A 72,089-nucleotide genomic window follows, 5' to 3' on the forward strand; every position below is an offset into this window, starting at 1 on the left:
GTCGAAATCCAGACGCCTGTCATTACACCTACGCTGAGAGCCCGACACCCAGCTACCGATCGAAGGTAAGCCAGGCACAGACAGCCGCGTGGGGGTGAGGATTAGGTTAGGGGCTCCCGGGGGGGGACTTAGGGTTAGGCATCCCCCCTGGAGGTTAGGGTTAGGCTAGGGGAATGGGGGTTAGGGTTAGACACTCCGGGGGGAGGTTAGGGTTAGGCAGTTGGGGGGGAGGTTAGGGTTAGGGACCCCTAAGGGAGGGTTAGGGGAGGGAGGTTAGGTTAGTAAATAGATCTTCACTGCCGGGCTTCCATGCGGCCGCCGGTTCAAATCATACCGATTCCCCCTAATCATACCGATTCCCTCTAAATGACACTCTCCCTCTTCACATTATTATGGGGGAAAACTTTAATATTACTTTAAATGCTAAATGAGGTGGGTCTAGGCCTCTCCCATAGTCTCTCCATATAGCTTCTTCTAAAAATACAAAAACAAAACAAGCCACAATAATACCAAAAGAAGGTAAATATCCCCAAACCCTCATTTTGTCTGATAAAATAAAGTTGATACATGTTAATATAAAACATTATACATACAACCCCCTCCCCTTCTTTTCATAATCAAATCCAACCTTCTTCAGTAAAAGAGACCTCTAGTTTAATATATGGATACCCTCCCCTCTTCATAGATACAATATATTCCACCACTGACCACCATGGACCCATTTTACTCCATAATCTTATACTTGTCCCATTAATATTAATTCTCCCCCTCCCCCAGGTACCATCTACTACTTTATGTTTTTTCTAATACAGACAATTCAGAACCTTGTTTTATTTGGCTTGATATATATAAAATCCACACACGGGAATCAGTGCACTTACCTATGACTTATATTTGTATATATGCCATGTGTTTAATGTATTTTACTCTTGGATAGAAATAACACTATTATTTTAACAAAAAAATGGCCTTATATGGAAGATCTATAAGTAACTAATATATGTAACATCCCTTTAATCACCTGACCAAGACTTTTCCCCATGACATAATGACGGAATTATGACATCACAAGGAGCCTGTGACAGTAGCTCTGTCTGTCCTGAGCATTCTGACTATTCTCAGTCTGTTACAGGATAGAGACTGTTACAGACGCTTCTACTATTTCTCTATGAGCGACTATGGACAAATATATGATTGGTACGTCATGTCACCAGGTAAGCTTTACCCCAGCCACTGAATATAATGCAAACAGAGATCTAAGATGAGACATGCAGAATAATCACTAGGTATAACATATCATATAGCAGGGTCAGACAGTCAATGTTGCTGAATCAATCTGTTTTTCTTGTAGATGTATATGGGCTCAGGAGATCATGAAGTCCCTAATACATGGTGGAACCCACAAATGTAAGTATTATCTCATCTTCCACATCAGTGTAACCACAATTACATGTATTTAGGACACAGAGCTGTAACTAGACAGTTTAGCTCCTTGGGCTAGAGTACTGGTGCCCCTACTACTGTACACACATATTATTTTCCCTACATTTTATCTCCACATTCCTCCTTCAAATATTTCTTAATGAGCTGGTGGCATTTTCTCTCCTCCACCCTTTAAATATATTTATTGATTCTGTCCCTTCACCCCACCCTCCAGTTCTGCATTGGCTGTTGGGCACCATTACTGGTCAGGGCACTGGCTGTGAAGGAACCATCCTCACTACTGTCCTACAAGGAACCATGTGACAGGAACTTTGCCCAATCCATAAATACTTCTGTTCTAGCCATCCAGAATCACATATATATACTGTAATGTATTGTAATGTATAGAGCACTGCTGTGCATCACATTCCTATGCACCATATAACTCTATATTGTTGTTTATTGGATTGCTGGGACTGATTATATTTATAATACTGAGATACAGGGATATTCTGTGCACCAGCAATATAATACAAAGTGGGAGATGTACTAAGCTCTGGAAAGTGATAAATTGGAGAGTGATAAACTACCAACCACTCAGCTCCTGTCATGTTACAGGCTGTGTTTGAAAATGACAGTTAGGAGCTGATTGGTTGGTAGCCTATTACTCTCCAATTTATCACTTTCCACAGCTTAGTACATCTGCCCAAAGGTTTACTAGATAAGCTGCTTTGGGGTCCATCTTATTCCTGTGTGTCTGGGAAATTACAGACATAACTGTACTCAGGTTACAATAATGGAGGGTAATAAATCAGATAATGGATCAGCTAGATAAATAAATGACGGACTGTAAATATGTACCTATCTTATTATATATAACCAAACCAGTATAAGTCCTTACCAGTTCTCTCTATTATTTCCTACCACAGTGGGAATTATGATGTGCATCATCTGAAGCTGGAGGCGCAGGTACTGTGAAATAAAGATGCATTAATGGTACAGAATAAATGGTTGTATACATTTACTGCTTTATAGGACTGATACCAAAGTATCACATTCACATTCACCTGAGACATTACTGCTATAAGGCCACATAACAAGCATCTGGTAATTACACAGAGTGGAGGACATGTATTGTCTGGGTTGTGTATGGATTGCCTGCGGTCAGGATGCCGCTGGTCAGACTACTGATAACGTCAGAATCCCGACATCCATATGTAAGTATAGTAGCACTAACCCTAACCCCTACCCCTACCCTAACCCTCCCTCCCTGGTGCCTAAACCTAACCTCCTCCTCCCCACACCCTAAGGCTAACACTCCCTCCCTGTATTGTGTAATATGCTGCATACATAGAGCAAATGCTGTAACATACAATGCACGATGCAGACAGACACTTTCTAGAGCCAATGGAGGAGCATTACTTTCCATGAAGCTGTAACACAGACCAAACAGAGAGACAATCACAGTAAGGAAAAAACAAGTGACAGAGGAGCTGTGATATAAAGGACAGTCAGAATATTATTATTGTTAATCATTCTGTATTACTCTATAGCACCAGCTCATTAACAAAAAGCTGCAGAAGAGGAGGGAGCCTGGGCTAATACAATCTACCCAGAATGTGACAGTGAACCAGAGACCTGGGAAGGCCATGGAGCCGGCACCACCGGCAGAGCCCAGCACTGGGTGCACCATATTCATGGGTAAGGAACACAGATCACCATACAGATGGGCTTCATAGTGCTCATGGTTACATATTTGTATAAAGCAAAATAACATTGTAAGAAACATAATGAAATAATCACTTGGCTAAAACATATATATACATAATTACAGGTCATTTGTTATGGGAACTAGTAAAAACGAGATAATGAAGCAGCGCTATAGAGTAATAAACACTGACACGGATAGTAAAGACTAGAATACCTAATTACTACAAGCACCATTGCACAATTATATATAATATATATCACACACAGTGCTGCTGAGAGCCCCGCCAGGCCCCGATACTGGGAGGGGGCGTCACCAACTCAAGAAGTTGTGGCCAGGCCCCCTCCATAGAGAGTGGGGTGTCTGTGTCAAACCCAGTGGGGGTGAGAGGTGTGATGGGGGTGCGAGTGTGAGCGGTGTACTCCTTCCCCGCACATTACAGAAGGAGAGAACACTGACTGCTGCTGAGGCATGCTGTCTCCCCAGCCCAGCGCACAGCAGCGTGTGCAGGAGCAGTCTCTTCTCTCTCCCTGTCCTGGCTGCTGCTTTTCTTACGTGGGCATGGCTGTGGGGCTGCAGGACCCGGGGCCCCTGCCTGGCTCCTCCAACGGGCTCGGGCCCGGGCAAGGAGTACTCGCTCCCCTCCTCTCGGCAGCCCTGCAAACGCATAAAACACAATAACCTGCTGCTATCCAGCATGCTCCGACCAGTGGGAAGAGTCCTAATAAGGGACTATCAATCCTAACGATCAGTTGTAGATACCAAGGTTCTATGTCTGCTATACGGTATAGATGGTCTCTTTATATACATAGCAGGCAATTCACTACAAAGTATATTACCGCTTGGTGAGGGGCAGTGAGGGGGCATTTGGTCCGAGACAGGGATTGTGTCCCTCAGTTTAGGAGATTCCCCCACACGTGTATTACAGTCACTTCCCCCGTGTGTGACAGCGGCTGCTCTCTATAGCGCTGCCTCATTATTTCTTTATTACTAGTTATTACTAGAGATATAAGATTTATTTTTAGCGCCCATAGGATCAGTTGTCCTGTCATTTATTCATTATGAGAAAACAATGTTGTATCGTTGTTGCCTCATGATGCTGTCACTTTAATAACACATAGGGGCCTAATTTAACCTACCTCTGATGAGGCAACAATGTGGCAGCTTCCATTTTGCTCTGTAATACAAGATAAGCGGCTGCTATTTATATAACAATGAATAATTATGTACAAGCTAAATTTTCCTTCTAATAGAAAGTGTTAATTTTTGAACCCATTATATCAGGTGTCACTGATCCCAATAACATGGAGTTTGCTCCTGCTGGGACCGGCCACATTATTACTGATCCTTCAGACAGTGGGTCAGAGGACGTCAGCGCTGGTGAGGGGGCAGAGGACGTCAGCGCTGGTGAGGAGACAGAGGACGTCAGCGCTGGTGAGGAGACAGAGGACGTCAGCGCTGGTGAGGAGACAGAGGACGTCAGCGCTGGTGAGGAGACAGAGGACTTCAGCGCTGTTGAGGAGACAGAGGACGTCAACACTGTTGAGGAGACAGAGGACGTCAGCGCTGTTGAGGAGACAGAGGACGTCAACGCTGTTGAGGAGACAGAGGGCATCAGCGCTGTTGAGGAGACAGAGGGCATCAGCGCTGGTGAGGAGACAGAGGGCATCAGCGTTGGTGAGGAGACAGAGGGCATCAGCGCTGGTGAGGAGACAGAGGGCGTCAGCGCTGGTGAGGAGACAGAGGACGTCAGCGTTGCTGAGGAGTCAGAGGACGTCAGTGCTGATGAGGAGTCAGAGGAGGAAGGTAAGGCTTGCAAGAAGGTGCCAATTTGGATAAAACCCAGTCATTTGGCCAGGGCTGCCATGAGAAATTGTGGGGACCAGTACTGACAAAATAGGCAGGGCTCCCCGGGACACCATTTTGTGTATAAACCAGTTGAAATATTCTCAAACTTTGGGCTGTAGTTGTTATTATAACATGTCACACTATCATAAAATATGAAACTAAAAGACAAAACTGCTGTAAATTCACACACAAAACCATAATCTATACTAATTATATAGGAAACTCAGCGTTGATTCAAGTATAATATATATATATATATATATATATATATATATATACAAGGATTGGGGTACCTTAGGTGCACTAATATTTGTCTGTAGGAAGAATCACCACTGTAGGGGAGTTTTTATTAGAAGCTGATAACTAACTCATACACCCTTTTTTTTTGTTGAAAACATCACCCAAAGTAAAAGCCTTACGGCAACAAATAGTCTTATACCTGAATATTTTATTCTTGGTATAATCAACAGAAGTAAAATTGTTTACATAAAATACAATATAGATAAATATGTGTAGCATAAAATGACCTTATAACCTGCCCAAATACTGAAGAGATGATGTTATTCACCACCTGCACCCTTATGGGTGTGAGCTCTTAGGTGGATCTTTCATGTGATGGATGCGGGCTATCAAATCGATGACCCTACGAGTTTTGTCCGTGTAAGGTACTTTTTCAGGGGTATAAAACTTCATATAGAATTGGTCTGAATAAGCACTCAGCGATGTGGGCCTATTTTCTGTCCCTTAATCTGATGGGATTCTTAAATCGATTCTTAGAGGCCAGACATTTTAATCCTTCACCATGCAGTGGTATATAAAATATTCCCAACCAATTGGTAAAGCCGGGCTCTTTTATAACAATATAATTATTATATACATAAAAGCAAGCCTGCCTGAAACCATATAACATGCATTGAAAAAGTAGGAGCTGCATAAAATACATTGGAAAAGCCAGACCCACATACAAAGCAAGGAAAGGCCACTCGTGGACTAGGAGGGGAGAGGAACATGGCAGGGAAGCCTGGCTGGACTAGGAAAGGAAGATGGCATGGAAGTCTGGCTGGACTAGGAGGGGAACATGGCAGGGAAGGTTGGCTGGACTAGGAGGGGAACATGGCAGGGAAGGCTGGCTGGACTAGGAGAGGAACATGGCAGGGAAGGCTGGTTGGACTAGGAGGGGAACATGGCAAGGAAGGCTGGCTGGACTAGAAGGGGAACATGGCAGGGAAGGCTGGCTGGACTAGGAGAGGAACATAGCAGGGAAGGCTGGCTGGACTAGGAGGGGAACATGGCAGGGAAGGTTGGCTGGACTAGGAGAGGAACATAGCAGGGAAGGCTGGCTGGACTAGTGGGGGAAACACAGGGCATATTTGCCAATTGCACAGGATGTGTAGCCAGCATTGCATCCTTCCTGCCTCCCTAATGGTGGGTACACACTATACAGATATATCTGAAGATGATGGTGGTTCATATAATGGCCGGACGGCATGTCGTGGTTGTGTCCCGCCCCCCTCCCCACGGCTGTCGCTGTGTGTGTACAGGCGGTCTGCAAACATATCTGTCCATCGGCTGTGCAGCACAGGCAATGCGATGTGTCAGTGAACGACAACATTCACCGACATATCGCGGGAACACACTAGCCGATGGGCAGCAGATATACTGATCGGCCAATATATCTGTCAGTGTGTACCCAGCTTAAGGGACATCTGAAACCAGGGGGATTTAGTTTCCAGACATTTATATATCAGACTAGCATCCAGGAATTATGTAGATGAATACAGGATGGGGTTCTATAAGTGCACAACAAGAATAAAAAAACAACTGAATTGACAATAATCACAAGACAATCAATGATCAAACTATTGATACATTTATTTTATATTATCAATATAAATGCACATAAATCACTGTAATCTGAATCAAATCCTGGTCACACAACTATCCTAATTAAAGTTAACACACCTGAAAAAAAGGGTTGTGGTTTACAGGCTAAAATCAATATATTAAATAAACCGCACTTGCAATGAGTGAGATTTCAGGCGTAAACAAAGTGGTAAAATGCAAAGATTTTACTGTGTTTTGGAAATAAAAATAAAAGTATTTTTTGTAAAACATATTTTTTTTAAAAACAACATAATTTCCATAAATATTGTCTCTCCCATTATTATTTGGTGAAGCCTCCCCCAGCACAAATAACAGCAATGATCCACTTTCGGTAATGCTAAACGAGGCTGGAGAACACTTGCTGAGTGATCTTGGAGCACTGATCCATGCAGATAATTTCCAGTCCCATGACATTTGTGCATCATTGCTTGTGGACTGCTCTCCTCAGTACACACCAGAGGTTTCCAAATGAATTCAAATCTGGAGACTGAGGTGGCCATTGCAAAACTTTGATTCTGTTCCTGCAACCATCTCAGTGTGCATTTTTATGTGTGTTTGAGATCATTATCTTGCTGAAAGGTCCATCAACGGCCAAGTGTCAGCCATGTGACAGAGGCAGAGAGATTTGGGCCTGGTATAGAGTAGAATTCATTATGCCATTGATTTTCACAAGAGCCCCTGGACCACTTTTGTAGCAAAGCAGTCCCAAAGTGTCAGTGATCCACCACCATATGTGACAGTGGGCATCATGTGCCTTTATTTCTCCAAACATGACAATGTTATGCACGGCCAATAAGTTCACTTTGTATCTCATCTGACCACATCACATGATTCCATTTGTAGTCCCAATGGCATATTGCACAGTTCAGGTGCTGCATTCTGTGTCTGGCTGTTAGGAGAGACATGGTCATGGAGCTGGCATCTGACAGTAGGTTTTTACTTTTTAAAACCAGATTATACCCGGGAAGATCTGCTGAGGTTTATCTTTAGTCCAACTCTACCCGACGCGGGTTACAAATACCGGATCACCAGGGACAGGAGTGGTGGGATCTTCCCCAAATATTTACTACACCTAGAGACACCTGAAGGGGAAAAGGTAAGTAATAATATAATAGTGTTCTTCCTATAATAACTCTTACATCTAGCTGTATCTTCTCTTACTGTTGTGTCTATTCATTACCATAGATGTTTATTTAGGAGAGGAGGGACTGTATCTGCAACTATGTCATTGCAATTTGCACTTAACAGGTTTTCATTATGGCCGGGAGGAAGAGGAAGAAATCTGTAACATCCAAGTACGTCATCTCAGTGGATCCCACCGACCGGTCACGTGGTGGAAACAACATTGTAGGTGAACTCAGGTTAGTGATTGTGTCTTCATTACATGTACCACGTTTCTGTGTTTCAATATTTTACACTATATTGTTCAAAATGCATCTAGAAATGCAATTTCCCATGATATTGGGAGCGGACATTGTAAAATGGGTCCCATTAAAATAATAGGGTGTTTTAGTTTCTGGGGTAACCAGGGATTTTTATGGAGAAAAATGGTGTCCTATGTATTGTTCATCCAGACGCTCCTCCAGCAATCCAGATATGGGAGGAGATTTATCAAAGACTGTTTTTTTCTGATGGGTTTGAAATTGCTGCATATTGCTGGAGATTCTGCCTTCCATACTGCCAGCATTATTATTCACAGATTTGTAGGGTTATAACCTAATTTCATGCATTCAATGTGCAGCAATGACCCCCATGCAGGTTAATGCAAACCCTACGTGTTTTATGGGATACAGCTGTATCTCTACATGGTGGGGACAAAATATATATATTCGGACCACTACACCTAGAGATTCTTGGGAGAATGTTAAGTAGCATGGGTCCCTTCCTGGCATCCCCGGGTGGTGGGTACAAGTGTGGAGGAAAAATGTGGCCCCCTATAGATTTTGAAAACTAGTGTTTGCTCCATTATTATTATTATTAAATCATATATGTACACCCTTATTACTATAAATAATATAGGTGTCGCTTCCAAATTAATAAAACCAGCCAAGGGTACAGGAAAGAACCCATGCTACTCAGAATTGCCCCATTCATCTGTAGGTGGGGACATAAGGTTGGGCTTCTTGTAGAGTTCTGGGACCAATGCTAAGAAGCGCGGCCCAATCAGGAAGATTCACATTCAGCTTTCTCACTGCCACAACCACCTTTCTATTGGGCATTTTTAGCAGCAGGTTATTCTGCACTTTTTGCAACCACATGTTATTCTGTGCTTTGTACAACCACAAGTTATTCTATGCTTTGTACAACCACAGGTTATTCTGTGCTTTGTACAACCACAAGTTATTCTATGCTTTGTACAACCACAGGTTATTCTGTGCTTTGTACAACCACAAGTTATTCTATGCTTTGTACAACCACAGGTTATTCTGTGCTTTGTACAACCACAGGTTATTGTTATTCTGTGCTTTGTACAACACAGGTCAATGCGCTTTATGCAACCACAGATTAATGCGCTTTGTGCAACCATGAAAAACAACAAGATGCTGCTTTGCAGCAGATCAGGTGTGAAAATTATGGTTTTGAGGCAATTTTAGAGTTTTGCTTTGATAAATCTGACAACTTATTTACCCCCAAACACCAAAAAGCATTGATTTAATACATTCCCGCATAATGATTTCATTTATAAGGTGTTTGACTCCCTAATGTGATTCCAGATCCAACATCCTGAGAACCCGAATGACTATGTTTGGCCAGAAGAGAGACCAAGAGTTAGGAACCATCTGTTATGTAAGTGTTACACCTCTGGAACATTGTAGTACACTTTAGAGGCAGCCCCTGTTATTCAGACCTTCAATATTACACAAAAAACATTAAATATAACTAATAATAAATCATTTCATATGTTTAAAGAGGACCTGACACCTAACCACTACTTTAATTTCTAATGACATCGCTACATTACTACAGAAAATATAGAACTAGAGAATTAGTTTTACATTAATCCCTGTTCTGGGACATCTCTGAGTTGCCCAGTAACTGCCACCACTTAGAATAGAGAAATGCTGGGCATGCTTTGTAACATCTCTGTCTTCCTGCCTGGCAGCGGTGTATCTAAGGAACAGAGTGCCCCTGGCAAAATGAGGGACTGGCCCCCCCCCCTCACAAAGATTGACTACTTTTAATATTAAAAAACACACATTGGCTTCCACAGGGAAAAAACAGCCAGCCCCCCTTCTAAGACCCCACTCCCCAGCCAGCCCTAGCAGGTCCCCTTCTGGTCCCCCACTCCCCAGCCAGCCCCAGCAGGTCCCCCTCTGTGCCCTCACTTCCCAGACAGCCCCAGCCTTTTATATCCCCCACTCCCCAGCCAGCCCTAGCAGGTCCCCTTCTGGTCCCCCACTCCCCAGCTAGCCCCAGCAGGTCCCCCTCTGTGCACTCACTTCCCAGACAGCCCCAGCCTTTTACATCCCCCACTCCCCAGCAGCCCCCCTTCTAAGTCCGCACTCCCCAGCCAGCCCCCTTCTGTGCCCCCACTCACCAGCCAGATCCAACCTGTTATGTTCCCCACTAGGTACACTCCCAAACCAGTCCCCCTTCTAAGTCTGCACTCCCCAGCAGGCCCCCTTCTGTGCTGCCACTCACCAGCCAAACCCAGCCTGTTATGTTCCCCACTTGGTCCACTCCCAAACCAGTCCCCCTTCTAAGTACCCACTCCCCAGTCAGCCCGGCAGGTCCCCTACCATGCCCCCAATCCCCACTTCCTACCTTTTTGTTGCAGTGCTCCCACGGGCCGCGGCTCCTCTACCTGATCTTCAGCACTAGTCACGTGCGCCGGGTCTTCTCTCCTCACAAAAAAACTTTGTCTCACGGTGCCGGCAGGCGCGCACTTCAGGAAGCTGCACGGTCGCAACAAGGATGAGGCTGCTGCTGCTGCCATCCCTCCCCGGGCCGTGCAGCTTCCTGAAGTGCGCACCTGCCGGCACCGTGAGACAAAGTGTGGAGAGAAGACCCGGCGCGTATATACCACCTGGCCGTGGATGGAACCGCTGGGTGGCACCCCCTCCTGGCTGGCGTCCCTGGTGACTGCCATCCAGGCCAATGTGTAGATACGCCCCTGCTGCCCGGGTAGCACTGACATCACATGTGATGGAAATACATATTGTACCTCCCTTACCTATACACAGGAGGAACTTCTAGTATCTATATCCTTATTTCGATCTACAGCATTTATTATGTGACTTACTAGCACAATTGTCAACATTGTTACATCCATATAAAATGCCAGTTACTCTGCGCCCAATAAAGATTGCAGAGTATTATGGCAACTTAAATAAGGAACACAGAACACATGAGGCTGGTAACACATTACACATGAAGAACACTGAGACACTGGACCTCATTCAGAGGCGGTCGCAAGAAGCGATCACTCTCTCTGAATGAGGGCGGGCACTTCTTGTTTTTTGGTGCGGCCTCCTGGTCACAAGCTAAGCTGTGGGTTACCAACAACAGCTTAGCTAGCGACCAGGGTGATGGTCACAATGGTGATCACCTTTGCGACCATCGGGGCTTGCGACCAGACCCTAAGGTTGGGTCTGGGCACTCGCAAGCCCAAGGGAGCTTTCTACTCTGATGGAGCAGGAAGCTCCCCACTGACATCACTGATGATGTCATTGCAGCCGCCCACAAAACGGTAGGCGTTTCTTAAGGAACGCCTCCATTTTGGAAACCACCCTCCCGGCCCAACTACAAAAAGGGGCGAGCTGTCGATCAACATAGACATCCGCCCCTTTTGTAGCGAGCTCCGGAGCGAGACAGTTTTTCTCTCGCTCCGGGGCTTGCACACGTGCAGTGCGGCCGCTGCGAGTGCGCAGGGCTACCCATCGACCCGGTTGCGAGCACATCGGTGCTTGCGACCAGTCTGAATGACCCCCACAATCTCTATGAAGTCCAAGTGTGTGATTTGTATCCTTCTGTTTTACCCTCCAACAGGAAAGAAACATTCTTGGGCGCAGTGTGAGGAAAATGGAAATCACAATCCCTGCGATTACCCCGGGGTGCTTTATGAGGGTGGAAAGCAAGGCACCAATCTGGAAAGCTGAACAGAAGGCCTACGTGCTGCCCTTCCATAATCGCGCCACTCGTCCGTCTGCAAAGAATTTCCAGCTGATAGATACCACTGAGCGTGAGTTTCTCCTCAGGGAGGGAGGATGTTGGGTGTATTGACCCTGTAAAATGGGTAACTGATATAAGTAGCATTGTACAGTGTAAAGTTGCTATTGTCATGTGATAACGTGGTGTCTCTTTCCTCATGTAGCTGATGAGATCCTCATGGACTTTGTGCGCATTTCAGAGGACGTATACGCAATGGAAGTCAACTTTCCATTTAGTCCCCTGCAGGCATTTGCCATCGCTCTTTCCAGCATCAACAGGAAACCGGCCTGCGTCTAGTGCCCAGATGGCAGCTTTAATCTAGCGCTAAATAACATCAGCAACATCAACATCAGCAACATCAAGAACATCAGCAACATCAACAACATCTGCAACATCAAGAATATCAGCAACATCAACAACATTAGCAACATCAAATTAGGGGTCAGACAAGAGTACTAATATGACCACTGTAACTGGCTGTTACCCCATGGGTTATGTCATCTTTACCCTGCATCGTGAACCTCCCATACAAGCATCACTACCCCATCATCATTCGGGAACATAAATTTGGGTAGACAACATCTATACCATATTGTTGTAGAACATCATGTGATCAGCAGAAGAGGAACAACCAGCTGCCTCCGCTGACTGACGGCTGTGACACCCAGGAGCTGCCTATGACATCTTGGAGCGCTCCTGAGCTGGTCCCATTTCATCCCTGAGTGCTATTTGCTAAGAACACTATATAAATAAAACTATTACTATTACTACTTATCTTGTGCTTGTTGACCTCGAAAAACAAGGAAAAGTTGAGACGTCTTTGGATAAGGGGCACTGTGTGATTAATTCTCGTCATTATATCACCGCTTTCATTCATACTATTACAAACTCATTGATTCATATTCTCTTTTTTCTGTAATTGCTGATAATATGCTCAGATCATGTTTCTGTGTAGAATCAGATAGTATAAGCTGCTGTGTACACAGGCTCAGTGATCCTCTCTTGTATAACAATCGGCAGAGGCTGAATTGCTCTTTCTGGGCCATATTTAATAACAAATATTTGCGGGATATCCCCAGAAACCCTCCATTCTTGGGGTTAGCTGCAGTGCTGGAAGTGGGAATTAGAAGTGGGGGTATGGACATGGAATCCTTTAAATCCTTTCCTGGCCACTACTTGTAATATAAGTATTATGTGAATATTATATCTGTCTAGGAGTAAATAGATAACCTTGTGTAGTATATGAATTATTCTAAGCTGTTAACTGTATATAAATTAGGGGTGAGCGGGTTCGGATTTCTGAAATCCGAACCCCCCCCGAGCCCCCCCGATCCGAGGCCAATCCAAGTCAGGCTCGACTTTTCCCACCTGACTCAGATCTGAAATCGAGGCAAAACGTCATCATCCCGCCTTCCGGGTCTCGCGGGTTTTGGATCCTATATAAGGTACCCGCGTCGGCGCCATTTTCTCACTCGGCTGTGGACAGTGAAGAGGGAGGGTGGGAGTTAGGGCTGGCTGGGCTGTGTAGTGTAGTGTTGTGCTGTGCTGCGCTGTGCTGCTGTTGTCCATAGGGGCTGTGTCCACTCCTCCAAAGTCCATAGGGGCTGGCTGGGCTGTGTTGTGCAGTCAGTTGTCCATAGTGGCTGTGTCCACTCCAAAGTCCTGTGCAGTGTCCCAGTCCTAAAGGGGTGCTGTAGTGTTGTCCAGGGGGTGCTTTGTCCATCAGGGGTGCTCCACCCAAGTGCAAAAAAATTTTGTATTTTTTCTGTGTTTGTGAATTGTGTGCGCAGTAGCCGCACGTGCATCAACAAAGTAGCGCCAAGTGTGCACCTGTGTCATAAGTAAAGGGCCGGCTGGCTCGTCCGTTAAAGGGTGCTGTAACCCCCAAAGTGCACTCCAAATAATATATTTTTTTTTTCTGTGTTTGTGAATTGTGTGCGCAGTAGCCACACGTGCATCAACAAAGTAGCGCCAAGCGTGCGCCTGTGTCATAACTAAAGGGCTGGCTGGCTCGTCCGTTAAAGGGTGCTGTAACCCCCAAAGTGTACTCCAAATAATATATATTTTTTTTCTGTGTTTGTGAATTGTGTGCGCAGTAGCTGTACGTGCATCAACAAAGTAGCGCCAAGCATGCGCCTGTGTCATAAGTAAAGGGCTGGCTGGCTCATCCGTTAAAGGGTGCTGTAACCCCCAAAGTGCACTCCAAATAATATTTTTTTTTTTGTGTTTGTGAATTGTGTGCGCAGTAGCCGCACATGCATCAACAAAGTAGCGCCAAGCATGTGCCTGGGTCATAAGTGAAGGGCCAGCTGGCCTGACCGTTAAAGGGTGCTGTAACCCCCAAAGTGCACTCCAAAAAATATAAATAAATATTTTCTGTGTTTGTGAATTGTGTGCACTGTGGCTGGACGTGCATCAACAAAGAATCAACAATTATTTTTTTTCTGTGTTTGTGTGCGAAATGTATGTAGCCGCACGTGCATCAACACATCAGCAGCGCAAAGCGTGTGCCTGTGTCATAAGTCAAGGGCCGGTTTGGACATCTGGTCCAGACTGAAGGACGTGCCAACAATTTCTGACATGTCTACTGTCACTGCATATGATACTGTCACCACTGACAGAATGGTGGAGGAATTATTTTCTGTGTTTGTGAATTGTGTGCACTGTGGCTGCACGTGCATCAACAAAGGAGCAGCGCCAAGCGTGCGCCTGTGTCTTAAGTAAAGGGCCGGCTGGATTGTCCATTAAAGGGTGCTGTAACCCCCAAAGTGCACCCCACAAAAAATAAAAAATTCTTTTTTTTTCTGTCTTTGTGAATTGTGGGCCTGATTCAGAGCCGGACGCTCTGACCAGAGCACTCGCTCTGAATCAGGGCTCTCCTACCTAAAAATGGAGCGGCCTCTTGGCAGCTCGTATAGCTGTGGGTGACCACCCACAGCTATAGCGAGCAGCCATGATGATGGTCGAGATGGTCAAGATCATCGCGACCATCGGGCTTGCGACGAGACCCTGCGGTAGGGTCTCGCTGCCGCAAGCCCTGGAGTAATTTTGGCTCTATCAGAGCCAAAATCACTCCCACTGACATCACTACTGATGTCAGTGGGGCCTGACTCAGACGGTAGGCGTTCCCATGGGAACGCCTCCGTCTGGCAGCCACGCCCCCGGCACGCCCACCAAAGGGGGCGTGCTGTCACTCACCATCGACAGCATGCCCCCTTTGGTGCGAGACCCATAATGACAGCTTGGCTGTCGCTATGCGGGTCTCGCGCATGCGCACGACGGAGCTCCCTCCGTCGTGGCATGCGCATTAGGGCACCATCGACCTGCTTGCGAGCATCCTGCGCTCGCGAGCGGGCTGAATTAGGCCCTGTGTTGGCTGTAGCCGCACCTGCATCCTCAAAGCAGCAGCGACAAGCGTGCGTCTGTCTGTTAAAGGGTGGTGTAACCCTCAAAGTGCGCTCCCCAAAAAATAAAAAATTCTTTTTTTTTCTGTCTTTGTGAATTGTGTGGGCTGTAGCCGCACCTTCATCCTCAAAGCAGCAGCGACAAGCGTGCATCTGTCTGTTATAGGGTGGTGTAACCCTCAAAGTGCGCTCCACAAAAAATAAAAAATTCTTCTTTTTTTTCTGTCTTTGTGAATTGTGTGGGCTGTAGCTGCACCTGCATCCTCAAAGCAGCAGCGACAAGCGTGCGTCTGTCTGTTAAAGGGTGGTGTAACCCTCAAAGTGCGCTCCAGGAAAAATAAAAAATTCTTTTTTTTTTCTGTCTTTGTGAATTGTGTGGACTGTAGCCACAACTGCATCCTCAAAGCAGCAGCGACAAGCGTGCTTCTGTCTGTTAAAGGATTACATCGGTGACAGCATCCAAGTAGGCATGTCAGATAGTCCGTACCTGTACTGGCAGGAAAAAGAGGCAAGTTGGAGGCCCCTGTACAAACTGGCTCTATTTTACCTGAGTTGCCCCCCCTCCAGTGTGTACTCCAAAAGAGTGTTTAGTGCAGCCGGGAACCTTGTCAGCGAAAGGCGTAGGAGGTTGCTTCCACAAAATGTGGAGATGATGTTCATAAAAATGAATTATCAACTCTTCAAGGGAGACAAGCCTCCAGAACGTACAGAGGGACCTGTGGTGGTGGATTCCAGCGGGGATGATTTAATACTCTGTGAGGATGAGGATGTACACAACACTGAAGAGGGTGAGGTATCGGTGAATGAGGAGGATGAGGACGACATCTTGCCTCTGTAGAGCCAGTTTGTGCAGGGACAGATTAATTGCCAGCTTGTTTTGTGGGGGCCCAAACGAACCAATCATTTCAGCCACAGTCATGTGGCAGACCCTGGCGCTGAAGTGATTGGTTTGTTAAAGTGTGCATGTCCTGTTTAAACAACATAAGGGTGGGTGGGAGGGCCCAAGGACAATTCCATCTTGCACCTCTTTTTTTTCTTTGCATTATGTACTGTTTGGGGCCTAGTTTTTCAAACTGCCATCCTGTCTGCCACTGCAGTGTCACTCCTAGATGGGCCACGTGTTTGTGCCGCCCACTCGTGTCGCTTAGCATAGTCATCAAGCTACCTCGGTGCAACCTTTTGCACATAAAAACACTATTGTGAGGTGTTCACTGTTCAGAATAGACTGGAAATGAGTGGAAATTAAGGTTATTGAGGTTAATAATAGCATAGGAGCAGAAAAACCAACACATTCTGTGATTTTAGCTGTTTTTATGCTTTTTTAAAAAAAAAATACAGATCCAAAATACAAAACCCAGAACCCAAAACACGGAAGGGTGGTTTTGGCAAAACCAATACAGATCCAAAACACGAAGAAAGATCCAGATCCAAAACCAAAACACGAAAAGTGGCCGGTGCACACCCCTAATATAAATGTTTAGTTAAAAGTGGAGCTTAAATGTGTACTTACAATTCAGTAAAAAAATACAGTACATAAATTCCAATTAGAACAGATAATAAATGTGAATAGACTAAGGGGCCCATTTATCAATAATCACATTTGCAGTGCAATCTGGGTGCGATATTAACCCCCAAAATCTCATTCCCTGCATGCGGCACCTCACATACTAACCATCCATTATTGTCCCAGACCCTGATGGTAGATACCTTATATTAGCTGGAACACCCAATAAATCCTTATATATGTTATGTTACCTCTACGCTCTCAACCATCATCACGCTCATTATTTCAGCACTCAGCACTCTAAATAAAATGGGAAGCAGTCGGGAAGCCGACGGACAAAATCCCGACCACCGGTTTCCCGACTGTCTAATACCGGAGGTGTCTAATGACAGGTGTGAAAATCCCGACGCCTGTCATTAGACCTACACCGGGAGCCCGACACCCGACTTACCGATCGAAGGTAAGCCGGGCACGGATAGCCGCAGGGGGGGGGATTAGGTAAGGGGCACCCCCCCCAGGAAACTTAGGGTTAGGCTGCGGGGAAGGGGTTTAGGCACTTAGAGGGGGGTTAGGGTTAGGCACTTGGGGGGAGGTTAGGGTTAGGCACCCCTAAGGGAGGGTTAGGGGAGGGAGGTTAGGTTAGTAAATAGAAAATATACTTACCTGTCGGAATCATCGCTTCCATGCGGCCGCCGGTTCAAATCATACCGATTCCCTCAAATCATACCGATTCCCTCTAAATGACACTCTCCTCTTCATAGAAACAAAAAAACATATTATTATGGGGGACACTTTAATATTAATTTAAATGCTAAATGAGGTGGGTCTAGGCCTCTCCCATGGTCTCTCCATATAGCTTCTTCTAAAAATACAAAAACAAAACAAGCCAAAAGAATACCAAAAGAAGGTAAAGATCGCCAAACCCTCATTTTGTCTGATAAAATAAAGTTGATACATGTTAATATGAAACATTATACATACAACCCCCTCCCCTTCTTTTCATAATCAAATCCACCCTTCTTCATTAAAAGAGACCTGTAGTTTAATATAGGGATACCCTCCCCTCTTCATAGATACAATGTATTCCACCACTGACCACCATGGACCCATTTTACCCCATAATCTTATACTTGTCCCATTAATATTGATTCTCCCCTCCCCCAGGTATCATCCTCTTTTTTAATTGTGTTTTTTTTCTAATGCAGACTATTCATAACCTTGTTTTATTTGGCTTGATACATACAAATTCACACACAGGATTCAGTGCACTTACCTATGACTTATATTTGTATATATGCCATGTGTTTAATGTATTTTACTCTTGGATAGAAATAACACTATTATTTTAACAAAAAAATTAGCTTATATGGAAGGTCTATAAGTAACTAATATATGTAACATCCCTTTAATCACCTGACCAAGACTTTTCCCCATGACATAATGACGGAATTATGACATCACAATGAGCCTGTGTCACAGCAGCTCTGTCTGTCCTGAGCATTCTGACTATTCTCAGTCTGTTACAGGATAGAGACTGTTACAGACACTTCTACTATCTCTCTATGAGCGACTATGGACAAATATATGATTAGTACGTCATGTCACCAGGTAAGCTTTACCCCAGCCACTGAATATAATGCAAACAGAGATCTAAGATGAGACATGCAGAATAATCACTAGGTATAACATATCATATAGCAGGGTTAGACTGTCAATGTTGCTGAATCAATCTGTTTTTCTTGTAGATGTATATGGACTCAGGAGATCATGAAGTCCCTAATACATGGTGGAACCCACAAATGTAAGTATTATCTCATCTTCCACATCAGTGTAACCACAATTATATGTATTTAGGACACAGAGCTGTAACTAGACAGTTTAGCTCCGTGGGCTAGAGTACTGGTGCCCCTACTACTGTATATACATATTATTTTCCCTACATTTTATCTCCACATTCCTCCTTCATATATTTGTTAATGAGCTGGTGGCATTTTCTCTCCTCCACCCTTTAAATATATTTATTGATTCTGTCCTTTCACCCCACCCTCCAGTTCTGCATTGGCTGTTGGGCACCATTACTGGTCAGGGCAGTGGTTGTGAAGGAACCATCCTCACTACTGTCCTACAAGGAACCATGTGACACAGGGCTGGTTCTAGACATTGTGGAGCTCAGGGCGAAAGTTCACAGTTGCGTCTCCCCCCCCACACACACACACAAAAACAAAAAACAACAACTCCCCTCGTGGCGAATAAATGCCATGTGCAGTAATGTGCCTTACACAGTAATGCCTTTTATAAGTACATTGTGCCACATGCAGTAATGCCCTTTATAAACAAATTATGCCACACGCAGTAATGCCCTGTATAGCACATTGTGCCACACACAGTAATGACCTTTATAACACATTATGCCACATGCAGTAAAGGCTTTATAACACATTATGCCACATGCAGTAATGCCCTGTATAACACATTATGCCACATGCAGTAATGCCCTGTATAGCACATTATGTCACATGCAGTAATTCCCTTTATAATACAGTACCCCCAATTCAAATTACGCCACACATTAGTCCCTTATTCATGTTATGACAAAAAAGTGGTGCCCCTTTTACACAATGCCCAAATTAGTGCCCCTTATACACAAGGCCCACAGTACTGAGTAGTAGTGCCCCTAATACAATGCCCACAGTAGTAGTGCCCCCTATAGTAGTGCCCACATTAGTAGTGCCCCAGTAATAATGCCCCCTATAGTAGTGCCCACAGTAGGAATGCCCCCTATAGTAGTGCCCAAAGTTGGAATGCTCCATTAGTGCCCCCTATAGTAGTGCCCCCAGTAGGAATGCCCCCTTATAGACATGCCCCCAGTAGTAATGCCCCTTTATAGACATGCCCCCAGTAGAAATGCCCCCTTATAGACATGCTCCCAGTAGTAATGCCCCCCTATAGACATGGCCCCAGTAGTAATGCCCCTTATAGACATGCCCCCAGTAGTAATGCCCCCTTATAGACATGCCCCCAGTAGTAATGCCCCTGTATAGACATGCTCCCAGTAGCAATGCTTCCTATAGACATGCCCCCAGTAGTAATGCCCCTTATAGACATGCCCCCAGTAGTAATGCCTCCTGTAGTAATGCCCCTTATAGACATGCCCCCAGTAGTAATGCCCCCTTATAGACATGCCCCAATAGTAATGCCCCTTATAGACATGCTCCCAGTAGTAATACCCCCCTATAGACATGCCCCCAGCAGTAATACCCCTTATAGACATGCCCCCAGTAGTAATGCCCCCTTATAGACATGCCCATAGTAGTAATGCCCCCATGCCTCCCTTCTGAAAAATAAAAAATACAAATACAATACTTACCTTAGGCCCCGCTCCTGCGTCCGCTGCCGTCCGGTCCGACCACGGCTCCACCACGGATCTATGAGAGAGACGTCATGATTTCATGATGTCCCTCCCATAGTGCTCTATGAAGGAGCCAGAGCTCTGGAGTGAGCTTTGGCTGCCTTTGCAGGGAGGGAGCCGGGTGCCCACTGATAACAAATATCAGCGTGCCCCCGGCAGCGTGGGGGGGACCGGCGCTGTTTTTTTTTTACTATGGGATTTTTTTTTTACCTTCTGGGGACTCAGTGGCACCCTCTAGGGGCCGGCGCCCCGGGCGACTGCCCTGTTAACCCACCCCTAGAACCGCCACTGATGTGACAGGAACTTTGCCAAATCCATAAATACTTCTGTTCTAGCCATCCAGAATCACATATATGTACTGTAATGTATAGAGCACTGCTGTGCATCACATTCCTATGCACCATATAACTCTATTTTGTTGTTTATTGGATTGCTGGGACTGATTATATTTATAATACTGAGATACAGGGATATTCTGTGCACCAGCAATATAATATTAGGTGGGAGATGTACTAAGCTCTGGAAAGTGATAAATTGGAGAGTGATAAACTACCAACCACTCAGCTCCTGTCATGTTACAGGCTGTGTTTGAAAATGACAGTTAGGAGCTGATTGGTTGGTAGCTTATCACTCTCCAATTTATCACTTTCCAAGGCTTAGTACATCTGCCCAAAGGTTTACTAGATAAGCTGCTTTGGGGTCCATCTTATTCCTGTGTGTCTGGGAAATTACAGACATAACTGTACTCAGGTTACAATAATGGAGGGTAATAAATCAGATAATGGATCAGCTAGATAAATAAATGATGGACTGTAAATATGTACCTATCTTATTATATATAACCAAACCAGTATAAGTCCTTACCAGTTCTCTCTACTATTTCCTACCACAGTGGGAATTATGATGTGCATCATCTGAAGCTGGAGGCGCAGGTACTGTGAAATAAATAGATGCATTAATGGTACAGAATAAATGGTTGTATACATTTACGGCTTTATAGGACTGATACCAAAGTATCACATTCACATTCACCTGAGACATTACTGCTATAAGGCCACATAATGAGCATCTGGTAATTACACAGAGTGGAGGACATGTATTGTCTGGGTTGTGTATGGATTGCCTGCGGTCAGGATGCCGCTGGTCAGACTACTGATAATGTCAGAATCCCGACATCCATATGTAAGTATAGTAGCACTAACCCTAACCCCTACCCCTACCCTAACCCTCCCTCCCTGGTGCCTAAACCTAACCTCCTCCTCCCCACACCCTAAGGCTAACACTCCCTCCCTGTAATGTGTAATATATTGCATACATAGAGCAAATGCTGTAACATACAATGCAGGATGCAGACAGACACTTTCTAGAGCCAATGGAGGAGCATTACTTTCCATGAAGATGTAACTCAGACCAAACACAGAGACAATCACAGTAAGGAAAAAACAAGTGACAGAGGAGCTGTGACATAAAGGACAGTCAGAATATTATTATTGTTAATCATTCTGTATTACTCTATAGCACCAGCTCGTTAACAAAAAGCTGCAGAAGAGGAGGGAGCCTGGGCTAATACAATCTACCCAGAATGTGACAGTGAACCAGAGACCTGGGAAGGCCATGGAGCCGGCACCACCGGCAGAGCCCAGCACTGGGTGCACCATATTCATGGGTAAGGAACACAGATCACCATACAGATGGGCTTCATAGTGCTCATGGTTACATATTTGTATAAAGCAAAATAACATTGTAAGAAACATAATGAAATAATCACTTGGCTAAAACATATATATACATAATTACAGGTCATTTGTTATGGGAACTAGTAAAAACGAGATAATGAAGCAGCGCTATAGAGTAATAAACACTGACACGGATAGTAAAGACTAGAATACCTAATTACTATAGACACCATTGCACAATTATATATAATATATATCAAACACACAGAGCTGCTGAGAGCCCCGCCAGGCCCCGATACTGGGAGGGGGCGTCACCAACTCAAGAAGTTGTGGCCAGGCCCCCTCCATAGAGAGTGGGGCGTCTGTGTCAAACCCAGTGGGGGTGAGAGGTGGGATGGGGGTGCGAGTGTGAGCGGTGTACTCCTTCCCCGCACATTACAGGAAAGAGAACACTGACTGCTGCTGAGGCATGCTGTCTCCCCAGCCCAGTGCACAGCAGCGTGTGCAGGAGCAGTCTCTTCTCTCTCCCTGTCCAGGCTGCTGCTTTTACGGTATAGATGGTCTCTTTATATACATAGCAGACAATTCACTACAAAGTATATTACCGCTTGGTGAGGGGCAGTGAGGGGGCATTTGGTCCGAGACAGGGATTGTGTCCCTCAGTTAAGGAGATTCCCCCACACGTGTATTACAGTCACTTCCCCCGTGTGTGACAGCGGATGCTCTCTATAGCGTTGCCTCATTATTTCTTTATTACTAGTTATTACTAGAGATATAAGATTTATTTTTAGCGCCCATAGGATCAGTTGTCCTGTCATTTATTCATTATGAGAAAACAATGTATCGTTGTTGCCTCATGATGCTGTCACTTTAATAACACATAGGGGCCTAATCTAACCTACCTCTGATGAGGCAACAATGTGGCAGCTTCCATTTCGCTCTGTAATACAAGATAAGCGGCTGCTATTTATATAACAATGAATAATTATGTACAAGCTAAATTTTCCTTCTAATAGAAAGTGTTAATTTTTGAACCCATTATATCAGGTGTCACTGATCCCAATAACATGGAGTTTGCTCCTGCTGGGACCGGCCACATTATTACTGATCCTTCAGACAGTGGGTCAGAGGACGTCAGCGCTGGTGAGGGGGCAGAGGACGTCAGCGCTGGTGAGGAGACAGAGGACGTCAGCGCTGGTGAGGAGACAGAGGACGTCAGCGCTGGTGAGGAGACAGAGGACGTCAGCGCTGGTGAGGAGACAGAGGACTTCAGCGCTGTTGAGGAGACAGAGGACGTCAACACTGTTGAGGAGACAGAGGACGTCAGCGCTGTTGAGGAGACAGAGGACGTCAACACTGTTGAGGAGACAGTGGGCATCAGCGCTGTTGAGGAGACAGAGGGCATCAGCGCTGGTGAGGAGACAGAGGGCGTCAGCGTTGGTGAGGAGACAGAGGGCATCAGCGCTGGTGAGGAGACAGAGGGCGTCAGCGCTGGTGAGGAGACAGAGGACGTCAGCGTTGCTGTGGAGTCAGAGGACGTCAGTGCTGATGAGGAGTCAGAGGAGGAAGGTAAGGCTTGCAAGAAGGTGCCAATTTGGATAAAACCCAGTCATTTGGCCAGGGCTGCCATGAGAAATTGTGGGGACCAGTACTGACAAAATAGGCAGGGCTCCCCGGGACACCATTTTGTGTATAAACCAGTTGAAATATTCTCAAACTTTGGGCTGTAGTTGTTATTATAACATGTCACACTATCATAAAATATGAAACTAAAAGACAAAACTGCTGTAAATTCACACACAAAACCAGAATCTATACTAATTATATAGGAAAATCAGCGTTGATTCAAGTATAATATATATATATATATATATATATATACATACAAGGATTGGGGTACCTTAGGTGCACTAATATTTGTCTGTAGGAAGAATCACCACTGTAGGGGAGTTTTTATTAGAAGCTGATAACTAACTCATACACCCTTTTTTTTTGTTGAAAACATCACCCAAAGTAAAAGCCTTACGGCAACAAATAGTCTTATACCTGAATATTTTATTCTTGGTATAATCAACAGAGGTAAAATTGTTTACATAAAATACAATATAGATAAATATGTGTAGCATAAAATGACCTTATAACCTGCCCAAATACTGAAGAGATGATGTTATTCACCACCTGCACCCTTATGGGTGTGAGCTCTTAGGTGGATCTTTCATGTGATGGATGCGGGCTATCAAATCGATGACCCTACGAGTTTTGTCCGTTTAAGGTACTTTTTCAGGGGTATAAAACTTCATATAGAATTGGTCTGAATAAACACTCAGCGATGTGGGCCTATTTTCTGTCCCTTAATCTGATGGGATTCTTAAATCGATTCTTAGAGGCCAGACATTTTAATCCTTCACCATGCAATGGTATATAAAATATTCCCAACCAATTGGTAAAGCCGGGCTCTTTTATAACAATATAATTATTATATACATAAAAGCAAGCCTGCCTGAAACCTTATAACATGCATCGAAAAAGCAGGAACTGCATAAAATACATTGGAAAAGCCAGACCCACATACAAAGCAAGGAAAGGCCACTCGTGGACTAGGAGGGGAGAGGAACATGGCAGGGAAGCCTGGCTGGACTAGGAAAGGAAGATGGCAGGGAAGGCTGGCTGGACTAGGAGGGGAACATGGCAGGGAAGGTTGGCTGGACTAGGAGGGGAACATGGCAGGGAAGGCTGGCTGGACTAGGAGAGGAACATGGCAGGGAAGGTTGGCTGGACTAGGAGGGGAACATGGCAGGGAAGGCTGGCTGGACTAGGAGAGGAACATGGCAGGGAAGGCTGGTTGGACTAGGAGGGGAACATGCCAAGGAAGGCTGGCTGGACTAGAAGGGGAACATGGCAGGGAAGGCTGGCTGGACTAGGAGAGGAACATAGCAGGGAAGGCTGGCTGGACTAGTGGGGGAAACACAGGGCATATTTGCCAATTGCACAGCATGTGTAGCTAGCATTGCATCCTTCCTGCCTCCCTAATGGTGGGTACACACTATACAGATATATCTGAAGATGATGGTGATTCATATAATGGCCGGACGGCATGTCGGGGTTGTGTCCCGCCCCCCTCCTCGCGGCTGTCGCTGTGTGTGTACAGGCGGTCTGCAAACATATCTGTCCATCGGCTGTGCAGCACAGGCAATGCGATGTGTCAGTGAACGACAACATTCACCGACATATCGCGGGAACACACTAGCCGATGGGCAGCAGATATACTGATCGGCCAATATATCTGTCAGTGTGTACCCAGCTTAAGGGACATCTGAAACCAGGGGGATTTAGTTTCCAGACATTTATATATCAGACTAGCATCCGGGAATTATGTAGATGAATACAGGATGGGGTTCTATAAGTGCACAACAAGAATAAAAAAACAACTGAATTGACAATAATCACAAGACAATCAATGATCAAACTATTGATACATTTATTTTACATTATCAATATAAATGCACATAAATCACTGTAATCTGAATCAAATCCTGGTCACACAACTATCCTAATTAAAGTTAACACCTAAAAAAAAGGGTTGTGGTTTACAGGCTAAAATCAATATATTAAATAAACCGCACTTGCAATGAGTGAGATTTCAGGCGTAAACAAAGTGGTAAAATGCAAAGATTTTACTGTGTTTTGGAAATAAAAATAAAAGTATTTTTTGTAAAACATATTTTTTTAAAAAACAACATAATTTCCATAAATATTGTCTCTCCCATTATTATTTGGTGAAGCCTCCCCCAGCACAAATAACAGCAATGATCCACTTTCGGTAATGCTAAACGAGGCTGGAGAACACTTGCTGAGTGATCTTGGAGCACTGATCCATGCAGATAATTTCCAGTCCCATGACATTTGTGCATCATCGCTTGTGGACTGCTCTCCTCAGTACACACCAGAGGTTTCCAATTGAATTCAAATCTGAAGACTGAGGTGGCCATTGCAAAACTTTGATTCTGTTCCTGCAACCATCTCAGTGTGCATTTTTATGTGTGTTTGAGATCATTATCTTGCTGAAAGGTCCATCAACGGCCAAGTGTCAGCCATGTGACAGAGGCAGAGAGATTTGGGCCTGGTATAGAGTAGAATTCATTATGCCATTGATTTTCACAAGAGCCCCTGGACCACTTTTGTAGCAAAGCAGTCCCAAAGTGTCAGTGATCCACCACCATATGTGACAGTGGGCATCATGTGCCTTTATTTCTCCAAACATGACAATGTTATGCACGGCCAATAAGTTCACTTTGTGTCTCATCTGACCACATCACATGATTCCATTTGTAGTCCCAATGGCATATTGCACAGTTCAGGTGCTGCATTCTGTGTCTGGCTGTTAGGAGAGACATGGTCATGGAGCTGGCATCTGACAGTAGGTTTTTACTTTTTAAAACCAGATTTTACCCGGGAAGATCTGCTGAGGTTTATCTTGTGTCCAACTCTACCCGATGCGGGTTACAAATACCGGATCACCAGGGACAGGAGTGGTGGGATCTTCCCCAAATATTTACTATACCTAGAGACACCTGAAGGGGAAAAGGTAAGTAATAATATAATAGTGTTCTTCCTATAATAACTCTTACATCTAGCTGTATCTTCTCTTACTGTTGTGTCTATTCATTACCATAGATGTTTATTTAGGAGAGGAGGGACTGTATCTGCAACTATGTCATTGCAATTTGCACTTAACAGGTTTTCATTATGGCCGGGAGGAAGAGGAAGAAATCTGTAACATCCAAGTACGTCATCTCAGTGGATCCCACCGACCGGTCACGTGGTGGAAACAACATTGTAGGTGAACTCAGGTTAGTGATTGTGTCTTCATTACAAGTACCACGTTTCTGTGTTTCAATATTTTACAATATATTGTTCAAAATGCATCTAGAAATGCAATTTCCCATGATATTGGGAGCGGACATTGTAAAATGGGTACCATTAAAATAATTGGGTGTTTTAGTTTCTGGGGTAACCAGGGATTTTTATGGAGAAAAATGGTGTCCTATGTATTGTTCATCCAGACGCTCCTCCAGCAATCCAGATATGGGAGGAGATTTATCAAAGACTGTTTTTTTCTGATGGGTTTGAAATTGCTGCATATTGCTGGAGATTCTGCCTTCCATACTGCCAGCTTTATTATTCACAGATTTGTAGGGTTATAACCTAATTTCATGCATTCAATGTGCAGCAATGACCCCCATGCAGGTTAATGCAAACCCTATGTGTTTTATGGGATACAGCAGTATCTGTACATGGTGGGGCCAAAATATATATATTCAGACCACTACACCTAGAGATTCTTGGGAGAATGTTAAGTAGCATGGGTCCCTTCCTGGCATCCCCGGGTGGTGGGTACAAGTGTGGAGGAAAAATGTGGCCCCCTATAGATTTTGAAAACTAGTGTTTGCTCCATTATTATTATTATTAAATCATATATGTACACCCTTATTACTATAAATAATATAGGTGTCGCTTCCAAATTAATAAAACCAGCCAAGGGTACAGGAAAGGACCCATGCTACTCAGAATTGCCCCATTCATCTGTAGGTGGGGACATAAGGTTGGGCTTCTTGTAGAGTTCTGGGACCAATGCTAAGAAGCGCGGCCCATTCAGGAAGATTCACATTCAGCTTTCTCACTGCCACAACCACCTTTCTATTGGGCATTTTTATCAGCAGGTTATTCTGCACTTTGTGCAACCACAGGTTATTCTGTGCTTTGTACAACCACAAGTTATTCTGTGCTTTGTACAACCACAAGTTATTCTATGCTTTGTACAACCACAGGTTATTCTGTGCTTTGTACAACCACAGGTTATTGTTATTCTGTGCTTTGTACAACACAGGTCAATGCGCTTTATGCAACCACAGATTAATGCGCTTTGTGCAACCATGAAAAACAACAAGATGCTGCTTTGCAGCAGATCAGGTGTGAAAATTATGGTTTTGAGGCAATTTTAGAGTTTTGCTTTGATAAATCTGACAACTTATTTACCCCCAAACACCAAAAAGCATTGATTTAATACATTCCCCCATAATGATTTCATTTATAAGGTGTTTGACTCCCTAATGTGATTCCAGATCCAACATCCTGGGAACCCGAATGACTATGTTTGGCCAGAAGAGAGACCAAGAGTTAGGAACCATCTGTTATGTAAGTGTTACACCTCTGGAACATTGTAGTACACTTTAGAGGCAGCCCCTGTTATTCAGACCTTCAATATTACACAAAAAACATTAAATATAACTAATAATAAATCATTTCATATGTTTAAAGAGGACCTGACACCTAACCACTACTTTAATTTCTAATGACATCGCTACATTACTACAGAAAATATAGAACTAGAGAATTAGTTTTACATTAATCCCTGTTCTGGGACATCTCTGAGTTGCCCAGTAACTGCCACCACTTAGAATAGAGAACTGCTGGGCATGCTTTGTAACATCTCTGTCTTCCTGCCTGGCAGCAGTGTATCTAAGGGTCAGAGTGCCCCTGGCAAAATAAGGGACTGGCACCCCCCCCCCTCTCACAGCCCCGTCCCCTCACAAAGATTTACTACTTTTAATATTAAAAAACACACATTGGCTTCCACAGGGAAAAAAACAGCCAGCCCCCCTTCTAAGACCCCACTCCCCAGCCAGCCCTAGCAGGTCCCCTTCTGGTCCCCCACTCCCCAGCCAGCCCCAGCAGGTCCCCCTCTGTGCCCTCACTTCCCAGACAGCCCCAGCCTTTTATATCCCCCACTCCCCAGCCAGCCCTAGCAGGTCCCCTTCTGGTCCCCCACTCCCCAGCTAGCCCCAGCAGGTCCCCCTCTGTGCACTCACTTCCCAGACAGCCCCAGCCTTTTACATCCCCCACTCCCCAGCAGCCCCCCTTCTAAGTCCGCACTCCCCAGCCAGCCCCCTTCTGTGCCCCCACTCACCAGCCAGATCCAACCTGTTATGTTCCCCACTAGGTACACTCCCAAACCAGTCCCCCTTCTAAGTCTGCACTCCCCAGCAGGCCCCCTTCTGTGCTGCCACTCACCAGCCAAACCCAGCCTGTTATGTTCCCCACTCGGTCCACTCCCAAACCAGTCCCCCTTCTAAGTACCCACTCCCCAGTCAGCCCGGCAGGTCCCCTACCATGCCCCCAATCCCCACTTCCTACCTTTTTGCTGCAGTGCTCCCACGGGCCGCGGCTCCTCTACCTGATCTTCAGCACTAGTCACGTGCGCCGGGTCTTCTCTCCACACAAAAAAACTTTGTCTCACGGTGCCGGCAGGCGCGCACTTCAGGAAGCTGCACGGTCGCAACAAGGATGAGGCTGCTGCTGCTGCCATCCCTCCCCGGGCCGTGCAGCTTCCTGAAGTGCGCACCTGCCGGCACCGTGAGACAAAGTGTGGAGAGAAGACCCGGCGCGTATATACCACCTGGCCGTGGATGGCACCGCTGGGTGGCGCCCCCTCCTGGCTGGCGTCCCTGGTGACTGCCATCCAGGCCAATGTGTAGATACGCCCCTGCTGCCCGGGTAGCACTGACATCACATGTGATGGAAATACATATTGTACCTCCCTTACCTATACACAGGAGGAACTTCTAGTATCTATATCCTTATTTCGATCTACAGCATTTATTATGTGACTTACTAGCACAATTGTCAACATTGTTACATCCATATAAAATGCCAGTTACTCTGCGCCCAATAAAGATTGCAGAGTATTATGGCAACTTAAATAAGGAACACAGAACACATGAGGCTGGTAACACATTACACATGAAGAACACTGAGACACTGGACCTCATTCAGAGGCGGTCGCAAGAAGCGATCACTCTCTCTGAATGAGGGCGGGCACTTCTTGTTTTTTGGTGCGGCCTCCTGGTCACAAGCTAAGCTGTGGGTTACCAACAACAGCTTAGCTAGCGACCAGGGTGATGGTCACAATGGTGATCACCTTTGCGACCATCGGGGCTTGCGACCAGACCCTAAGGTTGGGTCTGGGCACTCGCAAGCCCAAGGGAGCTTTCTACTCTGATGGAGCAGGAAGCTCCCCACTGACATCACTGATGATGTCATTGCAGCCGCCCACAAAACGGTAGGCGTTTCTTAAGGAACGCCTCCATTTTGGAAACCACCCTCCCGGCCCAACTACAAAAAGGGGCGAGCTGTCGATCAACATAGACATCCGCCCCTTTTGTAGCGAGCTCCGGAGCGAGACAGTTTTTCTCTCGCTCCGGGGCTTGCACACGTGCAGTGCGGCCGCTGCGAGTGCGCAGGGCTACCCATCGACCCGGTTGCGAGCACATCGGTGCTTGCGACCGGTCTGAATGACCCCCACAATCTCTATGAAGTCCAAGTGTGTGATTTGTATCCTTCTGTTTTACCCTCCAACAGGAAAGAAACATTCTTGGGCGCAGTGTGAGGAAAATGGAAATCACAATCCCTGCGATTACCCCGGGGTGCTTTATGAGGGTGGAAAGCAAGGCACCAATCTGGAAAGCTGAACAGAAGGCCTACGTGCTGCCCTTCCATAATCGCGCCACTCGTCCGTCTGCAAAGAATTTCCAGCTGATAGATACCACTGAGCGTGAGTTTCTCCTCAGGGAGGGAGGATGTTGGGTGTATTGACCCTGTAAAATGGGTAACTGATATAAGTAGCATTGTACAGTGTAAAGTTGCTATTGTCATGTGATAACGTGGTGTCTCTTTCCTCATGTAGCTGATGAGATCCTCATGGACTTTGTGCGCATTTCAGAGGACGTCTACGCAATGGAAGTCAACTTTCCATTTAGTCCCCTGCAGGCATTTGCCATCGCTCTTTCCAGCATCAACAGGAAACCGGCCTGCGTCTAGTGCCCAGATGGCAGCTTTAATCTAGCGCTAAATAACATCAGCAACATCAACATCAGCAACATCAAGAACATCAGCAACATCAACAACATCTGCAACATCAAGAATATCAGCAACATCAACAACATTAGCAACATCAAATTAGGGGTCAGACAAGAGTACTAATATGACCACTGTAACTGGCTGTTACCCCATGGGTTATGTCATCTTTACCCTGCATCGTGAACCTCCCATACAAGCATCACTACCCCATCATCATTCGGGAACATAAATTTGGGTAGACAACATCTATACCATATTGTTGTAGAACATCATGTGATCAGCAGAAGAGGAACAACCAGCTGCCTCCGCTGACTGACGGCTGTGACACCCAGGAGCTGCCTATGACATCTTGGAGCGCTCCTGAGCTGGTCCCATTTCATCCCTGAGTGCTATTTGCTAAGAGCACTATATAAATAAAACTATTACTATTACTACTTATCTTGTGCTTGTTGACCTCGAAAAACAAGGAAAAGTTGAGACGTCTTTGGATAAGGGGCACTGTGTGACTAATTCTCGTCATTATATCACCGCTTTCATTCATACTATTACAAACTCATTGATTCATATTCTCCTTTTTCTGTAATTGCTGATAATATGCTCAGATCATGTTTCTGTGTAGAATCAGATAGTATAAGCTGCTGTGTACACAGGCTCAGTGATCCTCTCTTGTATAACAATCGGCAGAGGCTGAATTGCTCTTTCTGGGCCATATTTAATAACAAATATTTGCCGGATATCCCCAGAAACCCTCCATTCTTGGGGTTAGCTGCAGTGCTGGAAGTGGGAATTAGAAGTGGGGGTATGGACATGGAATCCTTTAAATCCTTTCCTGGCCACTACTTGTAATATAAGTATTATGTGAATATTATATCTGTCTAGGAGTAAATAGATAACCTTGTGTAGTATATGAATTATTCTAAGCTGTTAACTGTATATAAATTAGGGGTGAGAGGGTTCGGATTTCTGAAATCCGAACCCCCCCGAGCCCCCCCGATCCGAGGCCAATCCAAGTCAGGCTCGACTTTTCCCACCTGACTCAGATCTGAAATCGAGGCAAAACGTCATCATCCCGCCTTCCGGGTCTCGCGGGTTTTGGATCCTATATAAGGTACCCGCGTCGGCGCCATTTTCTCACTCGGCTGTGGACAGTGAAGAGGGAGGGTGGGAGTTAGGGCTGGCTGGGCTGTGTAGTGTAGTGTTGTGCTGTGCTGCGCTGTGCTGCTGTTGTCCATAGGGGCTGTGTCCACTCCTCCAAAGTCCATAGGGGCTGGCTGGGCTGTGTTGTGCAGTCAGTTGTCCATAGTGGCTATGTCCACTCCAAAGTCCTGTGCAGTGTCCCAGTCCTAAAGGGGTGCTGTAGTGTTGTCCAGGGGGTGCTTTGTCCATCAGGGGTGCTCCACCCAAGTGCAAAATTTTTTTTTATTTTTTCTGTTTGTGAATTGTGTGCGCAGTAGCCGCACGTGCATCAACAAAGTAGCGCCAAGTGTGCACCTGTGTCATAAGTAAAGGGCCAGCTGTCTCGTCTGTTAAAGGGTGCTGTAACCCCCAAAGTGCACTCCAAATAATATATTTTTTTTTTCTGTGTTTGTGAATTGTGTGCGCAGTAGCCACACGTGCATCAACAAAGTAGCGCCAAGCGTGCGCCTGTGTCATAACTAAAGGGCTGGCTGGCTCGTCCGTTAAAGGGTGCTGTAACCCCCAAAGTGTACTCCAAATAATATATTTTTTTTTTCTGTGTTTGTGAATTGTGTGCGCAGTAGCTGTACGTGCATCAACAAAGTAGCGCCAAGCATGCGCCTGTGTCATAACTAAAGGGCTGGCTGGCTCGTCCGTTAAAGGGTGCTGAAACCCCGAAAGTGCGCTCCAAATAATATATTTTTTTTTTGTGTTTGTGAATTGTGTGCGCAGTAGCCGCACATGCATCAACAAAGTAGCGCCAAGCATGTGCCTGTGTCATAAGTGAAGGGCCAGCTGGCCTGACCGTTAAAGGGTGCTGTAACCCCCAAAGTGCACTCCAAAAAATATAAATAAATATTTTCTGTGTTTGTGAATTGTGTGCACTGTGGCTGGACGTGCATCAACAAAGGAGCAGCGCCAAGCGTGCACCTGGGTCCCATTAGTCTGTTAAAGGGTGGTGTAACCCCCAAAGTGCACTCCACAAAAAAAAACAATTCTTTTTTTTCTGTGTTTGTGTGCGAAATGTATGTGCATCAACACATCAGCAGCGCAAAGCGTGCGCCTGTGTCATAAGTCAAGGGCCGGTTTGGACATCTGGTCCAGACTGAAGGACGTGCCAACAATTTCTGACATGTCTACTGTCACTGCATATGATACTGTCACCACTGACAGAATGGTGGAGGAATTATTTTCTGTGTTTGTGAATTGTGTGCACTGTGGCTGCACGTGCATCAACAAAGGAGCAGCGCCAAGCGTGCGCCTGTGTCATAAGTAAAGGGCCGGCTGGATTGTCCGTTAAAGGGTGCTGTAACCCCCAAAGTGCACCCCACAAAAAATAAAAAATTCTTTTTTTTTCTGTCTTTGTGAAATGTGTGGGCTGTAGCCGCACCTGCATGCTGTAACCCTCAAAGTGCGCTCCACAAAAAATAAAAAATTCTTCTTTTTTTCTCTGTCTTTGTGAATTGTGGGCCTGATTCAGAGCCGGACGCTCTGACCAGAGCACTCGCTCTGAATCAGGGCCCTCCTACCTAAAAATGGAGCGGCCTCCTGGCAGCTCGTATAGCTGTGGGTGACCACCCACAGCTATAGCGAGCAGCCATGATGATGGTCGAGATGGTCAAGATCATCGCGACCATTGGGCTTGCGACGAGACCCTGCGGTAGGGTCTCGCTGCCGCAAGCCCTGGAGTAATTTTGGCTCTATCAGAGCCAAAATCACTCCCACTGACATCACTACTGATGTCAGTGGGGCCTGACTCAGATGGTAGGCGTTCCCATGGGAACGCCTCCGTCTGGCAGCCACGCCCCCGGCACGCCCACCAAAGGGGGCGTGCTGTCACTCACCATCGACAGCACACCCCCTTTGGTGCGAGACCCATAATGACAGCTTGGCTGTCGCTATGCGGGTCTCGCGCATGCGCACGACGGAGCTCCCTCCGTCGTGCGCATGCGCATTAGGGCACCATCGACCTGCTTGCGAGCATCCTGCGCTCGCGAGCGGGTCTGAATTAGGCCCTGTGTTGGCTGTAGCCGCACCTGCATCCTCAAAGCAGCAGCGACAAGCGTGCGTCTGTCTGTTATAGGGTGGTGTAACCCTCAAAGTGCGCTCCACAAAAAATAAAAAATTCTTCTTTTTTTTCTGTCTTTGTGAATTGTGTGGGCTGTAGCTGCACCTGCATCCTCAAAGCAGCAGCGACAAGCGTGCGTCTGTCTGTTAAAGGGTGGTGTAACCCTCAAAGTGCGCTCCAGAAAAAATAAAAAATTCTTTTTTTTTTCTGTCTTTGTGAATTGTGTGGACTGTAGCCACAACTGCATCCTCAAAGCAGCAGCAACAAGCGTGCGTCTATCTGTTAAAGGATTACATCGGTGACGGCATCCAAGTAGGCATGTCAGATAGTCCGTACCTGTACTGGCAGGAAAAAGAGGCAAGTTGGAGGCCCCTGTACAAACTGGCTCTATTTTACCTGAGTTGCCCCCCCTCCAGTGTGTACTCCAAAAGAGTGTTTAGTGCAGCCGGGAACCTTGTCAGCGAAAGGCGTAGGAGGTTGCTTCCACAAAATGTGGAGATGATGTTCATAAAAATGAATTATCAACTCTTCAAGGGAGACAAGCCTCCAGAACGTACAGAGGGACCTGTGGTGGTGGATTCCAGCGGGGACGATTTAATACTCTGTGAGGATGAGGATGTACACAACACTGAAGAGGGTGAGGTATCGGTGAATGAGGAGGATGAGGACGACATCTTGCCTCTGTAGAGCCAGTTTGTGCAGGGACAGATTAATTGCCAGCTTGTTTTGTGGGGGCCCAAACGAACCAATGATTTCAGCCACAGTCGTGTGGCAGACCCTGGCGCTGAAGTGATTGGTTTGTTAAAGTGTGCATGTCCTGTTTAAACAACATAAGGGTGGGTGGGAGGGCCCAAGGACAATTCCATCTTGCACCTCTTTTTTTTTTTTGCATTATGTACTGTTTGGGGCCTAGTTTTTCAAACTGCCATCCTGTCTGCCACTGCAGTGTCACTCCTAGATGGGCCACGTGTTTGTGCCGCCCACTCGTGTCGCTTAGCATAGTCATCAAGCTACCTCGGTGCAACCTTTTGGACATAAAAACACTATTGTGAGGTGTTCACTGTTCAGAATAGACTGGAAATGAGTGGAAATTAAGGTTATTGAGGTTAATAATAGCATAGGAGCAGAAAAACCAACACATTCTGTGATTTTAGCTGTTTTTATGCTTTTTTTAAAAAAAAATACAGATCCAAAACACAAAACCCAGAACCCAAAACACGGAAGGGTGGTTTTGGCAAAACCAATACAGATCCAAAACACGAAGAAAGATCCAGATCCAAAACCAAAACACGAAAAGTGGCCGGTGCACACCCCTAATATAAATGTTTAGTTAAAAGTGGAGCTTAAATGTGTACTTACAATTCAGTAAAAAAATACAGTACATAAATTCCATTTAGAACAGATAATAAATGTGAATAGACTAAGGGGCCCATTTATCAATAATCACATTTGCAGTGCAATCTGGGTGCGATATTAACCCCCAAAATCTCATTGTATAATGTGATAGTACTGCCCAGATGTATCACTGCTCACCTGCAGGGACAAGGGCTCTGAAAGGAGTGCGTCTCTGCAATGTGCTAGGAGTGACGTGACCACATCAGCGTTCTCGTCACTCCTCTATTGGGACCCCTGTGCATATGCGGTCTGCTGACCATGTCTGTGCCGCTACCACTGCGGGTTTTGGAGGCTACAGAAGCACAATGCCATCTTCAGAAGGGCCAAACTCTGGAGTGTTTTAAATTCTGGAGCTTCGTGAATCTGTTGGAAATGAAGGGACCGCAACAGATATCTGCTGTGGACCCTCCTTCTTAAATTGGGTATACTGTACTTAATATTTGTGGATATCCCCCGAAAACACCTGCTGTAAATATTTAATGATAAATAGGAACCTAGATTACATACTATAGATGCATCCAAAACGTTTCAATTAAAACAAGGTGCTGGCTCTGTAAAAGTAGGACTTAGATAAATAAAATACTTTTTCATGTAAAGGAATAATAAAAATAAATTATCCATGTGGATTTTTCAGAACCAAGGATGGTCAGAATACGTGGCAATCATATCCTGATGCTTCTCACTTTGTTATAGTAAGGTTTGCTTTTAATTCTGTGCAGTCTCTTAAATCCACTAGGCAGGAGATTAAACATCTGTGGTGTGCGGGTGTGCCTACATTATACCTCCCAACTGTCCCGCATTCCTTGGGACAGTCCCGTTTTTCTGGGACTGTCCCGCTGTCCCACCCATAGGCCACAGTGTCCCACGGTGCGGGGGAAGTTGGGGAGAGCACATACCGCAGAGCAGCGAGTGTGCAGAAGGTGAACAGATGCCGAGCACATGCGCACGCCATCTGTTCACCAGTGTAGGGAGAGCCTGGGGCATACATGCCTACTCTCCCGGGAATCGCGGGAGGCTCCCGATTTTTCGGGTAACCCCCCGCGAACCCGGAAGAGTAGGCATATCTCCCGCATCCCGCCCACTTCCTAGTGAAGTGGGCAGTATGGGGAGATTTTAACTGAGATTATCGGGTCCGTCGGGAAGGGGCGGGGCTAAATTAGGCAAATCGCGTCATTTAGCCCCGCCCCCTCCTCACGGACCCGCGAATCACGGGGGTTTTCTGTAAACGGGGCGGGGCCTAATGCCGTCTATCGTCTGGCCCCGCCCTCCGAAGAGGAGAGCAGCAGGTCCCCTCCTGCTGCTCCCGGAAAGCTGCCCAGCAAAGTAGGTAAGTATGGCCTGGGGACTGCCTAGCATCTCGGAGAGTGCTGAGCACGCCCTCTATAGTAACAAACGGTAGTTGCAGCAAGGCTCCACCCATTTTCAAGATCCCCACCCCCTTTCTGGGTGCGCACCTTCGGCACGCAAAATGTCCCTCTCCATGGACCATAAGAGTTGGGGGTATGCTACATTACAGTGGGAAATGCAGGATATTCACAGGGGGGTTTCCAAATCCTTGGTTATAGATCCAATAAAAAAACATCTGGCCCCAAATAAATAAAGAGAGAGAGAGAGAGAGAGAGAGAGAGAGGGAGAGGGAGAGCTTACACAGGATTAAGGACCACTATAGTAAAATATACCACTCAGCCCATGACGGAGTACACACACACTGACTGACACAGACACACACAGACACACACCTCTATCACTAAATAACATGAATGCAGCAGGCAAATAAATACAGCCAGCATGATTTATTAAAGACTCCCTCCCCCCATTAGTGCCCCTTATGCAGTGCCCCCAGTAGTGCCAGTGCCCCCAGTAGAGCCCCATAAACTGTGCCCCCCTAAGTAGTGGTCCCCCTATGCAGTGCCCCTTATACAGTGCCTCTTATGCAGTGTCCCCAGTAGTGGTCCCTCTATGTAGTGCCCCCAGTAGCGTCCCTTATACAGTGCCCCCAGTAGCGTCCCTTATACAGTGCCCCCAGTAGTGCCACTGGCCCCAGTAGTGCCCCTTATGCAGTGGCCCCATTAGTGCCCCATATACTGTGCTCCTCTATGTACAGTAGTGGTCCCTTTATGCAGTACCCCCTTCATCCCCACCCACCGCAAATATGTTGAGCAGACGAGTCGAAATGGAGTGGTATCATTTAAATACATATCCCTTCCTGCCCTGCTGCCCATATACATAGAGCAGTCGGAATGGCATCAAGAAATATTACTCCCAGCCCCCGCCGCGCAGTATCCCTCTGTGGTCTGGGGGATCTGGTGTTTGGTACTACTTCCAGGTTCTGTAGAGGGGGCGTGTGCAACACGTTTTGCCCGGCCAACGGTGCTGGCTTTGTCAGGGATGTGTTGAAAAATATATTGAAAAAAAAGAAAAACACAGAAAAAGTGGCTGTATGGCATACCGCTGTATACCGCCCCGCTTCCACCACAGGGTACCCGCAACAGGATGGTGCCAGCCTATGGGCTACAGTGTGCAATATTTTCCAGGCGATGGGTGCTCGCACATGCATGGTCAGCAGACCTCTCATGCACTGTAGCGCCTCTGGGCCCTGAAGGAGAAATACAGTGATTACATTAGTGGTCACGTCTAACACATTGCAAGGATGAGCTCCTACCGAGGCCCTGTCCCTACATTTGTCTTTTAATAAATACGAGTGATACTTTAGTTCCTATTGCTGTGATATTCAGCAACAAGAAATTATAATTATCAGGTGTAAAATCCGATATGTCCCCTCTCTGAGAACCCTTAAGATACCATGGTTCTCTTGGCAGTAACATTACCACATTTGCCAATACCATGCTGCTTGCTCAGACACACTGGCTTATTGTCTCACTGCATTATTCCTGGGAAATAACCAGCGTGATATGACTGAGACTGAAAGGGGAAGTCACCATTTATTAACCAGTCCTGGCAGAGAATAAAGAGAAATGCACACGGAATCACATCTTGTCTCTATTCTAAGGAGCATCCTCAGAGATTGATGTTATATAATATCATAGCCTCACCTCATTTAACCATCATATAATTAAGTATTACTATAAAAGTAAGTAATTCCCTAGTCACTAGAGGGCAGTAAAACCATATACAAGCTTACAGTAACAATAATTCATTTTAAGAATTATCTATGATGACATGGAGTGTATTGCTATTACAAATATTGCCTTTTTAAACTTCGGCCTTAAATACGCTGGGAATAGATGGCATGTAAACTATCAAACATAGAGGAGGAAGCATTATGGTCTTGTGCTCTGTTACTTGATCCAGAGTCAGTGACTTGCTCAGAGTGACTGAACCAAAGGGGCTAACCCAGCATTTTGCATGGCCATACAATACCCCCTGGTCTAAGACTAGTTGATCAAATATTCATCCTACAGCAGCAAACCTCCAATCTCTGGGCCTGATTCAGAGCCGAACGCTCTGACCAGAGCGCTCGCTCTGAATCAGGGCCATCCTTACCTGAAAATATAGCGGCCTCCTGACCGCTCGTATAGCTGTGGGTGACCACCCACAGCTATAGAGAGCGGCCATGATGATGGTCGCGATGGTCAAAGACCATCGCGACCATCGGGCTTGCGACGAGACCCTGCGGTAAGGTCTTGCTGCCGCAAGCCCAGGAGTGATTTTGGCTCTATCAGAGCCAAAATCACTCCCACTGACATCATTACTGATGTCAGTGGGGCAGGACTCAGACGGTAGGCGTTCCCATGGGAACGCCTCCGTCTGGCAGCCACGCCCCCGGCACGCCCACCAAAGGGGGCGTGCTGTCAGTCACCATCGACAGCACGCCCCCTTTAGCGTGAGACCCATAACGACGGCTTTGCCGTCGTTATTCGGGTCTCGCGCATGTGCACGACGGAGCTCCCTCCGTCGTGCGCATGCGCATTCGTCCAACATCGACCCGCTAGCGAGCGACCTTCGCTCGCGAGCGGGTCTGAATGACCCCCTCTGTCAGAACTACCTTCCAGGAAAAGAACAGGAGAGTAGTCTTCATATCATGGATACATTGTAATTATATCTTATAGCTACTAATTCATGGAAATGAAGCATATAACAATACAAAGAAACGATAGGAGCTCTGTACAGAAACACAATACAAACTGAGATCACCCCACAGATGAATAGTAGCCAGTGATTCTGGCAATCAGACAAAATGCAGGCAGGGTGCCAGTTTTTCCAGGTCAGTCCCATTTGTATAGTGCCCAGAAGCTTGTAGACTCTCCCTTCTCCCAGCATGAGTGAGACCTTGTAGACAGGGAGACTGACATGGGGGGGCTGTTGTGAAACAGGGGGTAGCTGGAGCCAGAGAGACATGTAGAGGGGGATATGAGGCCTGCTGTAGAAATGCAGGGGGAGTGAGGGGTGGAATGAGTCTGCTGGAGAGTCACAATGGGGATGAGGCTGCTGTTGTTACACTGTTGGGGGTCTATTCATAAATGGCTCATGATAAATATCACTATATATTGCATCACATTGATGTGATATATAGTGAAGTTTAGTAGCCATTCATGTTAGGGGTGTGCACCGGCCACTTTTCGTGTTTTGTGTTTTGGTTTTGGATCTGGATCTTTCTTCGTGTTTTGGATCTGGATTGGTTTCGCCAAAACCACCCTTCCGTGTTTTGGGTTCTGGGTTTTGTGTTTTGGATCTGTATTTTTTTGAAAAAAAGCATAAAAACAGCTAAAATCACAGAATTTGTAGGTTTTTCTGCTCCTATGCTATTATTAACCTCAATAACCTTAATTTCCACTCATTTCCAGTCTATTCTGAACACCTCACACCTCATAATAGTGTTTTTATGTCCAAAAGGTTGCACCGAGGTAGCTGGATGACTATGCTAAGCGACACGAGTGGGCGGCACAAACACGTGACCCATCTAGGCGTGATACTGCAGTGGCAGACAGGATGGCAGTTTGAAAAACTAGGCCCCAAACTGTACATAATGCAAAGAAAAAAAAGAGGTGCAAGATGGAATTGTCCTTGGGCCCTCCCACCCACCCTTATGTTGTATAAACAGGACATGCACACTTTAACAAACCAATCATTTCAGCGCCAGGGTCTGCCACACGACTGTGGCTGAAATAATTGGTTCGTTTGGGCCCGCACAAAACAAGCTGGCAATTAATCTGTCCCTGCACAAACTGGCTCTACGGAGGCAAGATGTCATCCTCATCCTCCTCATCCACCGATTCCTCACCCTCTTCAGTGTGTACATCCTCATCCTCACAAAGTATTAACTCGTCCCCACTTGAATCCACCACCACAGGTCCCTCTGTACGTTCTGGAGGCTGGTCTCCCTGGAAGAGCTGATAATTCATTTTTATGAACATCATCTTCTCCACATTCTGTGGAAGCAACCTCCTACGCCTTTCGCTGACAAGGTTCCCGGCTGCACTAAACACTCTTTCGGAGTACACACTGGAGGGGGGGCAACTCAGGTAAAATAGAGCCAGTTTGTACAGGGGCCTCCAAATTGCTTCTTTTTCCTGCCAGTACAGGTATGGACTGTCTGACATGCCTACTTGGATGCTGTCACCGATGTAATCCTCCACCATTCTGTCAATGGTGACAGTATCATATGCAGTGACAGTAGACATGTCAGAAATTTTTGCCAGGTCCTTCAGTCCGGACCAAATGTCCAAACTTGGTCCTGCCTGCCCTGCATCACCGCCAGCGGGTTGCTTAGGATACCTAAGTTTTTTCCTGGCAGCCCCAGTTGCGGGAGAAAATGAAGAAGGAGCTGTTGACGTGTCACGTTCCGCTTCAGCTGACAGTGTGTTCACCAGCAGGTCTTTGCACCTCTGCATGTTTGTGTCGGCCGGAAAGAGAGATTCCACATAGGCTTTAAACCTAGGATCGAGCACGGTGGCCAAAATGTAGTGGTCTGATTTAAACAGATTGACCACCCTGGAATCCTGGCAAAGCGAATGAAGGGCTTCATCCACAAGTCCCACATGCCGAGCGGAATCGCTCCGTCTTAGCTCCTCCTTCACTTTCTCCAGCTGCTTCTGCAAAAGCCTGATGAGGGGAATGACCTGACTCAAGCTGGCAGTGTCTGAACTGACTTCACGTGTGGCAAGTTCGAAGGGCTGGAGAACCTTGCACAACACGGAAATCATTCTCCACTGCGCTTGAGTCAGGTGCATACCCCCTCCTTTGCCTATGTCATAGGTGGATGTATAGGCTTGAATGGCCTTTTGCTGCTCCTCCATCCTCTGAAGCATATAGAGGGTTGAGTTCCACCGCGTCACAACCTCTTGCTTCAGGTGATGGCGGGGCAGGTTCAAGAGTGCTTGCTGGCGCTCCAGTCTTCGGCACGCAGTCGCTGAATGGCAAAAGTGGCCAGAAATTTTTCGGGCCACCCAAAGCGTCTCCTGCACGCCCCTGTCGCTTTTCAGAAAATTCTGCACCACCAAGTTTATTGTGTGAGCAAAACATGGGACATGCTGGAATTTGCCCAGATGTAATGCCCGCACAATATTGGTGGCGTTGTCAGATATCACAAATCCCCAGGAGAGTCTAAGTGGGGTAAGCCACTGGGCGATGATTTCCCTCAGTTTCTCTAAGAGGTTGTCAGCGGTGTGCCTCTTACTGAAACCGGTGATACACAGCGTAGCCTGCCTTGGAACGAGCTGGCGTTTCTGAGATGCTGCGACTGGTGACGCTGCTGCTGTTGCTGCGTAAGGTGATACATCTACCCAGTGGGCTGTCACAGTCATATAGTCCTTAGTCTGCCCTGTTCCACTTGTCCACATGTCCGTGGTTAAGTGGACATTGGGTACAATGGCATTTTTCAGGACACTGAGGACACTTTCTGATGTTTCTGTACAGTCTCTGTATCGCCTGCCTAGTGAAGTGGAATCTAGACGGGATTTGGAACCAGGGACACACTACCTCCATCAATTGTCTAAATCCCACTGCACTAATGGCGGATACCGGACGCACGTCTAACACCAACATAGCAGTCAAGGCCTCAGTTATACGTTTTGCTTCAGGATGACTGCTGTCGTACTTCATCCTCCTCGCTAAGGACTGTTGGAGGGTCATTTGTTTAGTAAAAGTAGTGGTGTTCCTACTTCCTCTCTGGGATGATGAACGACTCCCAACAGCAGCAACAGCAGCAGCGGCAGCAGGAGGCGTAGCAATGCAGGATCCTCCGGAGGAATCCGGGATAGGAGAGTCAGTCATGCCAGTGACATGGCCTGCAGGACTACTTCCGATCCTGACTAAGGAGGAAATTGACGAGGAGGGAGTTGATGGTGTGGTTTGCAGGCACTTGGATACAACAGGACAACGGAATTTAGGTGTCCCTGGACTGCTTACGGTCTTAGCCAAAGTTTCTGAACTTGACAGTAACTTATTATGAATGCGCTGCAGGTGCCGTATAAGGGAGGATGTTCCTAGGTGGTTAACGTCCCTACCCCTACTTATTCCACCTTTACATAAGGTACATATGACAAGACAGTTGTTGTCCGGATTTGGATAGAAATATTGCCAGACCAAAGAGGTGGAATGTTTGGTCTTCTGCCCAGGCATGACCGTGATGGGCTTTTTCATCCCACGGACAACAACTGTCTCCCCCGGAGCCTGATTTAAACAAACCACATCACCATCAGAATCCTCCTCGCCAACTTCCTCCTCAGCGCCAGCTACACCAGTATCCTCATCCTGTTGTACTTCAACAGTGACATCTTCAATTTGCATATCAGCAAGTGGACTGTGGGTGCTCCTTTCAGCACTTGCAGGGGGCATGCAAATGGTGGAAAGAGCCACCTCTTCCCGTCCAGTGCTGGGAAGGTCAGGCATCGCAACCACCACCACACTTGGACTCTCCTTGGGGATTTGTGATATCTTCTTAGAAAGCACAGTTCTTCGCTGTGCTTTTGCCAGCTTAACTCTTTTGATTTTTTTAGTGGGAGGAGGGCTTCCATCGTCATGTGAAGCTGAACCACTAGTCATGAACATACTAGGGATCGACCTTAGCCGTTCCTTGCCACTCCGTGTCGTAAATGGCATATTGGCAAGTTTACGTTTCTCTTCAGCTGATTTAAATGTTTTTTTCAAGGTCATTTTCCTGAACTTTGACATTTGGGATTGTATGTGCCCTCTATTATGACATTGGGCATCGGCCTTGGCAGACGACGTTGATGGCATGTTATCGTCTATGTCATGACTAGTGGCAGCAGCTTCAGCACTAGGAGGAAGTGGTTCTTGATCTTTCTCTATTTTAATCGGAGAAAGTTTGGTCCTCCATTTATGTTATATTGATTTGATATATATGTGCGGCTAAACACAGAAAACATTTTTTTTTTTTTGCTGGAGAGTAGTGCACTTTGTTGGTTACACCAGCCTTTAAGAAATGAGCCAGCCGGCTCTTTACTAATGGGACACAGGCGCACGCTTGGCGCTGCTCCTTTGTTGATGCACGTACGGCTACTGCGCACACAATTCACAAACACAGAAAATATATATTTTTTTGGTTTGGAGTGTACTTTGGGGGTTACAGCACCCTTTAACGGTCAAGCCAGCCGGCCCTTTACTTATGACACAGGCGCACGCTTGGCACTACTTTGTTGATGCACGTGCGGCTACTGCGCACACAATTCACAAACACAGAAAATAATTTTTTTTTTTGGTTTGGACTGGAGTGTACTTTGGGGGTTACAGCACCCTTTAACGGTCAAGCCAGCCGGCCCTTTACTTATGACACAGGCGCACGCTTGGCACTACTTTGTTGATGCACGTGCGGCTACTGCGCACACAATTCACAAACACAGAAAATAAATTTTTTGGGGGTTTGTACTGGAGTGTACTTTGGGGGTTACAGCACCCTTTAACGGTCAAGCCAGCCGGCCCTTTACTTATGACACAGGCGCACGCTTGGCACTACTTTGTTGATGCACGTGCGGCTACTGCGCACACAATTCACAAACACAGAAAATATATATTTTTTTGGTTTGGACTGGAGTGTACTTTGGGGGTTACAGCACCCTTTAACGGTCAAGCCAGCCGGCCCTTTACTTATGACACAGGCGCACGCTTGGCACTACTTTGTTGATGCACGTGCGGCTACTGCGCACACAATTCACAAACACAGAAAATAATTTTTTTTTGGGTTTGGACTGGAGTGTACTTTGGGGGTTACAGCACCCTTTAACGGTCAAGCCAGCCGGCCCTTTACTTATGACACAGGCGCACGCTTGGCACTACTTTGTTGATGCACGTGCGGCTACTGCGCACACAATTCACAAACACAGAAAATACATTTTTTGGGGGTTTGTACTGGAGTGTACTTTGGGGGTTACAGCACCCTTTAACGGTCAAGCCAGCCGGCCCTTTACTTATGACACAGGCGCACGCTTGGCACTACTTTGTTGATGCACGTGCGGCTACTGCGCACACAATTCACAAACACAGAAAATATATATTTTTTTGGTTTGGAGTGTACTTTGGGGGTTACAGCACCCTTTAACGGTCAAGCCAGCCGGCCCTTTACTTATGACACAGGCGCACGCTTGGCACTACTTTGTTGATGCACGTGCGGCTACTGCGCACACAATTCACAAACACAGAAAATATTTTTTTTTTTGGTTTGGACTGGAGTGTACTTTGGGGGTTACAGCACCCTTTAACGGTCAAGCCAGCCGGCCCTTTACTTATGACACAGGCGCACGCTTGGCACTACTTTGTTGATGCACGTGCGGCTACTGCGCACACAATTCACAAACACAGAAAATAATTTTTTTTTTGGTTTGGACTGGAGTGTACTTTGGGGGTTACAGCACCCTTTAACGGTCAAGCCAGCCGGCCCTTTACTTATGACACAGGCGCACGCTTGGCACTACTTTGTTGATGCACGTGCGGCTAAAGCGCACACAATTCACAAACACAGAAAATATATATTTTTTTGGTTTGGACTGGAGTGTACTTTGGGGGTTACAGCACCCTTTAACGGTCAAGCCAGCTGGCCCTTTACTTATGACACAGGCGCACGCTTGGCACTACATTGTTGATGCACGTGCGGCTACTGCGCACACAATTCACAAACACACAAAAAATATTATTTTTTTAGCACTTGGGGGGAGCACCCCTGATGGACAGAGCACCCCCTGGACAACACTACAGCACCCCTTTAGGACTGGGACACTGCACAGGACTTTGGAGTGGACACAGCCCCTATGGAGAACTGACTGCACAACACAGTCCAGCCAGCCCCTATGGACTTTGAAGTAGTGGACACAGCCCCTATTAACAACAGCAGCACAGCACAACACAGCCAGCCCCTATGGACTTTGAAGTAGTGGACAACAGCAGCACAGCACAGCACAGCACAGCTCAACACTATTCTGCACTACACTACACAGCCCAGCCAGCCCTAACTCCCACCCTCCCTCTTCACTGTCCACAGCCGAGTGAGAAAATGGCGCCGACGCGGGTACCTTATATAGGTTCCAAAACCCGCGAGACCCGGAAGGCGGGATGATGACGTTTTGCCTCGATTTCAGATCCGAGTCAGGCGGGAAAAGTCGAGCCTGACTCGGATCTGCCTCGGATCGGGGGGGCTCGGGGGGGTTCGGATTTCAGAAATCCGAACCAGCTCACCCCTAATTCATGTATACTTACCTCTCCGACATCTTCATGTGCTATCCGGCCCCTCCACAGTCCCTGGGGCAGTGAGTAAACAGACATGTCGGGAGCCCGATATGCCTGTATTCTCACTGCGCATGCGCCGGTGTCTGAGAGCAGCAGGTCATTTCAGACCTGCTGCAAATGATGCTGGGTAAAAGGGGGCGGAGCCAACTCTGGGTGCCGGACAGAGAGCAATGAAGTATGGAACTTCCCTGCTCTGTTTGGCTTGCAGTACAGATTACGCCATCCTCAGATGGCGAATCTGTACGCTGCATAGGAAAGGACAGCAGAGTTTTCCGTTAAATATGGTGATGCGCAGGGCCGTAGAGAGCGCCACCGGGCCCAAGTAAAGAGCAGGCGTGGCCTAATCGCAGGAGGCATGGCCACACCCCCTTGAGAAAAAAAAACACTGGGGAGGTGGCACTGTGAGCCCCACAGCCCGGCGCAAAGCCAGGGAGGGCATGATCAGTGTGATCTCTCCCCCCCTCAGGCATAAGAGATTGCTCGCAGCTGCTAAGCAGCAGCCACAGCAATCTCCCACTGCATTCCAGCACACGCTGCATGCTGGGCTGCTGTGAGGGAAAGAGGAGGAGGGGTGGTTCTGTGCCCCTCTGGAAGCCTGGGTCCAAGTAAATTGTACCCACCCCCCCCCTCTTGGCGCCCCTGGTTAATGCGATTCAGGCATGGAGTAGGTACACTGCTGGAGAAGTAATAAACTTCTTCACAGTAACTTGCTCCATGAATTGCATGAAGCAGAGAAGAGCCCTGATTTCAGCTAAACAGGACTCTTCTCTGCTTCATGAATAGAACCCTTGAAGCGATAAGGTTCCTGGATGGAGAGGCACAGGGGAAGGAGGCAGATGGAGAGACACATGGAACGAGGCAACTGAAGAGACACTGGTGGAGGATTAGGTGGAAATACACAGGGGGCAGGAGGTGTCATGTGGCATGTGACTAAAATGACAAGACTGGAATGAACACAGGAAGCATTAGGCTGGATGGGACATAATGGGTAACGAGTCTGGATTAACCTCTGTTGTATGATGATGACATGGAATTGGTATGAAATACCGACAGAGGAGATGCCGGCTGTCAGTACAGTGACAGCGGCAACCTGATGGTTGGAATCCCGACAGGGGAAGGTAAATACTGTTCCCCTGTCTTATTTACCCCCTAACCCTCCTTTTTAGTACCCTAATTGAGACCTTAACTACCCCGCACCCTAGTCCTCCCGGTAAGTGCCTAAACCTAACCCCCCCCCCACACACACGGCTGTCCGCGCCCCCTGCACAGCTTACCTTCGTTCGGTTTGCCGGGGGTCGGGCTCCCAGCGTAGGGATAATGATGGGCATCAGGATTTTAATGCATATCATTAGTCCCCTGTCAGGATGGCACAGTCGGGAAGCCGGCATTTGGCATTTTCGACCGTTGGCTTCCTTACTGCATCCCTGTGTTACAAAGCTATAGAAAAAAGTGACTTTTAGATAAGATAATAAAAAGGGGTTATACAGAAGATGCTTCTGGTTTATTTGGTTTTTACTGTTACATTAGCTACTGCAAATATGAAGACAGGTATTTAATGGCTTTTGCAACACCTGGGCAATGTAAACAATCAGTGACATAAGTTCATACCAGGAGCTCGGAGGCGAGATAGTTGGTGCCCCCCTCCACTCGCATTCACTAAAAACACCCCAATTCAAGCAGCACTTAGACAAACCGCAAGGGTGAAGCTAGGGTTTCTGTCACCCAGAGCAAAGATTCAGCACTGTGCACACCCCTCCCATCCCCCAGTAAATAGTAGTCACCCTCTACCTATCTGACTGCCCTAGATATATATTCAGCTGTAAACTCCAATAGTAAGTTAGAGTTCACTCACCACAAAATGCCACGAGTAATTAGAGATGAGCGGATTCGGATCTCAGAGATCCGAACCCATCCGAACTAAGAGGATCCGAGTCAGATCCGAGTCGGCTCGGGTTTTCCCACCTGACTCAGATCTGAAAACGAGGCAAAACATCATAATCCCGCTGTCGGATTCTCGCGGGTTTTGGATTCTATAAAGGTCCTGTGATCGCCGCCATTTTTCATTCCAGCTGTGGAGAGTGGAGAGTGAAGAGGGAGGGAGCTGGGCTGTTGCTGATGCTGACACTGTGCATAGGGGCTGGCTACTGTTGTCACTCAGTGGCTAGCTGCTTAATGTCCATATAGGGGCTGGCTGTTGTCCTGTCCATAAGAGCTGGCTGCCTGTTGTCTATAGAGGGGCTGGCTGTTGTCCTGTACATAATGGCTGGATGGCTGTTGTCTATAGAGGGGATGGCTGGCTGTTGTCCTGTCCATAGGGGCTGGCTGTTGTCCTGTCCATAGGGGCTGGCTGGCTGTAGTCCATAGGGGCTGGCTGGTTGTTGTGCATAGAGGCTTGCAGTTCTGCTGTGTTGTCCAGGGGGTGCTCTGTCCTTCAGGGGTGCTCTTCACCCATCCCCAATGTGAAAAAATAAAAATAAACAATTTTTTCTGTATGTGTGTAAGCCACACCTGTCATTGGCGTAGGTGCGCAGGGGTGCTGTGCTGCTGTCTGTCAAGGGGCTGCTGCCCAAAACAACAAACACATTTTTTTCTGTGTGCGTGTTAGCCATACCTGTCATCAGCGTAGGTGCGCAGGGGTGCTGTGCTGCTGTCTGTCAAGGGGCTGCTGCCTCTTTCAGGGGCTCACCCCCAGTGTGAAAAAAACAAACAATTTTTTGGTGTGTGCGCGTTAGCCTGTCACACCCCCAGTGAAGAAATAAAGACAATTATTTGTGTGTACACCACCAGTGTGAAAAAACAACAACAATTTTTTGGTGTGTGCGTGTTAGCCTGTCACACCCCCAGTGAAAACATAAAGACAATTTTATGTGTGTACACCACCAGTGTGAAAATAAAAAAATGTTTTGGTGTGTGCATGTTAGCCTGCCACACCACCAGTGAGAAAATAAAAACAATATTTTGTGTGTGTGTGTTAGCCACACCTGTCATCAGCGTAGGTGCGCAGGCGTGCTGTGCTGCTGTCTGTCAATGGGCTGCTGCCCAAAAAAACAAACAATTTTTTTCTGTGTGAGTGTTAGCCATACCTGTCATCAGCGTAGGTGCGGAGGGGTGCTGTGCTGCTTCCTCTTTCAAAGGTTCACCCCCAGTGTGAAAAAAATAAAACACATTTTTGGTGTGTGCATGTTAGCCTGCCACACCACCAGTGAAAAATAAAAACAATTTTTTGTGTGCGTGTTAGCCACACCACCAGTGGAAAAAATAAAAACTATTTTTTGGTTGGTGACACTGCTGTAAGACCGCAGTGAGTATGGAGGACAGTCACATTACAGAAGAGCAGGATCCACATACCAGTGTTGTAGCTGCCGGCAGCAGTCATGATGACGATACAAGGCCGTCAATGTCATCTATGAAGGCCGATGCACCAGGGCTTAAGTCAGGCCATGTAAAAGATCAACTTTTACCCTGATAAAGAAAAAAAAAGCTAACGCTAAGTTAGCTTTAGAGAAACAAAAAATTGCCAATATGCCATTCACTACACGAAGTGGCAAGGAAAGGATAAGGCATTGGCCTGTATTTATGATGACTGATGGCTCTAATGATAATTTAAGCCCCTCAACTTGTAGGAGAGGTACAAAAAATATTAAAATTGTTAAGACGAGTAAGACACCGGAATCCACTGTGTACTTGGATAAATAACAAATCCCAGAGGAGAGTCCAAGTGTGTCCACGGTTGCCATGTGTGAGCCTGACCATTCTAATACTGTATTTGAAGAGGATCCTCCTTCCACTATTTGTGTGCCTTTTGACGTAGAAATCGAGGATGCTTCTGTGGAACTGCACAAGGAGGATGAGGAGGATATTTATCTAGTTGGTCGATAACAACAAGGATGTTGATAATGATGATGAGGATGTTGGTGGCGAGGATGTTTGTGTAAAACTGTAAATCAGGCAATAGTTCTTGCCCATGGTGGGAAAAATCCCATTGTTGCCATGCCTGGGCAAAGGACCAAAAAATCCACTTCTCATGTGTGGAATCATTTCCACCCAAATCTGGACAACTTTTGCCAAGCCATTTGTGACCATTGCCAAGTAACAGTGAGTAGAGTTAAGGACCTTAACCATCTTGAGAGCTCCTCCCTGTCACGTCACTTGCAGCGCATTCATCAAATCGGAAAGGGTATTGAAACTTTGTGGACAAAAAAACAAACAATCAGTCCATCGTCACCAAGCTGCACCCTTCTATCTGGATCCAAGCACCTGCAATATATACCACCAACACTTGCATCATCATCAACATCCTCATTCGTGATCAGAAGTAGTCCTGCATCCAATATCATTAGGACTGACTCCTCTCCTATCAGTTGTTCCTCAGAAGGATTCTGCTGATGCTGCTGTTGCTATAAGTGGATCTTCATCCCAGAAGGGGACCAAGAAGATGACTACTTTTAGTAGTTCAAGAAGTTCAACCAAACAATTGACTGTCACACAGTCCTTTGCATTGGTGAAAAAGCATGATAGCAAACACCCAGCTGCACAGCAGATTACAGACGCCATAACAGCTATGCTTTTATTAGATGTGCGCCCAGTGTCTGCCATTAATGCAGTGGGTTTTACCCAGTTAATGGAGTCCTGTGTACCCGCTACAATGTGCCTTCTAGATTCCACTTCTCTAGAATAGCAATTCCCAGTCTGTACAAGGGCATTAAAAAAAATCTTATTACTGTCCTCCGAATTGCCGTTGTGCCCACTTAACCACAGATATGTGGACAAGTGAGACAGGGCAAACTAAAGATTACATGACTGTGACAGCCCACTGGATAGGCCTCAAACTGTGCAAACAGCAACAGCAGCAGCATCTAACAAATGCCAGCTCATTCAGAGGCAGGCTACTCTGTGCATCACCGGTTTCAGTAAGAGGCACACCGCTGTGTACCTCTTAGAAAAGCTCAGGGAAATAATTGGAAAATGGCTTACCCCACATGGACTCTCCATGGGACTCGCCAGCAGCTGCACCAATTATCAATTCTTCAGCCAGGGGCTGTACCAATGATCAATTCTATAGCCATGGGCTGTACCATTTATCAATTCTTCAGCAAGGGGCTGCACCAATGATTATTTCTTCAGCCAGGGGCTGCACCAATTAATTTATCAATTCTTCAGCCAGGGGCTGCACCAATTAATTTATCAATTCTTCAGCCAGGGGCTGCACCAATTATCAATTCTTCAGCCAGGGGCTGCACCAATTATCAATTCTTCAGCCAGGGGTTGCACTAATTAATTTATCCATTCTACAGCCAGTGGCTGCACCAATTATCAATTCTTCAGCCAGGGGCTGCACCAACTATCAATTCTTCAGCCAGGGGCTGCACCAACTATCAATTCTTCAGCCAGGGGCTGCACCAATTAATTTATCAATTCTTCAGCCAGGGGCTGCACCAATTTTCAATTCTTCCATCAGGGGCTGCACCAATTATGAAGTATCAACTCTTCTTACTTTAGCCAGTGGCTGCGCCAACTATCAAATACCAATTCTTCAGCCAGTGGTTGCAACCAGGGCGTAGGGAGGGTGGCTCCAGTGGAGAGCAAGCTCCAGGTGCCGCAGGTGTCTGGAGGTGCCGCGCGCTGCTGTGTACCCGGCAGCTGTCTTAGCTGACAGCCTGACAGGTGCCAGCATTGAACTGTGAGTGCTGGCCTCTGAAGAGATTGGAGGCTAAGGAAGCCTCCGATCGCTTCAGAGGCCAGTGTTCCCAGTGGTGCAGTGCACGGGTGATGTCATGACTTCACCTGCGCGCTGAGGAGCTGGCGCAGCCGTGCCTGCTGGATCTAGTTAGATCCAGTCAGGGCAGCAGCGGCAATGACAGCACGGATGATGGCCACCATGGATTAGGTAAGTACTGGGAGGGGGGGAGGGGGCAGAACTACAGGGGAGGAACAGAACTACAGGGGCACTGCATATGGGCACCTATAGTGGGGGCACTGCATATGAGCACCTATAGTGGGGGCACTGCATAAGGGCACCTATAGTGGGGGCACTGCATAAGGGCACCACTACAGGGGGTACTGCATAAGGGCACCACTTCAGGGGGCAATGCATAAGGGCACCACTACAGGGGGCACTGCATATAGGCATCACAACAGGGGGCATTGCAAATGGGCACCACTACAGGGGGCACTGCATATGGGCACCACAACAGGGGCCATTGCAAATGGGCACCACTACAGGGGGGAACTGCATATGGGCACTACTACAGGGGGCACAGTATGGGGGGTAGAACTACAGGGGCACTACTTTAAGGGGCACAACTACTGGGGGCACTGCATATGGGCATCTATACAGGGGGCACTGCATAAGGGCACCACTACAGGGGGCACTGCATATGGGCACCACAACAGGGGGCATTGCGAATGGGTACCACAACAGGGGGCATTGCATAAGGGCACCACAACAGGGGGAAACTCCATATGGGCACAACTACGGGGGGCATTGCATATGGGCACAACAGGGGGCATTGCATATGGGCACCACTACATGGGGCATTACATATGGGCACTACTACAGGGGGCACTGCATATGAGCACCACTACAGGGGGCATTGCATATGGGCACCACTACAGGGGTCTGCCCCTAATCTTTATTTATCTTTACTTTATCAAAGAGTGTAGCTGCTCCAAAGTCCCATTTTCTGTATATGAGGCAAAGTGGGTGGTTTTCCTTAATTTAATTAGTTTGCACCTGAGTCTCCAGGTGTATTAATCACATTTAGTTACAGATCGGCATCACCATACTCTAATTGATACAAAAACCCTAGCTTATTATTAGACTATATTGATGCTGTATCATTGACATTTTATAAAGATGTCGAAACAGTGTTTGGGTGCAACGTAATAAGATTTAAACAGTTAAACTACTATGGTTTTTCCTAATGCACTAAAGGTTGCAGCAAGCCCTGGCATGTCTAAACTCAGGGCCGGAGCCCCCTGTGCCAGCTATTCATAGGGCACCCTTACAGCGCGAAGGCGCGCGTGACCGGAAATGGAGGTGTGGCCTAATTACAATAGGCCACGCCCCTACATGGCATTATTAGGAGGTGTGCCCGCATGGCACGCCTCCAAATAATGTCAGGCTGGGGGGAAGCCTCACTAGCTGGGCTTCCCCCAGCCTTCTCCCATCACTGAATGGATGCCACGCACATGCGCGCAGCATCCATTCAGACTCCTGGGTCCGGCACCGCCCCACAGCTGCGGCAGTGGGTGTCCCCAACCTCCTGATTTGACCACCCATGGGCCACTACTGTTCCGCTGAAATCGGGATGTTGGGGAGGGGTGCGCCCTCTATGGGTGGCACCCCTGTGCGACCGCACTGGTCGAACACTCCTAGAGCCGGCCCTGCCTAAACTGTTTAATTATGCTGGTGCTTATAATACAAGTACCAGGACACCTGTCATGCAGGGATCACTGGGGCATGTAGTGCACCTATAAAATAATACATTGAAATAAACACTGCAAAAAAATCCTTTATTATAAGAATTATTCCCCCCACAATACCCCTCTCTTAGGGGTCTATTCATTATGTTAATTATCAGGGTCCGATAATTAACAAACCACCTTGACGCGAGCGCTGGAGCAATTCATTATTGCTCCAGCACGGAGACAGCTGATCCTAAAATAAAATCCAAAGCTGCCCCCCCGAAGCGTCTCACTGCTCCTTTAGGAGCCTCGACATCCAGCGGAAGGAGCTGGACCGGGGTGGAGGAATCCGAAAGGATCCCTCTTCACGACCAGGGGCTCCTTCCCATAGGAGCGGGTAGCGGGAGCACTCGACATCTGAGAATGGTGAATGCTCCAGCACTCAAGCTCCGAAAATATTGTATTTTTGGAGCTTGATGAATTCTGTCCCCTACTACTACTGTATGGGGACAGCGGGCCATTCCACAAGAGGAAGGTAAGCAGGAGATATCTGTGATAGCTCCTATTTTACCTTCTTAATGAATGACCCGATAACTTCATTTTTACAACTGCAGGCTTTTGCAAAAAATTAAGCGATGATGAATACTCATTTACTGCTCACCTAAACCCATTAGGGGGCGCTCTAATGTCTTTTAGCTTACAATCTTTGGGATGAAAGGAACCTCATGGATGATGCCGAACTGCTCCTTGCAGAGCCACAATGCAAGTGACAGACTCTGATCAGTAAAGAGCAGTTTCTCTCTGATTGGTCAGAGTGTGGGAAAGCCGCTCAGTATTGGTGGCAGCTGCACTGATCTACACTGATACAATGTAATAACAGTGCCAGCAGGAAGCGGGAGAGGGGGGTATTTATTTATTTATTTAATAAAAAAAAAAACATTAAAACCAATCATCGTCAATTACACTAGTATTACAGTCAGCTCTGCACAAGGCTCCCAGGAAAACGCATTTTGTAACATCCCAGCACCCAATGCATTTTCCCAATATGTTCCCTGCATGCGGCACCTCACATTCTAACCATCCATTATTGTCCCAGACCCTAATGGTAGATACCTTATATTAGCTGGAACATCCAATAAATCCACATATATGTTATGTTACCGCTATGCTCTCAACCATCACCACGCTCATTATTTCAGCACTCAGCACTCTAAATGGGAAGCAGTTGGGAAGCAGACGGACAAAATCCCGACCACCTGCTTCCCGACTGTCTAATGACAGGTGTCGAAATCCAGACGCCTGTCATTACACCTACGATGAGAGCCCGACACCCAGCTTACCGATCGAAGGTAAGCCAGGCACAGACAGCCGCGTGGGGGTGAGGATTAGGTTAGGGGCTCCCGGGGGGGTACTTAGGGATAGGCATCCCCCGGGAGGTTAGGGTCAGGCTAGGGGAATGGGGGTTAGGGTTAGACACTCCGGGGGGAGGTTAGGGTTAGGCACCCCCCCGGGAGACTTAGGGTTAGGCTGCGAGGAAGGGGGGGTTAGGTTTAGGCACTTACAGGGGGGTTAGGGTTAGGCAGTTGGAGGGGAGGTTAGGGTTAGGGACCCCTAAGGGAGGGTTAGGGGAGGGAGGTTAGGTTAGTAAATAGAAAATATACTTACCTGTTGGGATCTTCACTGCCGGGCTTCCATGCGACCGCCGGTTCAAATCATACCGATTCCCTCTAATCATACCGATTCCCTCTAAATGACACTCTCCCTCTTCACATTATTATGGGAGAAACTTTAATATTACTTTAAATGCTAAATTAGGTGGGTCTAGGCCTCTCCCATGGTCTCTCCATATAGCTTCTTCTAAAAATACAAAAACAAAACAAGCCAAAATAATACCAAAAGAAGGTAAAGATCCCCAAACCCTCATTTTGTCTGATAAAATAAAGTTGATACATGTTAATATAAAACATTATACATATAACCCCCTCCCCTTCTTTTCATAATCAAATCCAACCTTCTTCAGAAAAAGAGACCTCTAGTTTAATATAGGGATACCCTCCCCTCTTCATAGATACAATATATTCCACCACTGACCACCATGGACCCATTTTACCCCATAATCTTATACTTGTCCCATTAATATTGATTCTCCCCCTCCCCCAGGTACCATCCTCTTATTTATTTATGTTTTTTCTAATATAGACTATTCAGAACCTTGTTTTATTTGGCTTGATACATATAAAATCCACACACAGGAATCAGTGCACTTACCTATGACTTATATTTGTATATATGCCATGTGTTTAATGTATTTTACTCTTGGATAGAAATAACACTATTATTTTAACAAAAAAATGGCCTTATATGGAAGATCTATAAGCAACTAATATATGTAACATCCCTTTAATCACCTGACCAAGACTTTTCCCCATGACATAATGACAGAATTATGACATCACAATGAGCCTGTGTCACAGTAGCTCTGTCTGTCTTGAGCATTCTGACTATTCTCAGTCTGTTACAGGATAGAGACTGTTACAGACACTTCTACTATTTCTCTATGAGCGACTATGGACAAATATATGATTAGTATGTCATGTCACCAGGTAAGCTTTGCCCCAGCCCCTGAATATAATGCAAACAGAGCTATAAGATGATTATAACATATCATATAGCAGGGTCAGACTGTCAATGTTGCTGAATCAATCTGTTTTTCTTGTAGATGTATATGGGCTCAGGAGATCATGAAGTCAATAATACATGGTGGAACCCACAAATGTAAGTATTATCTCATCTTCCACATCAGTGTAACCACAATTACATGTATTTAGGACACAGAGCTGTAACTAGACAGTTTAGCTCCTTGGGCTAGAGTACTGGTGCCCCTACTACTGTACATACATATTATTTTCCCTACATTTTATCTCCACATTCCTCCTCCATATATTTCTTAATGAGCTGGTGGCATTTTCTCTCCTCCACCCTTTAAATATATTTATTGATTCTGTCCCTTCACCCCACCCTCCAGTTCTGCATTGGCAGTTGGGCACCATTACTGGTCAGGGCAGTGGCTGTGAAGGAACTATCCTCACTACTGTCCTACAAAGAACCATTTGACCTGGAACTTTGCCCAATCCATAAATACTTCTGTTCTAGCCATCCAGAATCACATATATATACTGTAATGTATTGTAATGTATAGAGCACTGCTGTGCATCACATTCCTATGCACCATATAACTCTATATTGTTGTTTATTGGATTGCTGGGACTGATTATATTTATAATACTGAGATACAGGGATATTCTGTGCACCAGCAATATAATACAAAGTGGGAGATGTACTAAGCTCTGGAAAGTGATAAATTGGAGAGTGATAAACTACCAACTACTCAGATCCTAACTGTCATGTTACAGGCTGTGTTTGAAAATGACAGTTAGGAGCTGATTGGTTGGTAGCTTATCACTCTCCAATTTATCACTTTCCACAGCTTAGTACATCTGCCCAAAGGTTTACTAGATAAGCTGCTTTGGGGTCCATCTTATTCCTGTGTGTCTGGGAAATTACAGACATAACTGTACTCAGGTTACAATAATGCAGGGTAATAAATCAGATAATGGATCAGCTAGATAAATAAATGACGGACTGTAAATATGTACCTATCTTATTATATATAACCAAACCAGTATAAGTCCTTACCAGTTCTCTCTATTATTTCCTACCACAGTGGGAATTATGATGTGCATCATCTGAAGCTGGAGGCGCAGGTACTGTGAAATAAAGATGCATTAATGGTACAGAATAAATGGTTGTATACATTTACTGCTTTATAGGACTGATACCAAAGTATCACATTCACATTCACCTGAGACATTACTGCTATAAGGCCACATAACGAGCATCTGGTAATTACACAGAGTGGAGGACATGTATTGTCTAGGTTGGGTATGGATTGCCTGCGGTCGGGATGCCGCTGATCAGACTACCTATAACGTCAGAATCCCAACACCCATATGTAAGTATATTAGCACTAACCCTAACCCCTACCCCTACTCTAACCCTCCCTTCCTGGTGCCTAAACCTAACCTCCTCCTCCCCACACCCTAAGGCTAACACTCCCTCCCCAGTGGCTATCCCCAACCTTCCCTCTGGTGCCTAACCCTAACCCTAAACCTAACTCACGATACTTACCTTTGAGATGCCGGCGGTTGGGACACTGGAGCTGTCAGGATTTCGGTGACGGTATTTAGACCGCATGCCGGGATGCTGACTATATCCCATATCATACACATCTATAGTCACAGGAATGCAGTGTAATATGTAATATGCTGCATACATAGAGCAAATGCTGTAACATACAATGCAGGATGCAAACAGACCCTTTCTAGAGCCAATGGAGGAGCATTACTTTCCATGAAGCTGTAACTCAGACCACACAGAGACAATCACAGTAAGGAAAAAACAAGTGACAGAGTAGCTGTGATATAAAGGAAAGTGAGAATATTATTATTGTTAATCATTCTGTATTACTCTATAGCACCAGCTCATTAACAAAAAGCTGCAGAAGAGGAGGGAGCCTGGGCTAATACAATCTACCCAGAATGTGACAGTGAACCAGAGACCTGGGAAGGCCGTGGAGCCGGCACCACCGGCAGAGCCCAGCACTGGGTGCACCATATTCATGGGTAAGGAACACAGATCACCATACAGATGGGCTTCATAGTGCTCATGGTTACATATTGTATAAAGCAAAATAACATTGTAAGAAGCATAATGAAATAATCACTTGGCTAAAACACATATATATACATAATTACAGGTCATTTGTTATGGGAACTAGTAAAAACGAGATAATGCAGCAGCGCTATAGAGTAATAAACACTGACACGGATAGTAAAGACTAGAATACCTAATTACTACAAGCACCATTGCACAATTATATATAATATATATCACACACAGTGCTGCTGAGAGCCCCGCCAGGCCCCGATACTGGGAGGGGGCGTCACCAACTCAAGAAGTTGTGGCCAGGCCCCCTCCATAGAGAGGGGGGCGTCGGTGTCAAACCCAGTGGGGATGAGAGGTGGTATGGGGGGTGCGAGTGTGAGCGGTGTACTCCTTCCCCGCACATTACAGGAAAGAGAACACTGACTGCTGCTGAGGCATGCTGTCTCCCCAGCCCAGCGCACAGCAGCGTGTGCAGGAGCAGTCTCTTCTCTCTCCCTGTCCAGGCTGCTGCTTTTACGGTATAGATGGTCTCTTTATATACATAGCAGACAATTCACTACAAAGTATATTACCGCTTGGTGAGGGGCAGTGAGGGGGCATTTGGTCAGAGACAGGGATTGTGTCACTCAGTTAAGGAGATTCCCCCACACGTGTATTACAGTCACTTCCCCCGTGTGTGACAGCGGCTGCTCTCTATAGCGTTGCCTCATTATTTCTTTATTACTAGTTATTACTAGAGATATAAGATTTATTTTTAGCGCCCATAGGATCAGTTGTCCTGTCATTTATTCATTATGAGAAAACAATGTATCGTTGTTGCCTCATGATGCTGTCACTTTAGTAACACATAGGGGCCTAATCTAACCTACCTCTGATGAGGCAACAATGTGGCAGCTTCCATTTCGCTCTGTAATACAAGATAAGCGGCTGCTATTTATATAACAATTAATAATTATGTACAAGCTAAATTTTCCTTCTAATAGAAAGTGTTAATTTTTGAACCCATTATATCAGGTGTCACTGATCCCAATAACATGGAGTTTGCTCCTGCTGGGACCGGCCACATTATTACTGATCCTTCAGACAGTGGGTCAGAGGACGTCAGCGCTGGTGAGGAGACAGAGGACGTCAGCGCTGGTGAGGAGACAGAGGACGTCAGCGCTGGTGAGGAGACAGAGGATGTCAGCGCTGGTGAGGAGACAGAGGACGTCAGCGCTGTTGAGGAGACAGAGGACGCCAGCGCTGTTGAGGAGACAGAGGGCATCAGCTCTGTTGAGGAGACAGAGGGCGTCAGCGCTGTTGAGGAGACAGAGGGCGTCAGCGCTGGTGAGGAGACAGAGGGCGTCAGCGCTGGTGAGGAGACAGGGTGTCAGCGCTGTTGAGGAGACAGAGGGCGTCAGCGCTGTTGAGGAGACAGAGGGCATCAGCGCTGGTGAGGAGACAGAGGGCATCAGCGCTGGTGAGGAGAAAGAGGGCATCAGCGCTGGTGAGGAGACAGAGGGCATCAGCGCTGGTGAGGAGACAGAGGTCATCAGCGCTGGTGAGTGACTATCATAAAATATGAAACTATAAGAGAAAACTGCTGTAAATTCACACACAAAACCAGAATCTAAACTAAATATATAGGAAAATCAGCGTTGATTCTAGTATAATAAATATATATATATACATACATATATACAAGGATTGGGGTACCTTAGGTGCACTAATATTTGTCTGTAGGAAGAATCTCCACTGTAGGGGAGTTTTTATTAGAAGCTGATAACTAACTCATACACCCTTTTTTTGGTTGAAAACATCACCCAAAAGTAAAAGTCTTATGGCAACAAATAGTCTTATACCTGAATATTTTATTCTTGGTATAATCAACAGAGGTAAAATTGTTTACATAAAATACAATTTAGATAAATATGTGTAGCATAAAATGACCTTATAAGGTGCCCAAATACTGAAGAGATTATGTTATTCACCACCTGCACCCTTATGGGTGTGAGCTCTTAGGTGGATCTCTCATGTGATGGGCTATCAAATCGATGACCCTACGAGTTTTGACCGTTTAAGGTACATTTTCAGGGATATAAAACTTATAGAATTGGTCTGAATAAACACTCAGCGATGTGGGCCTATTTTCCGTCCCTTAATCTGATGGGATTTTTAAAATCGATTATTAGAGGCCAGACATTTTAACCCTTCACCATGCAACGGTATATAAAATATTCCCAACCAATTGGTAAAGCCGGGCTCTTTTATATCAATATAAATATATACATAAAAGCAAGCCTGCCTGAAACCACATAACATGCATCGAAAAAGCAAGAACTGCATAAAATACATTGGAAAAGCCAGACCCACATACAAAGCAAGGAAAGGCCATCTGTGGCTGGCTGGACTAGGAGGGGAACATGGCAGGGAAGGCTGGCTGGACTAGGAGGGGAACATGGCAGGGAAGACTGGCTGGACTCGGAGGGGAACGTGGCAGAGAAGGCAGGCTGGACTAGGAGGGGAACATGGCAGGGAAGGCTGGCTGGACTAGGAGGGGAACATGGCAGGGAAGGCTGGCTGAACTAGGAGAGGATCATGGCAGGGAAGGCTCGCTGGACTAGGAGAGGAGCATGGCAGGGAAGGCTGGCTGGACTAGGAGGGGAACGTGGCAGGGAAGGCTGGCTGGACTAGGAGGGGAACATGGCAGGGAAGGCTGGCTGGACTAGGAGGGGAACATGGCAGGGAAGGCTGGCTGGACTAGGAGGGGAACATGGCAGGGAAGACTGGCTGGACTAGGAGGGGAACATGGCAGGGAAGGCTGGCTAGACTAGGAGGGGAACATGGCAGGGAAGGCTGGCTAGACTAGGAGGGGAACATGGCAGGGAAGGCTGGCTGGACTAGTGGGGGAAGCACAGGTCATATTTGTCAATTGCACAGCATGTGTAGCCAGCATTGCATCCTTCCTGCCTCCCTAATGGTGGGTACACACTAAACAGATATATCTGAAGATGATGGTGGTTCATATAATGGCCGGACGGCATGTCGTGGGTGTGTCCCGCCCCCCTCCCCGCGGCTGCCGCTGTGTGTGTACGGGCGGTCTGCAAACATATCTATCCATCGGCTGTGCAGCACAGGCAATGCGAAATGTCAGTGAACAACAACATTCACCGACATATCGCGGGAACACACTAGCCGATGGGCAGCAGATATATTGATCGGCCAAAATATCTGTCAGTGTGTACCCAGCTTAAGGGACATCTGAAACCAGGGGGATTTAGTTTCCAGACATTTATATATCAGACTAGTATCCGAGAATTATGTAGATGAATACAGGATGGGGTTCTATAAGTGCACAACAAGAATAAAAAAACAACTGAATTGACAATAATCACAAGACAATCAATGATCAAACTATTGATAAATGTATTTTATATTATCAATATAAATGCACATAAATCACTGTAATCTGAATCAAATCCTGGCCATACAACTATCCTAATTAAAGTTAACACACCTAAAGAAAAGGGTTCTGGTTTACAGGCTAAAATCAATATATTAAATAAACCGCACTTGCAATGAGTGAGATTTCAGGCGTAAACAAAGTGGTAAAATGCAAAGATTTTACTGTGTTTTGGAATAAAAATAAAAGTATTTTTTGTAAAACAAATTTTTTAAAAAACAACATAATTTCCATAAATATTGTCTCTCCCATTATTATTTGGTGAAGCCTCCCCCAGCACAAATAACAGCAATGATCCACTTTCGGTAATGCTAAACGAGGCTGGAGAACACTTGCTGAGTGATCTTGGAGCACTGATCCATGCAGATAATTTCCAGTTCCATGACAGTTGTGTGTCATCGCTTGTGGACTGCTCTCCTCAGTACACACCAGAGGTTTCCAATTGAATTCAAATCTGGAGACTGAGGTGGCCATTGCAAAACTTTGATTCTGTTCCTGCAACCATCTCAGTGTGCATTTTTATATGTGTTTGAGATCATTATCTTGCTGAAAGGTCCATCAATGGCCAAGTGTCAGCCATGTGACAGAGGCAGAGAGATTTGGGCCTGGTATAGAGTGGAATTCATTATGCCATTGATTTTCACAAGAGCCCCTGGACCACTAACAGCAAAGCAGTCCCAAAGTGTCAGTGATACACCACCATATGTGACAGTGGGCATCATGTGCCTTTATTTCTCCAAACATGATAATGTTGTGCACGGCCAATAAGTTCACTTTGTGTCTCATCTGACCACATCACATGATCCCATTTGTAGTCCCAATGGCATATTGTTCAGGTGCTGCATTCTGTGTCTGGTTGTTAGGAGAGACATGGTCATGGAGCTGGCATCTGACAGTAGGTTTTTACTTTTTAAAACCAGATTATACCTGGGAAGATCTGCTGAGGTTTATCTTGAGTCCAACTCTACCCGAAGCGGGTTACAAATACCAGATCACCAGGGACAGGAGTGGTGGGATCTTCCCTAAATATTTACTACACCTAGAGACACCTGAAGGGGAAAAGGTAAGTAATAATATAATAGTGTTCTTCCTATAATTACTCTTACATCTAGCTGTATCTTCTCTTACTGTTGTGTCTATTCATTACCATAGATGTTTATTTAGGAGAGGGGGCACTGTATTTGCATTTATGTCATTGCAATTTGCACTTAACAGGTTTTCATTATGGCCGGGAGGAAAAGGAAGAAATCTGTAACATCCAAGTACGTCATCTCAGTGGATCCCACCGACTGGTCACGTGGTGGAAATAACATTGTGGGTGAACTCAGGTTAGTGATTGTGTCTTCATTACATGTACCAGGTTTCTGTGTTTCAATATTTTACAATACATTGTTCAAAATGCATCTAGAAATGCAATTTCCCATGATATTGGGAGCGGACATTGTAAAATGGGTCCCATTAAAATAATAGGGTGTTTTAGTTTCTGGGGAAACTAGGGATTTTTATGGAGAAAAATGGTGTCCTATGTATTGTTCATCCAGACGCTCCTCCAGCAATCCAGATATGGGAGGAGATTTATCAAAGACTGTTTTTTTCTGATGGATGTGAAATTGCTGCATATTTCTGGAGATTCTGCCTTCCATACTGCCAGCTTTATTATTCACAGATTTGTAGGGTTATAACCTAATTTCATGTATTCAATGTGCAGCAATGACCCCCATGCAGGTTAATGCAAACCCTATGTGTTTTATGGGATACAGCTGTAGCTCTACATGGTGGGGACGAAATATATATATTCGGACCACTACACCTAGAGATTCTTGGGAGAATGTTAAGTAGCATGGGTCCCTTCCTGGTATCCCTGGGTGGTGGGTACAAGTGTGGGGGGAAAAATGTGGCCCCCTATAGATTTTGAAAACTAGTGTTTGCTCCATTATTATTATTATTATTATTATTATTATTATTAAATCATATATGTACACCTTTACTACTATAAATAATATAGGTGTCTCTTCCAAATTAATAAAACCAGCCAAGGGTACAGGAAAGGACCCATGCTACTCAGAATTACACCATGCACCTGTAGGTGGGGACATAAGGTCGGGCTTCTTGTAGAGTTCTGGGACCAATGCTAAGAAGCGCGGCCCATTCAGGAAGATTCACATTCAGCTTTCTCACTGCCACAACCACCTTTCTATTGGGCATTTTTATCAACAGGTTATTCTGTGCTTTGTACTACCACAGGTTATTCTGTGCTTTGTACTACCACAGGTTATTCTATGCTTTGTACAACCACATGTTATTCTGTGCTTTGTACTACCACAGGTTATTCTATGCTTTGTACAACCACAAGTTATTCTATGCTTTGTACAACCACAGGTTATTCTGTGCTTTGTACAACCACAGGTTATTGTTATTCTGTGCTTTGTGCAACCACAGGTTATTCTGTGCTTTGTACAACACAAGTCAATGCGCTTTATGCAACCACAGATTAATGCGCTTTGTGCAACCATAAGTTAATGCACATTATACAACCACAGGTTAATGCCCTTTGACATCAATGAAAAACAACAAGATGCTGATTTGTAGCGGATCAGGTGTGAAAATTATGGTTTTGAGGCAATTTTAGAGTTTTGCTTTGATAAATCTGGCAATTTGTAAATTACCCCAAAACACCAAAAGTCGTTGACGTCATACATTCCCCCATAATGATTTCATTTATAAGGTGTTTGACTCCCTAATGTGATTCCAGATCCAACATCCTGGGAACCCGAATGACTATGTTTGGCCAGAAGAGAGACCAAGAGTTAGGAACCATCTGTTATGTAAGTGTTACACCTCTGGAACATTGTAGTACACTGTGCTGGCAATGCAACACTGAGTTAGAGGCAGCCCCTGTTATTTAGTCCTTCAATATTACACAAAAAACATTAAATCTAACTAATAAATCATTTCATATGTTTAAAGAGGACCTGACACCTAACCACAACTTTAATTTCTAATGACATCGCTACATTACTAGAGATAATATAGAACTAGAGAATTAGATTTGCATTAACCCCTGTTCTGGGACATCTCTGAGTTGCCCAGTAACTGCCACCACTTAGGATAGAGAAATGCTGGGCAAGCTTTGTAACATTCCTGTCTTCCTGCCTGGGTAGCACTGACATCACATGTGATGGAAATACATATTGTACTTCCAGTACCTATATACAGGAGGAACTTCTAGTATCTATGGCCCTGATTCAGAGCCGGACGCTCTGACCAGAGCGCTCGCTCTGAATCAGGGCCCACCTCCATTAATATGGAGCGTCCTCCTGGACGCTCGTATAGCTGTGGGTCACCACCCACAGCATATACGAGCATGCAGGATGATGGTCGCGATTTTCAACCGCAAGGCCAGGAGTGATTTTGGCTCTATCAGAGCCAAAATCACTCCCACTGACATCACTAGTGATGTCAGTGGGGCCGGCTTCAGATGGTAGGCGTTCCCTTGGGAACGCCTCCGTCTGGTAGGCACGCCCCCGGCACGCCCACCAAAGGGGGCGTGCTGTCAGTCAACATCGACAGCACGCCCCCTTTGATGAGACACTCCGAGCGAAGGAAAGTCATTCGCTTGGCGCGTCTCCCGCATGCGCACGACGTAGCTCCCTCCATCGTGTGCATGCGCAGTGCAGACCATCGGCCCACTTGCGAGCGGACAGCCGCTCGCGAGTGGGTCTGAATGAGGGCCTATATCCCTATTTCGATCAACAGCATTTATTATGTGACTTACTAGCACAATTGTCAGCATTGTTACATCCATATAAAATGCCAATTACTTTGCGCCCAGTAAAGATTGCAGAGTATTATGGCAACTTAAATAAGGAACACAGAACACATGAGGCTGGTAACATATTACACATGAAGAAAACTGAGACACTGGACCTCATTCAGAAGTGGTCGCAAGAAGCGATTGCTCTCTCTGAATGAGGGCAGGTGCTTCTTGTTTTTTGGTGCTGCCTCCTGGTCGCAAGCTAAGCTGTGGGATACCAACAACAGCTTAGCTAGCGACCAGGGTGATGGTCGCGATGGTGATCACCATTGCGACCATCGGGGCTTGCGACCAGACCCTAAGGTTGGGTCTGGCACTCGCAAGCCCCAGGGAGCTTTCTACTCTGATGGAGCAGGAAGCTCCCCACTGACACCACTGATGATGTCATTGCAGCCACCCACAAAACAGTAGGAGTTTCTTAAGGAACGCCTCCGTTTTGGAAACCACCCCCCTGGCCCACCTACAAAAAGGGGTGAGCTGTCGATCATCATCGACAGTCGCCCCTTTTGTAGCGAGCTCCGGAGCGAGACAGTTTTTTTCTCGCTCCGGGGCTTGCACACACGCAGTGTGGCCGCTGCGCATGCGCAGGGCTACCCATCGACCCGGTTGCGAGCACATGGGTGCTTGCGACCGGGTCTGAATGACCCCCACAATCTCTATGAAGTCCAAGTGTGTGATTTGTATCCTTCTGTTTTACCCTCTAACAGGAAAGAAACATTCTTGGGCGCATTGTGAGGAAAATGGAAATCACCATCCCTGCGATTACCCCGGGGTGCTTTATGAGGGTGGAAAGCAAGGCACCAATCTGGGTAGCTGAACAGAAGGCCTACGCGCTGCCCTTCCATAATCACGACACTCGTCCGTCTGCAAAGAATTTCCAGCTGATAGATACCACTGAGTGTGAGTTTCTCCTCAGGGAGGGAGGATGTTGGGTGTATTGACCCTGTAAACTGGGTAACTGATATAAGTAGCATTGTACAGTGTAAAGGCGCTATTGTCATGTGATAATGTGGTGTCTCTTTCCTCATGTAGCTGATGAGATCCTCATGGACTTTGTGCGCATTTCAGAGGACGTCTACGCAATGGAAGTCAACTTTCTATATAGTCCCCTGCAGGCATTTGCCATCGCTCTTTCCAGCATCAACAGGAAACCGGCCTGCGTCTAGTGCCCAGATGGCAGCTTTAATCTAGCGCTAAATAACATCAGCAACATCAAGAACATCAGCAACATCAAGAACATCTGCAACATCAAGAACATCTGCAATATCAAGAACATTAGCAACATCAAATTAGGGGTCAGACAAGAGTATTAATATCATCACTGTACCTGGCTGTTACCCCATGGGTTATGTCATCTTTACCCTGCATCGTGAACCTCCCATACAAGCATCACTACCCCATCATCATTCGGGAACATACATTTGGGTAGACAACATCTATACCCTATCGTTGTAGAACATTATGTAATCAGCAGAAGAGGAACAACCAGCTGCCTCTGCTGACTGACGGCTGTGACACCCAGGAGCTGCCTATGACATCTTGGAGCGCTCCTGAGCTGGTCACATTTCATCCCTGAGTGCTATTTGCTAAGAGCACTATATAAATAAAACTATTACTATTACTACTTATCTTGTGCTTGTTGACCTCGAAAAACAAGGAAAAGGTTGAGACGTCTTTGGATAAGGGGCACTGTGTGACTGATTCTCGTCATTATATCACCGCTTTCATTCATACTATTACAAACTCATTGATTCATGTTCTCCTTTTTCTGTAATTGCTGATAATATGCTCAGATCATGTTTCTGTGTAGAATTAGATAGTATATACTGCTGTGTACACAGGCTCAGTGATCTTGTATAACAATCGGCAGAGACTGAATTGCTCTTTCTGGGCCATATTTAATAACAAATATTTGCGGGATATCCCCAGAAACCCTCCATTCTTGTGGTTACCTGCAGTGCTGGAAGTGGGAATTAGAAGTGGGGGTATGGACATGGCATCCTTTAAATCCTTAGCTGGCCACTATGTGTAATATAAGTATTATGTGAATATTATATCTGGCTAGGAGTAAATAGGTAACCTTGTGTAGTATATGAATTATTCTAAGCTGTTAACTGTATATAAATGTTTAGTCAAAAGTGGAGCATAAATGTGTACTTACAATTCAGTAAAAAATACAGTACATAAATTCCAATTAAAACAGATAATAAATGTGAATAGACTAAGGGGCCCATTTATCAATAATCACATTTGCAGTGCAATCTGGGTGCGATATTAACACCCAAAATCTCATTGTATAATGTGATAGTACTGCCCAGATGTATCACTGCTCACCTGCAGGGACAAGGGCTCTGAAAGGAGTGCGTCTCTGTAATGTGCTAGGAGTGACGTGACCACATCAACGTTCTCGTCACTCCTCTATTGGGACCCCTGTGCATATGCGGTCTGCTGACCACGTCTGTGCCGCTACCACTGCGGGTTTTGGAGGCTACAGCAGCACAATGCCATCTTCAGATGGGCCAAACTCTGGAGTGTTTTAAATTCTGGAGCTTCGTGAATCTGTTGGAAATGAAGGGACCACAGCAGATATCTCAGATATCTGCTGTGGACCCTCCTTCTTACATTGGGTATACTGTACTTAATATTTGTGGATATCCCCCGAAAACACCTGCTGTAAATATTTAATGATAAATGGGAACCTATATTACATACTATAGATGCATCCAAAACGTTTCAATTAAAACAAGGTGCTGGCTCTGTATAAGTAGGACTTAGATAAATAAAATACTTTTTCATGTAAAGGAATAATAAAAAATAAATTATCCATGTGGATTTTTCAGAACCAAGGATGGTCAGATTACGTGGCAATCATATCCTGATGCTTCTCACTTTGTTATAGTAAGGTTTGCTTTTAATTCTGTGCAGTCTCTTAAATCCACTAGGCAGGAGATTAAACATCTGGGGTGTGCGGGTGTGCCTACATTATACCTCCCAACTGTCCCGCATTCAGTGGGACAGTCCCGTTTTTTTGGGACTGTCCCGCTGTCCAACCCGTGGGCCACAGTGTCCCACGGTGCGGGGGAAGTTGGGGAGAACACATACCGCAGAGCAGCGAGTGTGCAGAAGGTGAACAGATGCCGAGCACATGCGCACGCCATCTGTTCACCAGTGTAGGGAGAGCCTGGGGACTGCCCAGCATCTCGGAGAGTGCTGAGCACGCCCTCTATGGTGACAAACGGTAGTTGCAGTAAGGCTCTGCCCATTTTCAAGATCCCTGCCCCCTTTCTGGGTGCGCACCTTCAGCACGCAAAATGTCCCTCTCCATGGACCATAAAAGTTGGGGGGTATGCTACATTACAGTGGGAAACGCAGGATTTTCAAAGGGGAGTTTCCAAATCCTTGGTTACCGAACCAATAAAAAAAACATCTGGCCCCAAATAAATAAATAGAGAGAGAGAGAGCTTACACAGGATTAAGGACCACTATAGTAAAATATACCACTGAGCCCATGACGGAGTACACACACACTGACTGACACAGACACACACAAAAACACACCTCTATCACTAAATAACATGAATGCAGCAGGCAAATAAATACAGCCAGCATGATTTATTAAAGACCCCCTCCCCCATTAGTGCCCCTTATGCAGTGCCCCCAGTAGTGCCAGTGCCCCCCAGTAGAGCCCCATAAACTGTGCCGCCTAAGTAGTGGTCCCCCTATGCAGTGCCCCTTATACAGTGCCTCTTATGCAGTGTTCCCAGTAGTGGTCCCTCTATGTAGTGCCCCCAGTAGCATCCCTTATACAGTGCCCCCAGTAGTGCCTCTTATACAGTGCCCCCAGTAGTGCCACTGCCCCCAGTAGTGCCCCTTATGCAGTGGCCCCATTAGTGCCCCATATACTGTGCTCCCCTATGTACAGTAGTGATCCCCCTATGGATGTATGGATAAAATGGTGTAAGTGCGCTCTTTAAAACTGGGAGTGTAGAGGTGAGTTACTATTGCAGCTCTAGACACTGGTGGTTTCCCCAATATCACCAAGAAAGGGATTTGATAGTACAAAGGTGTGTCTAGTAGGTAGCGCAATGTAAGAGCCTGTTAGTGAATTATGTAACTAGATCTATAGATATGGGACTAATGAGTCAGCATAAAGGGATAAAATAAGTAAGTATAGCAATTTAATGTGGTTAAAATAGTAAAATGACAAGGTCTGAAAATAAGTATAGAGGAAAATATGTAACACAATTTAAAATACACAATTAAAAATGCACAATCACAAATGTCTGACAGTATGATGAACAATAAAAAAAAAAAAGAAAAGCAATTTACCGTCCAATGGAAATTATAATATAGGTAAAGTGGGACTGTTGGAACAGTCCTATCTATAGAAATACCAGTGCTGATGAAATTAGAATGATACAGGTGTAGATTTACTTTCCGTTGTTGTGATGTCACAGAGTCATCAGAAATACAGTTCAGCAATCTGCAGGTTAATAACGATGGTGTGGAGGACGTTGGGTAGGGTCTAGTCGATTAAATGAATGTTTGGTGAGTGCATGCACCCCCTACCTCATCCTGAGTGGCAGCCCGGTGGCTGTTGTAGGAGTTGTTTAGATGTGAGAAAAACCTCCTTCTAGACGTAGGGTGCCGGTTCCCTGTGTGAGAGACGGCTGCCGCCTGGTTGGAAAAGGGCAGCTGCTTCTTCAGTCGCTCCGGCGGAGGGTGTGCACAAATCCCTCGCCGCCGGTGTAGTTGTTTCTGGGGTCCGTCCGTCAACTCGGCGAGTAGAGGGGGCGTGGCCAACGCTTTTCACCCACTAGAGATTGTGCAGGATTCGTCAGGGCTGTGTGGATGTGGAGTTTGCAGGATGTCCTTTATTTAAAGGGCTTGCTCTGTCCCTCCTTAATTGCTCATTGGGAGCCAGTTTGCAGTCGTTAGCAGTAAATGAGTATTTTAAATGCTTGTGATCCTGATTATTATAGTGTCTCCATTTATATCCTATTCTCAGTATTCACAGTGTATAGCACAAATACATATAGAGTAAAAATCATATAGGGTAAAAATCAAACCAGCCTAAGTGCCTATGGATGTGTACATAAGGAATAGTAGGTAGTTAATTTATCAGGTGATTAGCTCATTGGTTGTCAGTATACTGATTGCTCACATAGGTACACTTGGTGGTTTTTGTAAACAAAGTGGAAGTACACTGGGGGAAGTATATTGAACAATGTAAACAATGTTGAGAGATGCAAAAAAATGAAAGTATAAAATATAATATATAAATATAAATATGAGTAGAATAGGTGTTGAGGGTGTTATTAGAATCTTAGAATATTAGTTATGCAGTTATGATATTTGAAGAATCCAAGGTATGGTGGTACTGAATTGTTCTAGATCAGATATTATTCCCATGTTGTAGAAGTAGTTGTCTCTCATATTGGTTGATAAATATTGGTCTCTTTTAGAGTATTATCTTGAGCTCCTTGATGTGAAAAGGATATAGCTTGCAGTGATACTTGCTACATAACCAGATCTTCATGAGATGTCTCCCAACTCATTACTGGTCTGGCCCGACCCTACTTAGCTTTCAAGTTCGGAAGTGTTTGGGCGTGACCAGGGTGGTATGTATGTAGGATGCACTTGCAAAACTTATTTCCATTTCTTGGAGTTCATTCCTTCAGGAATTCTGAGAATTCAAAGTCAATATTGAGACCTTTAGGTGCAAGGGTTTTCAATTTATATATCCATCTAGATTCAGGATCACAAGCATTTAAAAAACTAATTTACTGCTAACGACTGCAAACTGGCTCCCAATGAGCAATTAAGGAGGGACAGAGCAAGCCCTTTAAATAAAGGACATCCTGCAAACTCCACATCCACACAGCCCTGACGAAGCCCGCACAATCTCTAGCGGGTGAAACGCGTTGGCCACGCCCCCTCTACTTGCCGAGTTGCCAGACAGACCCCAGAAACAACTACACCGGCGGTGAGGGATTTGTGCACTCCCTCCGCCGAAGCGACTGAAGAAGCAGCTGTCCTTTTCCAACCAGGCGGCAGCCGTCTCTCAGACAGGGAACCGGCGCCCTACGTCTAGAAGGAGGTTTTTCTCACATCTAAACAACTCTTGCAAGCAGCCACCGGGCTGCCACTCAGGATGTGGTAGGGGGTGCATGCACTCACCAAACATTCATTTAATCGACTAGACCCTACCCAACGTCCTCTACACCATCGTTATTAACCTGCAGATTGCTGAACTATATTTCTGATGACTCTCTGACATCACAACAACGGAAAGTAAATCTACACCTGTATCATTCTAATTTCATCAGCACTGGTATTTCTATAGATAGGACTGTTCCAACAGTCCCACTTTATCTATATTATAATTTCCATTGGACGGTAAATTGCTTTTTTTTTTTTTTTATTGTTCATCATACTGTCA

General features: G+C 46.0%; 1 protein-coding gene across 1 annotated transcript; it reads left to right on the plus strand.

Moving 5' to 3' along the window:
* The first annotated feature begins 25,829 nt into the window (after positions 1–25,829).
* Positions 25,830–30,883, plus strand: LOC148517263 (tubby protein homolog). The gene is made up of 6 exons (XM_088478970.1): positions 25,830–25,911; positions 26,449–26,591; positions 26,744–26,856; positions 28,129–28,201; positions 30,425–30,617; positions 30,750–30,883. Exons 1-6 carry the CDS (start codon positions 25,830–25,832, stop codon positions 30,881–30,883), a joined length of 738 nt encoding a protein of 245 aa, XP_088335096.1.
* The last annotated feature ends 41,206 nt before the right edge of the window (positions 30,884–72,089 follow it).

Source organism: Taudactylus pleione, unplaced genomic scaffold, assembly GCF_031769625.1.
Source record: "Taudactylus pleione unplaced genomic scaffold, aTauple2 ptg000225l, whole genome shotgun sequence".
Classification (NCBI taxonomy): Eukaryota; Metazoa; Chordata; class Amphibia; order Anura; family Myobatrachidae; genus Taudactylus; species Taudactylus pleione.

Bases quoted from the DNA above. Each gene is read 5' to 3' on its own strand.
- LOC148517263 (XM_088478970.1), top strand. From the start codon at position 25,830: ATGCTAAACGAGGCTGGAGAACACTTGCTGAGTGATCTTGGAGCACTG. The intron at 25,912-26,448 runs GTGCATCATCGC...TTTTAAAACCAG, and splicing joins TTTCCAGTCCCATGACATTT to ATTTTACCCGGGAAGATCTG. The intron at 26,592-26,743 runs GTAAGTAATAAT...TGCACTTAACAG, and splicing joins AGACACCTGAAGGGGAAAAG to GTTTTCATTATGGCCGGGAG.